The following is a 72089-nucleotide window of genomic DNA, read 5'->3' as shown; positions in this document are numbered from 1 at the left end:
TTTTGTTAGACTTTGGGGGCCACCTGGTATAATCAAGTCTAATTTCCCAGATGAGGAAAATAAGTTGTAGAGAGGATAAGTGAGTTAATGCAGACCACATGTACAAGAAGTGGACATTGAACCTTTACTAGAAAACTTTTATCCAGGAGGAATCCAGATCCTTCCAAGTCATACCAATCTGCTTTTTGATACAGGACTTTGGGAAGGGTTATTTGTGTAGAAGACAGTCCACCACTGGTACTGGTATGCTAACAACGTGCATTCCATGCTACAGAAAGTCTATCCTTTATTCCTGAAGGATATGATAAGGAAGGCTGACTCTGAAAGAGAGAGAGATATTATTGCAAAAGAGACATGTCAGTAACATGGCTAGAAGTACCTTGGATAGTAACTAGTGTAGATGTCCCACATATAGTGAGAGGACACATTATATGATTCCACTCTCATTCCTCCTTTCTTCTTACCATTGGGCTAGTTTCCAGACTCCTAGCAATATATAAATGATGACAAGATATCGTCTGAGAGGAACATCCCAAGGACATCATACCCTAGTAGTTCAAAAAGGACTAGGATACAAAATAATAGTCTTTATCCTAACAGAAGTACTCTTTATAATTGGCTTCTTCTGAGCATTCCAAGCTGCAATGCATAGAATGTAATAATTGTGGGAAGTGTGTGTTCCTTCTGCAGTGCGAGTACCTCTCTTAGAAAAGATTCATTGCAATTCTGATTGGCATACTGAAGAAGGATAAATTGGAGGTGGAGTCAAGGTGGCAGAGTAGTGGCAGAATCTTGGAGATGCTACCTTCCAACCAATCATTACAAAGCATCTCAAAAGGACAGAAATCAAAATTGGACAAGTAAAGGGGCTCTCCCACTGGACACAGTATGAAAGATAGGCAGTGAGGGGAGATTCCCACTCTATAAAGGAGAGCAACTACAGGAGTCAAGTGCAAGCTGACCACCCCTACCCCCAACCACTTACCACACCAGAGTTAGAGCCAGAGGCAGGGAAATCTCCAAATTCTTATGGGCCGGCTGAAAGCACCATAGACTTACACCTGAGGTCTGTACCAGTCCTTGGGAGTGAGACTTGAGGCTAAATAACATGAAGCTTTGTCCTTCCAGTGGGGACAGCAATGCCCCAGTCACAGTAGAGGCAGCAGGGTTGGAGAAGATAGCCTCAGGGAAAAACACTTTGAAGCTTGTTACACACACACACACACACACACACACACACACACACACACACACACACACACACATACACACATCACAGATCTACCTGCCCTCATTCAGGCCTCTGACAGAGAAGGCAAGGTAGCACCAAGGCAAGGCCCTGTAAGACAGAACCTAAGAAAGCAATAACCACCAACATGCAGGAATCCTAATTCTCTGGTGGCAAAACAATAAAAATAAAAGCTCTTGACTCTGGAAAATTTCTATGGAGAAAAAGAGCAAAATAAAAAAGCAACAGGAAAGAATGGAAAACAAGCAAATACATACAAACTTTCCCCCCAAAACAGAAATTGGTCACAAGCTCTGGAGGAATTAAAAAAGGAGTTCTAGAACCAACTAAGAAAGATAGAGGAAAATGGGAAGAAAGGTGGGGAAAAGAAATGAAAGTAATACAAATAGCAAATGAGTGTTTAAAAAATAAAATTGCCCAAATGGAAAAAGAGGCACAGGATTGGAATCTTACATATAGGTATAAGAGTTATTTCACTTTCCTCCTTTCTATTTCCTATCAGAACTTTCCTCAAAATAAACTAAGTATTTTGTGTTTTACCAAACTTCTCTCCTGACTTTTGTTCAAACTCCTCCCCCAAAATTTAATCCTTCCCAAAGGTAAACAGGAAAGAGAGAAAAAAAAATTTAAGGGCTTCTATAAGATCAAATTGATTATATTCCTATATGGAAAAAAATTATATCTGTAACACTTAAAAATTGTTTTCATTATCATAGTAGATAGAAGAAATATTCATAGGCAGGTGTGCTTTTAAGCTGTTTAAGATGATATTTTAAAATTTTGGGGTGGGGACCAAAAAAGAGAATAGTACTAAGAGAAACTTGAAGGAAGAGGCAAAGTAGCATAAATTATACAACATCAAGAGATGCATGGAGGGAGGGAAGAATACTATTATAATACTATTATAAAAAGGGGAGGAAGAGATTTTATAGGTAATACTTAAACCTTATTCTCTGTGGAATCAGTTCTGATAGGGAAGAACAGTAAGATTTATTGGGGTATAGAATTCTATCTTACCCTATAGAGAAGTATAAGGGAAATAAAGAAGGGGATTGTTGGGAGAGAAATAATAAAAGGGAGGGTTATTTTGGGGGGTGATTAAAAATCCTTAAAGAGAAGGAGGATGGGAATAAGAAGGGAAGTGTTGGGAAGATTAATATAAGGAAAGAGGAAATAGGAACTGGTTAAAAGTAAAAGACTGGTGTGGAGGGAAAGAAGGAAAAGAGAAAGGGCAGAATTAAAAGAGGAAATTAAAATGATGGGGAATACACAGATGGTAACCATAACTGTGAATGTGAATGGGATGAGAGAGAGAAATAGTGAAGGAAACACTTTTGCAAGTAGGAAACAGCAAAACAAAGGATTTTGGAGGGTCTGGTCACATGCACAGAACTGAAAGAGCAGTTCCAGAATCTGGGGAAGGGATTAAACAGAGAAATTGAAGGAGTTGGATATCCATTGTTTCTGTGTACATCAAGGAGAGCAGAGAGGTTACTTCCTGTTGGCCATTTTGTCTATGCCTGAAGGAGGTAACTTACCTTTCCCTAATGAAACCTGGAGTTCTCTGTGTTTCATGCCATCAAGAGATTCCTGCGATCATTTACATCCCTGTCTCCAGTTGCCATCTCCCATGATCCTTTGAGTATTTCTGAGAGATCCTGACTGTGTGTGTGTATGAAAGCTGCCAACACTCCATAAACCGGCCAGTGATGACAGCCCAGCCATCTTGGCCTTTGGTCTCTGGCTTACAAGGGTGAACTCATCACCATTCTAGCTATCTCAATCTGATAAACTGTTTACTAGTCTATCAACAATTTGTGGACCAGTAGATGAGAGTAGTGTAATGAAGGGATTGGAGAAGAGAAGATAATGGGAAGAAGGAGGGAATAGGGGTGAGGGAGAGTGAAAGGATTATTATATTTCTTCTTCTCCTCCCTTACTCCTGGGGGAAGATAATCCAGGTCCTGTCCCCTTGCAAAGGGAGTGTGTCTCCACAGAGATGTTTCTGGGAGATGGAGGACAGGAGACTAGAGTGGGAATACCTCAGTGAGATAGCAAGATGCCTCCCTCAGAGGAGCCCAGGACTCCTGAAGTCAAATCTATCCTTGAGAAGCAAGATGATTTCTTATGCCTCTGCTTCCTCCAGGGATATTAACTGTCATCCCCCTTCAGGGTTTTAGGACTACTCAACTGCCAAGGAAAGATGTCAGTTCCTTTAGTCAAGCAATCTTGAATCACGGGTCTGGAAGTTAACCATCTCTTGGAGAGAGTTGTAAACCTCCCAAATCTTCAGTCACCTTAACTGTGTTGTTTAGAGACAGGCCCAAATCCAAATGCTAAATGTCCAATAATTTATTGGGGTTCAAACAGGAAGGGAATGGCAAAGATGTCAGGCAGGAAAGTGGGTAAACAGGGAAGCCCTACAGTTTTTCCCCTCTTGCTGGTTGGCCCCCTCGGAGTCTGGAGGTCACAGGATTCTCAGCCCTGATCTCTCCCTTTTGCCAACTGTTTTTCTTGCCCCTAGTCTCAACTAGCTAGACCTTAAAAGTATGGGTCCAGGTAAATGTAAGGGAGAGAGAGAGAAAGAGAGAGAAATCCTAGGAAAAGGGTCTGTGGTGTGAATCTTAAAAATTCTCAGACCCTACTTCATAAGATTTGGTTAAGACGATTCCCCACTTTAAACAATGAAGGAACTTAGATCTGGAATGCGAGACCTCTACTCCACCCCTACTTAAGCATGCTTTAGGGAAAGAAACTCCTTGCTGAACAATGAAAAATACTTAAACCCATACTTATAGTAAGGCAAAAGTTCTTAAGCTGTGCCTATTTTTAGATCTAATACAAAAGGGTGCTAAGTACCTATAAAGGTCAGGCAACTTGTGAATTTACAAGGAACAAAGAGGTGAGAACTTACTCAGAGGTTTTTTTCAGGTGTGAACTTAATCAAAAGTTTAAGTCTACTCAGGTGTGAATTAAGAATGGTCTGTCCTTTGGAAAACATCTACTGTGATTGGTAGATGTGAGAACTTAGGGGAGGTGACATAAGAGAAAATTCCTTTTAAAAGGAGATGAAAAGCTGAGAGAAGGGACTGTCTCAGAACTCTCTCTGGATATGGAGCTGGCCAAAGCTGAACTGGTGTCTCTCTCTGAACACTAGAATCTTGCTTGAACAAATCTTGTGGTGAGTGGATAAAAGACTGACTGATCTCTCTCTTAGGGCTTTCAGCCTAGGCTGGCTCATGCTGGCCTCGCTGGTCTAGCCCCTTTTCTCATTATTTCCTTTCTCTCTCTCTCTCTCTCTCTCTCTCTCTCTCTCTCTCTCTCTCTCTCTCTCTCTCTCTCATTAATTCCTCATTTACATTAATTGAAATCTCTATAAAACCCAGCTGACTTGGGTATATTTAATATTTGGGAATTTTTCCCTGGCAACCACCTTATATTTGATTTAAAACAAGACACTGTCTTGAAACCATATTTTCTGTGGTCACAATTTAAGCCAACCACTCTTTTATCTGTAACAGTTTATGACTCCCACTATTTTAATCATCACAGTGGATGGCTCCCTTCAAAAGTCCCAATCTACAATACCACTCGAGGACTTTAGACTGCTATCACTGAGAGTCTTAGTGGAGGTATTCAGGGGTTAGAAAGGATAGTAGATATCCAAAGGAATAGGGCTCTTCTCTGCTTCAGGGAATCCACCTCTCTACTCTACTTCCCCAAGCCAGAAGTGAGTTGACAGTTGGATCTTCAAGCTTCTGATTCTCCCTTAGAATTCTCAGTTTTTTGTTCCTGCCTCTCCCCCACTCTCTCTTCAGCTAGTCTCTTCCAGAGACTGTTCTCTCCTCAATGTAGAATGTATCTTCTCTTATTATACAGTAGTTAGTTAGTTAATTTGGTTGAATGAGGCAGTGTAGGAATAATGTAAACTATAGATCTATGAAGATGATCTGTGAAGACCTGTGGAGGGTTTGGGGTAGAGAAACAAGATTATTAATCTTAGGGACTCCTTTTCCCTGGTCCTCATCATTTCTATTTACTTTAATATAAATAAACTTAAGTTACTGTTTTACAATAAAATTCAGATAGTGTTTAACCTTGTAAACTGCTTCTCAGGCCTACATAGGCCCGACACCTAGTTGTTGGGTAATATAGTAAACTGTGAAACTATCAAGACAATAAACTCATCTATCCATCCTACTCACACATTTCAGCCATAAAATGGAAGCAGATATCAGAGTGGATTAAAAACCAAAGTCCAACCATATGTTGTTTACAAGAAACACACATGCGATAGGTAGACATACACAGGGTAAAGGTAAAAGGCTGGAACAAAATCTATTGGGCATCAACTGAGAAAAAGAAGGCTGATGTCACAATCATATCTGACAAAGCCAAAGTAAAATTAGATCTGACTAAAGGAAATAAGGAAAGTAATGACATCCTGATAAAAGGCAGTATAGAAAATGGAACCAAATGGTATAGCATCCAGATATTTAAAGGAGAAATTATTGAAGTTTAAGGAGGAAACAGATAGTAAAACTAAACTAGTGGGAAATCTCAACCTTCTTCTAACAGATCTAGATAAATCAAACCAAAAAAAAATAAGAAAGTAAGAGATGTGAATGAAATCTTAGAATAATTAGATTATATGTATATATATATATATATATATATATATATATATATATATATATATATATATGGAGAAAAGTAAATAGGGATAAAAAGGAATATATCTTCTTTTTAGCAGCACATGGCACATTCACAAAGTTTGATCATGTATTTGGGCATAAAAGCATTGCAAACAAATGCAGAAAAGCAGGAAGAATGAATGCAAATTTTTCAGATAATGATGTGAAAAAAATATAATTAGTGTGAATCTTAAAATTTCTCAGACTTGTGAATCTTAAAAAATTCTCAGACTCTACCTTAGAACATTTGGTTAAGGCTATTCCCCATTTTAAACAATGGAGGTACTTAGGAATGTATGTGAGAACTTTATATTACTCCACCCATACTTAGGCATACTTTAGTTGAAGATAAAGTTGTAAACTCCTTACTGAACAATGAAAAGTACTTAACCCATACTTAAAGTAAAGCTAAAACCCTTAAGCTGGGTCTATTTTTAGATCTAATACAAAGAGGTGCTAAGTACCTATGAAGGTCAAATTAATCACTAAAAGTTCAAGCAAGCTTAGTAAGAGGTGTGAGGTTTTAGTCTACCCAGAGAAGGTGATAACAAGGTGTGAATTAAGAATGTTCAGTCCTGTGAAAACATCTACGGTAATTGGTAGATGTGAAAACTTAGGGGAGGTGACATAGGAGAAAATTCTCTTTAAAAGGAGGCCAGAAGGCCTCTGAATGGAAAATTCAGCCTTGGAAACTGAAGTGGAGCTCAGGAGCTGAACTGGAGGGTCTCTCTGAACACTAGAATCTTATGGTGAGTGGATTAAAGACTGACTAGTCTCTCTCTTAAGGCTCAGGCCTAGGCCCTTCATACTATATTTCTCTTATTCTCACTCCTTTTTCTTTAATTCCTTCATTTGTATTAATTAAAATCACCATAAAACCCAGCTGACTTGGGTATTTCATATTTGGGAATTTTTCCCATGGTGACCACTTAATTTTAATATAAAATCAAGACACAAAAAATTATCTTTACAGTTTTGGCTATTCAAAGTCTTGAAACACATGTTTTCACGGTCACAGTTTAAGACAACCACTCTTTTGTCTGTAATATTAGTAAGAGTACATGGAGAGGGAAATTAAAAATTAATTGGAAATTAAATAAGCTTATTCTACAAACCTGGTGGATTATTGAACAAATCTTTGAAACAATTACTGATTTCATTGAAGAGAATGACAATGAGGAAACCACATATAAACATTTTTCGGATACTGCAGAAGCAGTACTCGGGAAATTTTATAGTCCTGAGTGCCCATAATAACAAAAAAGAGAATGAGGAGATTAACACATTGGGCATACAACTAAAAAACTAGAAAAAGAACAAATTAAAAAGCCCTCAGATAAAGGGCAAACTGGAAATCCTAAAAATCAAATGAAAAATTGATAAAATTGAAACAAAAAAACTAGGAGCTTATATTTTGAAAATACAAATAACAATAGTATTTTAATCTAATTAATAAAAACAATGAAGAGAACCAAATTAACAGTATCATGATTATAATTCCTCTAATGAAGAGGAATTAAGGTAATTATTAAGAATTATTTTGTCCAATTATATAAGGCAATAAATATGGCAATCTAGGTCAAATGGATGAATATTTATAAAAATATAAATTTCCTAGATTAACAGAAGAGGAAATAGAATACTTAAATAATCCTATATCAGAAAAAGAATCCAAATAAGCTATTAAGTAACTTCCTAAGAAAAAATCACCAGGGCCAGACAGATTCACAAGTGATTTCTTTAAAACATTTAAAGATCAATTTTTTTTTCAATACTCTACATACTATTTGACAAAACAGGCAAAGAAGGAATTCTACCAAATTCCTTTTATGAGACAAATATGGCACTGATTCCCAAGCCAGGAAGACCAAAAATAGAAAAAGAAAACTATAGACCAATATCCTTAATGAATATAGATGCAAAAATCTTAAATAAAATACTAGCTAAAAGACTATAGCAATTTATCACAAAGATTATTTACTAATACCTGGTGGGATTTATACCAGGAATGCAAGCCTGGTTCAATATTAGGAAAGTCATCTGCATTATTGACCACATCAATAACCAAACTAATAGAAATCAGATGATTATCTCACTAGATGCAGAAAAAGCCTTTGACAAAATACACAAATTTGTTAAAATTTTTTTGTGGTTGGACTTGAATATATTTAATTTGTGGTTGCCAGGTATTTAATTTTTAAATCCCAAATGAATTACTAAAGTAAAATGTAAATTTATGGTAGTTTATTTACAATAGAGAGGAAAGATATTAAGGAAGTGAGAAAAGGGTAGAGAGGGTGAGAGAGAGCTCTGGCTTCCTCAGAGCCAAGTAGAGCCAGTCTTTGTTTCCTCTATTTAAAGACCTTTTTCTCTTGTGTCACCTCCCCTAAATTTCACATCTACCAATTACAGCAGATGCTCCTCTCCAGGACTGCCCACTCATTCACACATGGGTCATAGACCTCCCACTCAATGCATGAAATGGGTGTTCACACCTTTTTGTGGTTAGTTAACACTTTTTTGGTTAGTTCCCCTTCTGTAGTTAGTTAACACCTTTTTGAATTTAAAATAGGTAGAACTACTTCAAATACTGAGTTAACAACTTTTGGGGATTAAAATCTAAAAATAAATTGTGGATTACAATTCAATCTTCCCAATAAAGGATAAAGATAGCTAATAAAAGATAGCTAAACCAATTTTTACAAATTCCTATTGAAAACAGTAAAAAACACAGGAATAAAAGGGCCTTTCCTCAAAATAATAAGTAGTACTTATTTAAAACCAAAAGCAAGTATCATCTGCAATGGGGATAAATTAGAAGCATTCCTAATAACATCAGGAGTGAAGCAGGGTTACACTACTACTATTTAATATTCTACTATAAATACTAGCAGTAGCTATACAATATATATAACTATACAATAAAGCAGTAATCATCAAAACAATGTGGTACTGGCTAAGTGATAGAAGGGTGATAGACTGGTTAAATCACAGCAGCAAGACATTGTTCAATAAACCCAAAGAGTCCAGCTTTTGGGACAAGAACACACTATTTGACAAAACCTGCTGGGAGAATTAGAAAAGAGTATGGGAGAAATTAGGTTTATATCAACATCTCACACCCTATACCACAATAAATTCAAAATGGGTAAATGAGTTAAATATAAAGAGGGAAATTATAAACAAATTATGTGAACATAGAATGTTATAACTGTTAGATCTATGGGAAAGGAAGGAATTTAAGACCAAGCAAGAGATAGTGAACATTACAAAATTTAAAATGAATAATTTTGCTTATATTAAATTAAAAAGTTTCTGTATAAACAAAACCAATGCAACCAAAATTAGAAGAGAAGCAAAAAATTGGGGAAAATTTTGTAATAAAACTCTCTGACAAAGTTCTAATTTCTCAGACTTATAAGGATTAAATCAAATTTTCAAGATATCAAGCCATTCCACAATTGACAAATGATCAAGGGACATGAATAGGCAGTTTTCATAAAAAAGAAATCAAAACTATCAATAAGCACATAAAAAGTATTCTAAATCTCTCATAATTAGAGAAATGCAAATCAACACAATACTGAGGTACCACTCATACCTAGCTGATTGGCCGGTATGACAGTAAAGGAAAATAATAAATGTTGGAGGGGTTAGGGTAAAATTAGAACACTAATGCATTGCTGATGGGCTTGGGAATTAATCCAACAATTCTGGAAGGCAATTTGGAATTGTGCCCAAAGGGCGTTAAAAGAATGCCTGCCCTATAATCCAGAAATACCAGTACTTGGTATGTACCCCAAAGAGATAATAATGAAAAATATCTATACAAAAATAATCATAGCTGCACTCTTTGTGGTGGCAAAAATTTGGAAAATGAGGGCATATCCCTCAATTGGGGAATGGCTGAAAAAATTGTGGTATCTGATGGTGATGGAATATTACTGTGCTTTAAGGAGTGATGAACTGGAGGACTTCTATATGACCTGTAAATACCTCCAAGAATTGATGCAGAGTGAAATGAGCAGAATCAAGAGAACATTCTATACTGAAAGTGAAATATTGTGGAACTATCCAATGTATTGGACTTTACTACTAGTAACAATGCAACAATCCAGGACATTCCTGATGGATTTATGATTAAAAAAATGCTATCCACATTGAAAGAAAGAACTATGAGAATAGAAATACAAAAGAATAACATCACTTATCACTTGCTTATATGGGATTTGGAGTTTGGGCTTTAAAAGATTGCTCTATGGTAAAAATGAATAATGCAGAAATAATGTATCAAATAATAACATTTGTATGACCCAGTGGAATTGCTTGTCAGCTCTAGATGGGGAGGGGGAGAAAGGAAGGAAAGAAAATAAATCATGTAAACTTGGAAAAATATTTTTAAAAATAAAATTCAAAACCAAAACAAAACAAAACAAAGAGGGATTGATTGAAGGAACTGCCCAAGCCAAAGAAGGGTCAATTGAAGGAATTTGAGTAGAGCAGATTAAAGATTTGGGGTTAGGGATGATATTATTAGTCATCAAGTTCTTGAAGAATAATCATGGAAGATAGACTAGACTTGATCTGCTCAGTGCCAGGGGGCAAAATTACATGCAATTTAGAGGAAATTACAGAGAATAGAATTTAAAGATGCACCTCCTAATTGTCCTCTACAAAGATGATTTTTAAATTTATTTCTTTGCTGATCAAACATCACTAGCTTGCTTCTGAATATTTCAAATTTCCTGTCCCACTGACATCTTAATCTCAACATGAGTACTCAAGAGATCTAGCTCAGGCTAGTCTAGTGATCCAAACACAGAATTAGAATGCAATGAGACACTCAGGGACTATAAAATATAATTTTAAAAAACCTTCATTAATCACAAAGGATAAAAAAGGAAAAACTCCCTTTTTTTTAAGTTAGGAATTCTTTTTCCATAGAAGTCTAATCAAGGAGCAAAAGAGAGAAGTGGAGAAGCAGCACTTCCTGGCTTTTTGCCCATTCTCTTTTATGTAGTTCCTTATAATAAAGGTGTGGGGAGAGGAGAACGAGAGAGAATGGAGTCCTCTCTCTCTAAGGCAGGGACAAAGAAGGCAGAGTAGGTGTTGTGGTTAAGCCAAAAGGGAGAAGGAGGATGAGTTTGTCTTTTCCTCCCTACAGCCCTCTCTGACTAAGCCCCCTCACTATGGCTGCCTTATGCCTCAACTGCCAGACTCTCCTATGGTAACAAGCTTCTTTCTTCTGGGGAGAGAGAGGGCACTTCTCTCTCCTCTCAGCTTGGGTTGTCTTTCAGTGAAGCTTGAGTCAGTTCTGGGTCCTAACAACAGGTTTATTTCAGGAGAGACAAGGATAAGGGATAAGGCAGAATGAAGGGTAAATTGGGGTTCATGAGGAAAAGAGGGAGAAAGGGGTCCCTATCTATCCTTGTGGACAGGAACTCTAGGAAAAATAGTATCACTGCTCAAGACCCTCTCTTTGGGAAGTTGATCCTTCTTTTGGGACAGATAGAGGTTTCCCAGTTGTTTCTTTAAAAAGACTGAGTTCTGTAGATGAAACAGTCATTCTGCCCTAGACTTTCTCCTATCTTCTATAGGGAAGGGTCAGAGGTGACAGTGAAGGGTCACATCATTTTGCTGGGAGCAAGAGTTGGGACCACATCTAACAAATTTCCTTGTCTTTACCTTCCCTTATCTAGGGGATAAAGACATTTGCTGAATCACAGAATCAAGCCGTCACAAAAACTGAGAGTTGAAAGGGACTTCTGCAGTTGTTTGGTCCAACTCACATATGAAAATAATTCCATAGTCATCATGTATGACAAATGTTATCTAGTCTCTTCTTGAAGACCTCCAGTGAGAAGGAACCCACTACCTTGAGAACCTACCAGCATCTTGAGGGAGCCTATAGCACATTTAGTCAGCTCTAATTGCTAGGTAAAATTGTTTTTTCCAGACATTGAGTGAAAATTGACTTTCTGAAACTTCAACATGTTGCTCCTGGTTTTTTGTACTAAGGCCAAAGAAGAAGGGACGGAGAGTAGTTTGATTCAGCAAAGAAAGAAAAGAAATGAAAGAGAATAGTTTAAGATAAACCTGGAGGGGGCAGCTGGATGATTTATTGGATTGAGAGCCAGGCCTAAGATAGGAGGTCATAGGCTCAAATCTGGCCTCAGACACTTCCCAGAAAGTCATTTACCCCCCATTTCCTAGTCCGTACCACACTTCTGCCTTAGAACCAATACATAGTATTGATTCTAAGATGGTAGGTACAGGCTTAAAAAAATAAGAGTGGAAATGTGTACCCAATGGTGCAAAGTCAAATATTCAAATTTTAGAACCTGCAGTTTATTCTGTAGGCAATGGATAATCACTAAAGTGTGCCCAATATCCTATGATTATGCAAGGGCATGACATTTATCTTTCATCTATATACTCTCATGTAATGGATTATATAGCATTGTATAGAGTCTCACTTTACATAAGTACAATGATCTTCAGAATACAGACTTGTCTTTTGCTAGGACCATGATAAAAGCCTTTCCATTACAGAAGAATCTATCGGTGTTTATATTCTGTTGGCATAGCCTTTGAGTATCCATAGTATCCTCCATGTAGGAGTGTGCTGGATCAAGCTCATAGATCTATCCAATTTGGATTATTGAGTTTTCTGCATGAGTATTTACAACTCAGAAATCAGCAAATGCTACAAATTAGAGTTTGATTTATTTAGTCAATTGTCTGGATATAAGAGAGTAGTAGAGAGAAAGTTCAGAATAGAAATTAAACTTAAAAGTATTTCATATATGAATTATTTTTTCTTGGAGTGATGTTTATTAAACATTTAGTAGCATAGTTTTGAATATAAAGGAAACAGTGATACCATATTTTCAATTTTCAACAGAAGGATGTAATAATTAAAATAGTGGAAGACATAAATTGTAGCAGATAAAAGTGTGAATGAGTAAATTGACCGCAGAAAATATGGTTTCAAGACTGTCTTGTTTTAAATCAAATATAAGGTGGTCACCTGGGAAATATTCCCAATTATGAAATATACCCAAGTCAACTGGGTTTTATAGAGATTTTAATTCATACAATGAGGAATTAAAGAAAGAGAGAAAGAGAGAAAAGGAAATAATGAGAAAAGAATAGGCCAGCCCAGGGCAGCCCTGGCCAACCCAGGCCTAAGCCCTAAGAGAAAGATCAGTAAGTCCTTAATCACTCACAACAAGATCTGTCCAAGCAAGGATTCTAGTGACACCAGGCCAGCTTCATCTCAGCTGACTCCACCAGCTCAATCCTGAATCTCAATCTGAATGAGAATGTCCTTAGCTCCCTTTCTGAGTTCCTTTTAAAGGGAATTTTCTCCTATGTCACCTCCCCTAAATTCTTACATCTATCAATCACAGTAGACGTTTTCCAAAGGACAGACCATTCTTAATTCACACCTAAAAAGTCTAAACTTTTGAGTAATTCACACCTGAGTAAGTTCTCACCTCTTTGCCTTTTGCAAGTTCACAAGTTGCCTGACCTTTATAGGTACTTAGCACCCTTTTGTATTAGTTCTAAAAATAGGCACAGCTTAAGAACTTTTATCTTATTATAAGTATGGGTTTAAGTACTTTTCATTGTTCAGCAAAGAGTTTACAACTTTATCTTCCCCCAAAGTATGCTTAAGTAGGGGTGGAGTAGAGGTCTTCACATTCCTGATCTAAGTAGAAGTCTCACATTCCTGATCTAAGTTCCTTCATTGTTTAAAATGGGGAATGGTCTTAACCAAACCTTATGAAGTAGGGTCTGAGAATTTTTAAGGTTCACAATCCACCCTTATGAAGTAGGGTCTGAGAATTTTGAAGGTTCACAAGGAAAAGATCAGAGAGCAGCTGTGACAGATGTTACAGACAGAGAACAAGGCAGAGATCAGTAATCAGGAGTTTCTGACAGAATTCTTTCCAACACCTCCCTTAAATGAACATTTCCAACCTTTGGAAAAAGTATAACAATCAAATGGTAGCACAGAAAGGCAAGCAAGAAGAAGAAGCAAAGACAAATGATTTCTAAATTGATGTTATTTTGGGAAGGAGTTTTGGTCCTAGTGCACAAGATAGGTGTATAAATGACAACAGATAATTAATGTTTCTTAATAAACACAGTCCCAATTGGGTTCATCCAGGAGAGAAAATATTGAATATAGCTGTTCTTAGAAGTCAATGATTTCTCACATATACAGAACATGTGAGGAGACAAAATTACCCCTCAAGGAGAAATATAATATAACAAATGTGATCAAGAGAAATGGGCAAAGACAGAAGAAAATGAGATGCAAAAAAGATGAGCTCAGGAGGAATAGACCCAGTGGGAGAAGGGAGAGAATTCCATGGAAGGGTTCAAAAGCAGGCACAGTTAGCCTGAACTGTTGTTGTCTGGTCACTTATTCATTTGACTTGACTACTTCACTTCTCTTCTTTCTGGCCAACCACTCTGAAAGAGGAAGTCAGAAGAAGTGCTTGGTTTTTACCCTCCTCTACCTAGCTGAGCTGAAGAGGGAATCTTGCCCAGTGAAGATCGCCGCTGAACTACAGCTGTTTTTCCCTCAGAGGAAGTTAACCTTATTTCCTTTGAAGAGACTTTTGAATTGAAGCCTTCAACAAGAGATAGGAGTTAGAGCTAGTGAAAATCTTCTCTCCCTCTTTCCCCTCTCTCCTTATGTCCTTTCCACAAAACATAAATGAGATATTTAATTACATAAACTGTCCTCAGAACTTTGTAATAGGAGGGAGAAATTTCAAAGGACAAAGAAGAAGGTTTGGGAGGGGCTGACTCACCATCTGTTAGATCAGACTTCATTAGGTCTGTCCAACAGAGAGAAACAAGAAGGAATTTGTGACCTTGAATTCAGTCCCTTACATGAACTGTTTCCTGTGTCAGCATCTTTCTAATCCCCCCCCCCCCCAATATCCCTCATCACTACACAAACTATACTAAGGCAGATAATTTCATTACCTATTTTAAAAATTACTGTGCTTGGATAAGAAACACCTGTAGCTTTATCTACCATGTCAATTAGTTTTCTAGTAATAAAAGTATTATATTTTATGAGGTTTATTAAAGATGATTAGAAATCAAGGAATAAATAAATACAAAATAAGAAAACCATGTGCTTAGGGTTGATTAGCCCATTTAAAGCTTACTTACTACATCTTGCAATGGCCTAGTAAAGAGAGTGTGTGGGAGGCAGAGAGCCAGTTAAATACTCATTGTGATCTTGCCCAGGTGGAGACTCAGGTGAGATTATAGGCAATTCTGGGAAATACCAAGGACTTCTGGGGATTGAAGTCTAGGGTTCAAATTTCCATTTTACATTCACCCCCTGAGGCCCGAGGAAGATTAATCTCTCTGCTGGGTCTTGTTAACAAACCAACTTTGAAATTACAATAATTTGAGGATAAGAGGAAAAGAGAACAAAACCAATAATTGCTAGATGCATTGATAAAAAGCCAGTTAGGGGCAGTCCCCTTTGGCATGAAAGTATATATACAAATAAATGTTCAATCAACTACACACAAAGTTCATTCTTGAACTTCTCATGTAGCTTGTGGTCTGTGGAGGCAACTTCATGGTATCTTCTCCAAATAGTTCGGTTTCTGGATTTGGAGAAGTAGCATATTTCTTAACCTAAAATTACTCTCTCAAGGAATTTAAACTTTGCAATTTAAAATAATAATAATTTTTACATTCTCCCCCTGAATAGGGTTATTGAAAACACAGGGATCACTTAGGGATGCATGGCTGAGTTATGAGGTATATGAATCAATTTGCAAGAGAAAGAAAAAAGGTCAAAAAATCCAAATAAAAAAGGATAATTTTTGGATGAAATGTAGGCCATCAAGGTCTTATGTGTAAAAATTCTAAGTAAGGGAAAATAAATATATAACAGGTCTTTGAATCAGGTACCAATTAAAGTGATATAAGCAATTAAGCATTTACCCAGTCAGTAGCCAGGACTACAGAAAGTTGCCAAATTATGAAAAACAGAAAAGGGACTAGATTATAGGAGTCAGATAGGAGCCAAATTTGAGATACTTGTCCATAAGCATTTTCATGAAGAGTGTGGATACAAGGAAGACCTAACTCTTAACATATGTCAAGCGTCGCAAGCTCAAGTCTCACACTAGGTTCAAGTCCTTTGTATTTGCTTAGAATTTTCATCAACTCCATTGGGATTGGTTGGTCTCTGATCTTGTGCTTGATTGGCACTATGCAGTTTAGTTTTGTCCTTCTTTGGCAAACTGCAATGGCTCTTTTGTATTATCTTGTCCTGGAATCAGACAGAATCATTAATCAAAGTCCCATAATTTTTTTTAAACAATTAGTGGCATCATTTTTACAGTCTCAAGCTTTTTGGGTATGTATTGACATTATAGCAAATATTTTAAACTTGTACTGCTAAATCAAAAAAGTTAAAGAAAATCTTAATACTGGTGATGTGCTTCAAATATAAAAAGGAGAGAAAAATAAAAGACTGAAATAGTATATTGCACATGCAAGAAAAATATAATGATAAAAAAGTTTTTAAAAATAAAAAATATGGCTTATAATCATTTACACACTGTGTCAGCTAAGAAAATGTAGAATACAAGGTGTCTCACCAAAAATGAGATCCATTTCTTCTTCCTACCTGGCCATGATCCACTGTGAGTACAAGCAAATGATTTTTACAAAGTGTAGCATTTAAAAGAGTTGATGCCATAAACTGTAAGAGTTAAAATGTTTGAGGTTATAAACTGTAGTGAGTAAAATAGTGGGAGATATAAATTATGATAGATATAAGAGTGGGTGAGTAAATTTGTGACCACAGAAAATGTTTTCACTACAGTGTCTTGTTTTAAATCAAAATATAAGGTGGTCGCCAGGGAAGTATTCCCAATTATGAATATACCCAAGTCAACTGGGTTTTATAGAGATATTAATTAATAATACAATGAGGAATTAAAGAAAGAGAGAAAGAGAGAAAAAGGAAATAATGAGAAAAGGATAGACCGGCCCAGGGTAGCCCTGGACAACCCAGGCCTAAGTCCTAAAAGAAAAACCAGTCAGTCCTTAATCACTCACCATAAGATTTGTCCAAGCAAGAGATTCAGAGGGACAGAGTCTCCCCAGAGGGAATTCCAGCCAGAGTCAGCCTGCCTTGAGAGACCTCCTTAGAGATTGTCCTTCAAGAGATTCTTCTCAAGAGACCCTCCTTAGAGCCTGTCTCTCAAAAGCCTTTTCTTCTCAAGAGATCCCTTTTTCTTATATAGGGGTTTTTCTCCTATGTAACCTCCCCTAAGTTCTTCCATCTACCAATCACAGTAGACATTTTCCAAAGGACAGCCCATTCTGAATTCATAGCTGAGTCGACTAATCCCTTTAGTAAGTTTGAACCAGAAAAAACACAGCTGAGTCGACTAATCCTTTAAGTAAGTTTGAACCAGAAAAAACTTCTGAATAAGTTTTCACCTCTTTTCTCCTTGTAAATTCACAAGTTGCCTGACCTTTATAGGTACTTAGCACCCTATTGTATTAATTCTAAAAATAGGCATGGCTTAAGTATGGGTGTAAGCATTTCTCATTGTTCAGCAAGGAGTTTTCTCCCCTAAAGCAGTCCTAAGTAAGGTTGGAGTAGAGGTCCTCCCATTTCTGATCCAAGTAGAGTTCTCACATTTTAAATCTAAGTAGCTTCACTGTTTAAAATGGGGAATGGTCTTAACCAAATGTTTTAAGGTAGAGTCTGAGAATCTTTTAACATTCACAAGTCTGAGAAATTTCAAGATTCACAATCCCCCCTGATGATCATTGGGAGACTAGTCTCCCCATTGATCATTTAACATAATCATTTTGTAATCCTAAATGCACTTCTAACTATAGATATACACGATATTCAATTTTCTAAGAGGAATTAGAATACTGAGGGAGGAAATAGAAAAGAAAAGAAAGCAAAACCAATGTTTTGCTAGGCGCATTGATAGAAAGCCAAATTAGGGGCAGTCCCTTTTGGCATAAATGTGTACATTTACAATAAATGTTCAATCAAAGTTCAGTTCAATCAATCATATCCAAAGTTCATTCTTGATCTTCTTGATGAAGTGTACATTTTCTGGTATCTTTCTGCAACAATTCATTCTCTAGATTTAGGAGTTTCAAGCTTCTTTCTTGAAGATATTTTCTTGAACAAAATTAAAAGTCTTGGATTTTTATAAAAATACAATCTTAAACAAAAATTCTTAGATTTTAAATTAAAATACAATCCCCCCTGAAGTAGGTGTTAAAAACATCCAGTTCAACTCAGAATGCAATGTTGAGTTATGGGGGTGTATGAGTCAATTATCAAAAGAATAGAAAAATAATCAAAAACATAAGGAAAAAATTCAAAATGGGCCCTTGTATAGGTCTAATTTAAAGTAATTTCTATCCCACAAGTCTATAGGACAGAATGCAGTAATATTTCACTTTCCCATTTGCAGCCAAGACTACAGGAAGTTGCCATAATGTAAGAAGGAAAAATCTAGAATTCTATTTTGATAGGGAAGCGTTATTCCCTCATTTGACTTTTTTGTCATTCTCAGGGATATAGGGAGCCAGCATGATAGTCAAATTTTGTACGGGTATGAATACTTCACAAAGAGTGTAGATACAAGGAAGTCTTATGACTTAACGTATGTCAAGTGTCGCAACCTCGAGTTTCACATTAATATTTCATGTGTGCTCTTTTTGGCACTATTCAGGTTAAGCTGTGCTCCTTGTTTTTTATCCATTTTTCTGGAATCAGATACAAACATTAATCACAGTCCTATAATATTTTATCAATAAATGGCAGGTTCCCATAGTGTAAAGCTTTTGGTTATGCATTGACATTATAGCCAGAATATATATATATATATATATATATATATATATATATATATAAACTTGTATTACTGAAAGAAAAATATTATTTATGTGTACCTTTAGTACAAGAAATGAGAAAAAATCAAATATTCTAATCAAAATAAAGAAAAGCAATAATAAAAGTAAGAAAAAATCAGTAATTCAATATGTTCTCAAAAAACAGCATCCATTTGTCAATGGATTATTATCTACAATTCCTATGATAGGATACAGTCAATCAGTCTCAGCAGAAGATGCTTTCTTCACATGTGAGCAATGAATCCAAGAGTCCTTTTCTCCAATCTTTTTAGATGTTGGAGTAGTTAACAATATTTGGAATAGTCCTTCCCATGAAGGTTGAGTTGCTCCAGTTCACTTGAAATTCTTAATATAAACTTTATCTCCTGGGTTCAGGTCATGAAGAGAAAAATCTAGTGGTCCAGTTTGTACTGCAGCTCCGGATTCATGAAGTTCACATAGTTTGTACTGTAACTCCTGTATATAGGAAGCAATAGTAGTATCTCCCCCCTAATAGTGAGGTATATGCAGGGGGAAAAGGTTTAACCTGTATAGTTGGATGTCCAAAAAGCATCTCAAATGGTGAGATGTGTAGGTCTCCTCTAGGCCTGCTTCTAAGATAAAATAGGGCCAGAGGTAGGATTTCAGGCCATTTTAAATGTGTTTCAGTGCATAATTTTCCAATCATAGTTTTAAGTTCTTTGTTCATCCTCTCAACTTGTTCTGAGCTCTGGGGATGATACGGAACATGGAATTTGGGAGTTATTCCCAAGCAAGAATATATCTGATTTAGAACAGAATCAGTAAAATGACTTCCTCTATCTGAATCAATACGTGCTGTTAGTCCAAAGCGAGAAATAATTTCCTTTAAAAGTATCTTTGCAACAAAATCCACTGTGGCTCGGGTCGCAGGAAATGCTTCTGGCCATCTGGTTAGTTGATCTACAATGACTAAACAAAATTTATAAGGTTCAACCTTTGGCATCGTTATGAAATCTATCTGTAGATATTCAAAAGGTGTGTAAGCCAGAGGATGTCTACCAAAGGCTTTTCTATGAAATGCATGTTGGTTATATGCCTGGCAGGTAGAGCAGGCTGAACACACTTTAGAGGCTATAGTAGTTATACCAGGGGCTATCCATACTCTCTTAACAGATTCCATGCTGCCCTGAGTGCCAAAATGACCATTTTTATGAATAGAATGGCAAATTTGGTGATAGAAATGTCTAGGGAGCAGGAGTTTTCCTTCAGATGACACCCATACTCCATTAATCTGTTTTTCTTTAAATTTTTGTTTCCACTTTTCTACTTCCTTTTCATTATACAAAAGTGATAAATTTAAATCATTAGTGTTTGCTAATGTTAAAATTAATTCAGGTCCTTCTATGGCTGATAGCTTTGCAGAGGCATCTGCTCAATCATTTCCTCTAGAGACAGGGTCAGTGCCACCTGTATGGGCAGAGCAATGAATTATAGCTAGGGCTTCAGGAAGTTGTAGAGCAGAAAGAATTTCATTAATAATTTCTGCATTAGCTGTAGATTTTCCAGCTGAGGTTAAAAATCCTCTCTGGAGCCATAACATTCCGACTGAGTGACAAATGCCAAAAGCATATCTAGAATCCATATAAATTGTTGCCTTTTTATCCTTGGCAATTATACAAGTGTGCTTTAGAGCTATGAGTTCTGCTCCTTGAGCGCTAATGTTAGAAGGTAGTGAAGCTGACCATTCAGTGGCAAATTCTGAGACTACGGCAGCTCCAGTGTAGCGTATGCCATCCCTCATAAAAGAGGAACCACCGGTAAATAAAATCAGATCTGCATTGTCTAAGGGAGTGTCCAATAGATTATCTTGAGATTTTTCTGCCATGGACACTAATGTTTCACAATTGTGTAATGGTTCTCCTGAAGTTGGTAAATCTGGAAGTAAGGTGGCAGGGTTAAGAGTAGTACAATGTTTCAAAGTAATGTTTTCACTATTTAACAAGGTTATTTCATACCTTGTAATTCTCTGTTCTGAGAAAGCCTGTGTTCTATGTTTTTTCAATAATGCTTCTACCTCATGTGGGCACATAATTTTTAATGGACATCCCAATACTAAATCAACGGTTTTTGTCACTACTAAGGCTGTAGCAGCTACTCCTCTAAGACATGGTGGTGCTCCTGCTGCTACTGGGTCCAGTTGAGCAGAATAATAAGCAATTGGGTGCTGAGAAGGTCCCAAAGTCTGAGTTAACATGCCAGAAGCTACTCCTCTTCGCTCATGCACATACAAAGTAAATGGCTTGTTGTAATCTGGGATGCCTAGAGCAGGGACAGACATGATAGCCTTTTTTTGATCTGATAGAGCTGACAAGTGTTCAGGCTCTAATTTGAGGGTTTCAGGAACCGAATCCTTTGTTAACGCTATAAGGGGGTTAGTAATTTCCCCATAGCAAGGAATCCATTGTCTGCAAAACCCTGTTGCTCCTAAAATTGCTCGCAACTGTTTCTTAGTAGTAGGAGTGCTTAAATTTTGAATATTCTCAATTCGTTTTGGAGAAATATAATGAGCACCCTCAGTCAAGATGAATCCCAAATATTCTACTTTTGGGAGAAACCACTGAACTTTATCCTTTGAGATTTTATGTCCTCTTTTGTGCAATTCCAAAAGAAGGTGTTTGCTATCTTCTTGGCATGTTTCTTCGTCTGATGAAGCTAAGAGCAGATCATTTACATATTTGATTAATTTACTATTTTTAAATGTTATATTGTCTGTGTCTTGGCTCAAAATTTGCTCAAATAAACTCGGACTTTCCACATAACCCTGTGGCAGCCGACTCCATGTATATGTGGAGCCCTTCCAGGTAAAAGCAAAAATATGCCTGGAGTTCTCATGTATAGGTATGGAAAAGAAAGCTGAATACAAGTCTACTATTGTAAAGTATGTAGCTGTGCTAGGAATAGAGGAAATAATAGTATTTATGTTAGAAACTATGGAGTGTCTCTTTATAACATGATTATTCACTGCCCTCAGATCCTGTACAAATCTATAGAGGTCCTTGCCATCGGGCCCTCTTTTTGGTTTTTTAACTGGCAGGATGGGCGTGTTGTATTCAGATTTGCAAGGGATTATTATTCCCTGTTCTATTAATGGGTTAATAACTGGTGTAATACCCTCAATTGCCTCCTTTGAGAGGGGATACTGAGGAATGGGAGGAGGTGGGCTAGATTTAGTTTTTATCTGCACAGGAACAGCAGATTTAAGTAAGCCTACATCGGAAGAAGATGTGGCTCAAAGAGATTCCGGTATATCCTTAGGTATTTCAAGAGTGGGAGGCTCTTTTGCCTCCTGGTTTTCCAAGAGAAGTACAGGGAATAAATTTAAAGATTCCTCTGGTACTTCCAATGATAAAGACCCATCAGGTGAACAAGTTATTGTGGCTTTGAGTTTGCATAGAAGGTCTCTCCCCAGGAAATTTAAAGGGGAATCAGGCATTAAAAGAAAGGAATGTTGTACCTCTAGGGATCCTACAGACACCATTCTAGGGGCAAGTTTTTCAACTTTTTGGGGTATTCCTGATACTCCCACTACACTTTGTGAATCAATGGAATAACAATTTATGTTAAATGGTCAATGGGTAGACTAGTCTCCCAATGATCATCAGGGGGAATTGTGAATCTTGAAATTTCTCAGACTTGTGAATGTTAAAAGATTCTCAGACTCTACCTTAAAACATTTGGTTAAGACCATTCCCCATTTTAAACAGTGAAGCTACTTAGATTTAAAATGTGAGAACTCTACTTGGATCAGAAATGGGAGGACCTCTACTCCAACCTTACTTAGGACTGCTTTAGGGGAGAAAACTCCTTGCTGAACAATGAGAAATGCTTACACCCATACTTAAGTCATGCCTATTTTTAGAATTAATACAATAGGGTGCTAAAAACCTATAAAGGTCAGGCAACTTGTGAATTTACAAGGAGCAAGAGGTGAAAACTTATTCAGAAGTTTTTTTCTGGTTCAAACTTACTAAAAGGATTAGTTGACTCAGCTGTTTTTTTTCCTCTTTGCTATAGGTAGAGTCTGAGAATCTTTTAACATTCACAAGTCTGAGAAATTTCAAGATTCACAAAAGTAACAGTTTTTTTATAAAGAACAGTAGTTCAAAATCCCCAAAATTCTTAATAGCCCAATTACATTGGGCTACAATTAATTACAATAGCAAACAAACCCACTATCATATTTCACATAAGTTGCTGTATGGATTTTTATAAGCCTATGAAATAATGAATATTTGTCACAATTTTTACAGATGTAGCAAATCTTTCAACCTTGGCAAACATATTTTTAAACAAAGTCGAACTTATTTGGGTCTAGAACATCATCAAGAAATCCAGATATCATTACAAAAATGTGGCAGGGGAGTCTAGGAAAAGCCCAAACCCCTATACTGTTGATGTTGGGTAAAGTGAGCTGGAGAGTTATAAATGAGAGAGATACTCCTCTTTTGGGAGCCATCCAGGGGGTACCATGCCCTGGGATTAACTTTCCAGCTCCTTTGGTATGAGACTGTGATGTCCCATATGTTCACATTTTTACAAATGTGGTAGGTGGGGATTATAATTGTATTTCATTTCAGCTACTAAAATTATCCTTGTTGTTGGAAAAAATATAAAAATCATGTCTAAAAGATCCCTTAAAATCAATTTGAGATATTTAGCTCATTAAATTTTCCAAAGATTGTTATACAATTGTAACCAGTTTTTATGAAGTCTATTCATCCTTTAGGTGACAATTTACAAATTTAAAACAGAAAAAGGGCTGTTTTTACATAGGCTTATTCAGTATAGTCATAGGGGAAAAGCAACAGAATATAACAGTAGTTAAAATCCAGTATATTAAAATGATTCACTGTAACAGAATAGTATTGAATACATTAATATATGAACTTAAAACCAACAAAATTAAATCTTAAACAAAACAATCAGCAAAATACAATAAAATACAGAGATTTTTGTAAAACATTAGAGTCTGAAATGCCTTAAAAATATAACCTCCAGTCTCTTTAAAGTTCATTGATTTTTTTTTTCATCCATTGAGATGCCTATTGTCAGAATTAGGGAATTGTTTCCAAGGCAGAAGATTGGTAAGGGGAAGGCAATGGGGTTCAAGTGACTTGCCCAGGGTCACACAGCTAGGAAGTGTCTGAGGCCAGATTTTAACCCAGGACCTCCTGTGTCTAGGCCTGGCTCTCAATCCACTGAGTCATCCAGCTGCCCTCCCATAGTGAGTTTTTGGAATCTCAAAAAATGGCAAAGAGTTTCAGGGAGATGAATTTCTCTCCTGAATCTCAAGTGAGATAAATAAAAGGACCAGTGCACTCAAAAGATATTCTTTGAAATATGCCATGCTTGTAATCAACTTCCTGTTTGGAAAAATCTCTCTTTCTTCTCCTTGTCCCTCCCTCCCTCCCAGGTCCCCTGCCATGGGGAGGCTAATTGTAGCCTAAGGAAAAATCACCCCCATTTTTACCAGCTGGTTTTTTATTTTGAAGACACAAGGGAAGCTACCAGCATCCTGGGTCCTGGGGCTGGGCCTGGGGCAATGATCAATCTGACTCAGAGGTCAGAGTTGCTGCAACTGGAGCTGGGCCAGGTGAGTGAGATGGCAGGAGTAGGAGCCAGGTGGGCAGGGCTGAGACCAGGTGATCAGGCAGGGCCAAGCAGGTCTGGAGCAGATGACTGGAGGCAGGAACAGATAGCAGGCAGTGGGAGCAAGCAGCAGGAGCGAGCTGAACCAAGAAGCTTTGCTGAAAAGCCTTGGAGAATTGTGGCTTAAAAAATTATCTAGGCAGTTGTTCCCTCTACAGCTGATCAAATTAAGCTATTAAAAACTGAATTTATGGATAGTCACAGTAGAGAAAAGGTTTAGGAAAGTTAAGAAGATTGAAGGTATTTCGTCACAACCAACATGGTCAACCAAAACTGTATAAATTAAATTAGTTTTCTAGTAATAAAAGTATTATATTTCATGAGGTTTATTAAAGATAATTAGAAATCAAGGAATAAAGAAATACAAAATAAGAAAACCACATGCTTAGGGCTGATTAGCCTATTCAAAGCTTACTATATCTTGCAAAGGCTGAGTAGAGAGAGCTCGTGGGAGGCAGAGTGCCAGTTAAACACTCATTGTGATCTTGCCCAGGTGGAGACTCAGGTGAGATTATAGGGAATTCTGGGAAATACCAAGAACTTCTGGGGATTGAAGTCTAGGGTTCAAATTTCCATTTTACAGTATCCTTCATCACTACACAAACTATACTAAGTCAGATAGTTTTATTACCTATTTTTAAAATTACTGTACTTGGATAAGAAACACCTATAGCTTTATTTAACATGTCAACTCTGATATCTTAGATCAAATGGACTTCTACAACAATTCTAAAACTATTTGCTACCTCAACTTTTCAGTCATTGAAAAGGGAGGATTGTCTCATTCTGATAACAAATCCTGCAACTTTCAGGCCAAATATTTCCCCAGAATACTTTGTCCTTCTTCTAACTGTTAGGTTCTCCCTTCCTCTATTCTTCCCTCTTCAGGGAAATGTGTTACATATCTGTCCTCAACTGCCACAGATCACTGCTGATTGGGGAGATGCTGCATATCAGAGCGTAAATTCTATTTAAAGCAAGATTAATGCCTTATGGGAGTCACATTCTATCATGTTTCCTTCAACTAGCTTAGGATCGATGTTCAGTTTTTTTTTTTTCAGTGAGACTTTTAAATATTTGATCTTCAGTCTTGTGGATGTGTGAGATTATCTCAGGGTTTCTAAAAACTCTGTAGGAGAACTTCCTCAATACTACTAGCAGGAAAATTCTGGTTTTGCAGTAGAAGCTGCCTATTAGAAATTTTCTTAGCCAAAACATTCAATTTAATCCTATTTAATCTCCTAATCCATTTGTAGTCAGAAGGAAGGAAAGGAGTCCACATGACTTGGATTCATCATTGTTTAATTAACATGTGGGATTATTTAGAATTTCACTGTGGATTAAAATATTTGCATTTTAAATATCAATGTTCTTTTGGGCAATACCCTTGTCCTATAAATACAGGAGCTCTCTGCTTTCCTGGGAAACTTCCCTTACTCAACCTCATGTATTCAGGAGCTAAACTGAGTTGAGCCAAGGTAAACTAAGTCAGGGTTGGTCTGGTTTGGCCTACCTTGTCCTGAATACTCCAGGTCTCTACTGAAGTGGTCTCCTCTCATCTCTCTTATAATTTCCAGGTTCCAGTTTACTAGTCACAATGAAGATCTTCCAGTTGGTTTTTATGGTGTTTTTTGTGATCTTCTTTGCTGGCACAGGTAGGGTAAACATAGATTAAAGGAGCTGGGACTGTGGAAATGGAGCATGGGATCAATTGAAGAAATAACATGAGCTGAGTTCTGAAGGAAAATCATGTTTTTAAGAGGTCAAAGTGATAAAATAGAATGAAAGAGGAAAGAAATGGGAGATGGCCAGTGCAAAGAGTCAGAGATGATAGAGTCCTATTTTATGAAAAACAAAGAGAAAATTAGTTTGACTGGGATATAGAGGGAATAAAGGGATGGAGTATGTAATTAGACTAGACAGAAAACTTGGGACCAGGATATATGATTTAAATATAATCAGAAGAATCCAAATTTGATCCTGTAAGTAAAAAGAAAGCCACTGGAGTTTAAGAGATAAAGTAAGACCAATGCCATTCTAAGAGAAAACAGGTGCAATCCCGATCCCAATTTGATTTGTACAATTTTGTGAGGCAACCTTAGATAAGTGTGATTAGTCCCATTTTATAGATATTTTAAAATAGGCTCAAAGAGGTAAGATAACCCAGTTTTCCTATTTTCAAGTTCTGGGTTCTTTCCATTTCACCATATTAACTCAATTATGGAAAGATTAATTCTTTTGAGTTACTATTTATTTTAATTTTCAATATATAGCAATGGAATATATAACATGAGTAAAATCATATGACTTGTTATAAATATGTAATAAATTATGCTTATCCAAGAGGAAGAAATTCTTATCTTAGTTATGTCCAAAAATCTACATTTCATTATTTTTTACCATCCTTCCCACTTTTCCCCACTTCCCAAGAAGTCAGGTAACATAATATAGATTGAAGATATATTATCTCTCATATCATACATATTTTCCTAGTTCCTCATGTTATGAAACAAGGCACATATTGCTTATACTAGAGAAAAATTAGTTGAGGAAATAACATGAAGATCAGTATGTTTCAATCTGTATTTGGACTTTGTGCCTTCTATGGTGGTGGATTTCCTTTTTTAACATGAGTCTTTGTAATTGCCCTGGATTTTTGCCTTATTGATAATAGTTAAATCATTCATATTTGATAATCATACATTATTGTTGTTACTAGGAACAATGTTCTTCTCATTCTGCTCACTTTACTTTGTCACTTTGTATAAGTTTTCCAGGTCTTTTCTGATCAATTTATTTGCTATTTCTTATGGAACAACAGTATTCCATTACAATAATATATCATGACTTTGATGGATTCCCCAATCAACGGATATCTCTTGAGATTTTTAAAAATCACATTAATGAATATTATATTAAGGGCCAAATTCTTTGAACTCTGATTCAGAATACAAAATGATTTATATATGGCTGTAAACAAAGATTCTGAGACTTTCTTTTTCTTCTTTCCATAGGATATGGCTTGATGACTGATACATACAAATATTACGAGAGAGGTGGCATCTGTTCTTATGACATTTGTCTAAAAAAAAAATAAGTTTATAGGCCACTGCTATAATAAGAGAGCCATGTGTTGTAAATTAAAATCATAGACTAAAAATAGAAACATGAAAGCATAGTGTAGCCAGGATCTGGGGTATGGAAGGAGCAGTGTATACAGATGATGAGAGAAGTAGAAATGTATTGAATGTTTGTTACTTTTATACTAATAAAGAATACCCCGTTTGGAAAGTATGCATTTTAAGGCAGAAGTTATTCCTGGGTCTTTTTTTTTTACTTGAAGAAATGAAATATCTATACCAAAAACATAATCAAGAGTTTATATTCTCTTGTATGGAGGATAGATAGTGTTGTAAATGGATAGTTCACACTGAAGTTATGGAAGATCTGGGTTCAATTTCCACCTCTGACATATTTGCTTGGAACCCTGGATAAATCATAACCTTCTCAGCACTCTAGTCAATTTTATAATATTTGAAGTGACAATAATGTATAGATCTGCATTGGTAGAGGGAATTTCATTACCCAAAAGTTCCCTATACTTGTAAAATACCAGGTCTAGTACCTCTCCCTATTTTAGTCATCACTTCCTCCAGATGCAGAATTTCATTTTTTTGAGTGTTTCCTCTCCTGGAAATTCTAATCTTTCTACTCTTAGGTTTAGTTCTTTAAGAACTGCTCTGGCCAAAACAATTCAACTTATGTTAGCTAGTCCATTAGCCTCTAACCTAAATGAGGATGATTCATCAGGCTAGACACACAGTCCATTATTAGCCATGTATTCAAATCTTCTCTGTCTTAGTTGAATATTCTGGAATTTACTCAAAAACCCTTCAAATGAATATCACAATGTGGCATCAGAGCAGAAATGGAGAAGATGTATGTAAAAGCAGGTATGTAAAAGCAGAGAAGGAAACAATATAAACTAATTTCATTCATGAATAACAAGAAAAACATTTTCAATCAAAACTTGGAAAAGAGACTATTCAAATATATTTTAAAAATTATTTTCCACAACTAAGTTGGATTTAAATGAGGGAGACTAAAACAGTTAAACATTATGAAGGCAATGTATACAATTTAATACAATTTAAATATTTCAGAATCTGAGTCATCATACAATTAAAATCACTAAATTATATGAACAGATACAGCAAAGATCTTTGAGAAAATTTAGCACTAGGAATATTTAAAGGTCCATACAAAGAAAGACCTTTCTTTAAAATTAAAGTATTTGTCTACAAATGGAAGCTGATACCATCTGCATGAATAAAGTGACAGTATCCTCTCTCTTCTCTAGTAAGTGATATAACTCTAGGAAAGCTAGTTAGAATGGTAAGAGAAAGAAGATAATTAAGATGTATAAACAATGGAAGAAGATATACAATTATCCTTACATATAGATGACTGTATTTAATTTGGAAAACTTCAGATGATAGATCAAGGAACTAATTAGGTTAACAACAACAATAAAACATCAATAATATTTTTTGAATTTTTTACTTCTTTATTGAGAAACACTTTTCCAGGCTCTGTAAATTGGACATTTCAAATAAAAAAATTTCCTGATAAAATCAAAACAAAATATTGTCAGAAAAGGATTTTTAGAAGATAAAAATTTAATTAAATTAAATTGAATTAAATTAAAGGTTAACAGGGTCCAGGCTACACACAAGAAACCTGTGAAATCTGACCACTGAAAAACTTTTTAGGTTTTTGAAGAATTGACCTTTCAAATTGATTTTCCCCAAAGAAAAACATATAGAATGGCAGCAGCTTCTTCTGCCATCTATTGTTCAGTCTGTTCTACAGTGAAGAAGTCTCTACATGCTCAGTGAACATCTATGAAAGGCTGTGAAGCTTTAGACTATCCAGTTTTTCTGGTCTTAGAGATAGCAGCAACTTCTGAACAGCTTCCTTTTTGGTATGATGAGCTTGCAATACTACCAAGGCTTCCTCCACCTTTGAATGGAGGGATTCTGGAGACTCCAGCATGTGTAGCAGTTCTAAATTATCTATCTCTAGCAGCATTCCTGTGATCTTCCCCACTAAATTATTGTGCATGGTTTGAATAAAAATAAAAAAAAAATGCTATCCTAGCATCTTCTTCTGTTCCTGGGGAGAAGCAACAGCCAGTATGCAAGCTGTGTCTGTAAAGACTGGATGGCTCGATGGCGGCTTTGGATATTTGCAGCATATTTGTAAGGAGGGAAGGCTTGAGGTTTAGGGGTAGCTATAGGTGGCCTAGGAGAGAAATTCTGCACAGCAGTTGGCACCCCCACTCACTGAGGTGTAGTAGGGAGCCCTTGAGAAGCCTGGGTATTTTTGGCTGGAGTCAGGTGTGGAAGAACTGGTGTTTGGTACTCCTTGGAAGCCTTGAGGTCTTGCCTTGTTGCCATGGGGGATTGAGTCTCATCTGGGCTGATTGGGAGCATAATAAGGAGGTCTATTCTGAGACTGGGGCACTGCTATCAATAAAGAGCCCCCAGGAGTTGGCTGAAACTGATTGATGATAGTGTTGCCTGGGAAGGCTCTTATTCCTGCAATATGGGGCATATACTGATTGGTTAGGTGGGCTTTCTTCTCTTCTTTCCTCTGTTCAAGAGCAACATACAGGGGCTTTGAGCCCATGATGTGCTCATTCATTTCGATCACTGTTTTGGTCAGCTGATCAGGAGAAGAGAAGGAGACAAAGTCAAAGCCTTTACTTCTCCCTTCTTTGAGCAGCGCTGTGGCACTGGTAATTGATCCAAAAGGAGAAAATTGCTTCCTTAATTTTTCATCATCAATAATATCATCCAAGTTCTTAATATAGAGATTCACCCTCTGGTAGCAGCTGATTCTCTCCTGTTTTAGCTACCCAAATGTCTGTTTTAATTCAGCCTGGCATTCAACTTTTTTTCTGTTCCAGGCCTACAGATATCATTTTTCCATTGATATCTTTTCCATTCATTTCTTCAACTCCTTATTGGCATCTTCATGTTTCTCAAAACTCACAAAGCCAAAGCCTTTGTATTTTCCACTAGGATTAGTTAACACTTTGACACTCAGAGTTTTACTATATTTGCTGAAAAGCACCTTCAGTCTTCTATCATCCCTATCATCACCAAAATTTTTGATGTACACATTGGTGAATTCCTTAGCTTTGGCTCCCAGCTCTGCTTCTATTTCTTTCCTTGACTTGAATCTACCAACACTTTTCCGTCATTAAGAAGCATGACATTCATCTTCTTGATGGCCCTATCTGCAGCAACCCGGGTCTCAAAGTACACAAATGCATTGCTTCTAAAAACATTTTCATCACACACCACCTTGTAAGACAAGATGTTCGCAAATGCTGAAAAGGTGTCAAAAAGTGCCTTGTTGTGTATGGACTTATCCAGGTTTTAATGAAAACATTCCCTCAGTCCCTGATTTCCTCAATGAGGGATCCCATTGAGACCACATGATAAGGACTGGTTTGCCTTTAATTATATCAAAGTTCATGGTATCCAGGACATGTTCTGGTAATCATGTCCCTGCAGACCAGGAAGGGACAGTTACAGGTCCAGCAGGTCTGAATTTCTTATATAGCATGTGAGATCTGAGTGCGAGTCACTGATAAATAGGAAGGCCATGGCAGCAGTGTTCATCTCACCCACTCCACCAATACCCCGAGCTGGTCCAGGAGGAACTCTTTTTGGAACCAACGGGGCGGGGGGGGGGAAGGGGGGAAGATAAAACTTTTATAATTCTGGCTGCAGCCAAAATCTAACAACAAGCAAGGAAAGAGAAGCCCAAGCCAGCCAGGGAAGATTGCAGAGACTGGAGAAAACATGGAGAGGAAGTCCTGGGAATCACAGCCGTATGTTAGGGAAGACACAAATGACAGACAAGCATGACAAAATGGGGCCGAAACCCATGGTTCAGCCTTCCAAACCCTCCAGATAGGGGAGAGAGAGAGAGAGAATTCCCCTAGGGCCCACTATGTCCCAGGCATTGCGCCAACCTTAAATCTTGAGAACTGACTAGGTTTCAGCATAACACATCCTCAGTTAAGTGTCTGTAAGCAGCAGGTAGAGGTGGTTCAGACTCTAAGCAAGGAAATGCTGGGTTCAAATAATGCAATATGGTTTTCTCACAAATTTAAACAATTGATTAACTGAATAGAAAGAGAACTCCCCTAGCTCTAGAAATGCCACACATGGAGTCAGTGAGGTTCACAAAATTCCCACTACCACTAGCTTTCTTAATTCCTTCACTATAAAGTACACAAAATATCTGAATATAATGTATTAAAACACACTAAACTCAACCTTTACAAAATTTAATTCTGTAACAATTCTAGAGAGATTCCTCATTTATGATTGTTGTTGTACAGTACAGTCGAGGTTGTCTCAAAGTTAATAGAGTTTTCTTAGCAAAGCTACCTACAGATGAGGAACTAAGGCAAATCAAGGTTAAATGACTTACCTAGCAAGTTTCTGAAAGTCAGACATGGACTACACCTGACTTCAGGTGCTCTGTATCCCTTGGTATAGGTTCTTATTGCCTCACATCTTCATTATCCAAATAACGTAAAGATGTGTCTCCCAACTCCAGTGCATCCTTGACTAAACTGAAAAAGGTATTTTTCTAAAGCACAGGTCTGATCACATCACTCCTCTACTCAACAAGCTCCAATGCTTCCCAATTAACTCTAATTTAAAAATGCTCTATGTTTGACTTTTAAAAAAATCTTGATCTATTACTATCTTTACAGTTTTCTTATACTTTGCTACTCTTCACAGCCTCAGCTACCCATATTTAGGGCCACTCACTAGTCTTCTTGTTGCTCCCATCATTCCTCCTATCTCTGTGCCTTCTGCCTTGTCTCTTGTGACTGGAATACTCTCCATCATCACCTCTACTTTCTGACTTCTTTGATTCTTTCAGGATTCAGATCAAATCTTATAAAAGACTTTTTCCCAATCTCTTCTCTTTAACCCCTTACACCTCAATGCCCTCTTTGGGCCTCCCTTCCCAGATAATCTTTATATATAAACACAAACATATATACAGATGTGTGTATATGCATATGCCTATACATTCATATATGTAATTTCTTAAAAATAAAATCTCTGTCTGTGTATAAAAAGTTACTAACTGCATTAATATGAGATAGACAATGATCTGCATTAGTCTGTCACCTAATTCTCATCCATACCCTTTCCTAGACAGTAATGATAAAAGAGTTTTTCATACCATTTGGCCAATAAATACTACTTCTGTGGCAGGGACTGGGCTAAATTCTGGAGATAAGAACAATTTTTGACTATGTTTAAGGGGTTTTCATTCTATTTATTTGGACAAACAACATTTATACATGTAAATAAATATTAACTTCTTTTTATTCTAGGCCTATGAGAGATACAGTCTGGAGTCTCAGATAAGAATCCTCACTTGGATTCAGGAATACTTTATTCAAATCCCAATTATGGCATACTAAGAAATATAATAATCTCCTACTGCCCCAAGCCAATATTTTATACTATGAGCTTTGGAGTGGTTACTTGTTCAAAACAGCTGAGAGTGTTTCCTTGTCAGTTGTTTCTTAAGATCCTCAACCTTCACATACCTGATAGATTCTACAGTAATCACAAAATAGGTATTTCCATTTTCTGGGAGAAAAGCCCTAGATGTTCTCCTACCTTCCCTAGGGAAGGGGCAGAAATGGTAGTAAGAAGTTAATTTGTTGTGAGGAAAAGCTGAGACCAAACCTAACAAATTTCTTTGTCTTTGTCTTTCCTTTTCTAGGGAATAAAGATCAAAAGTTATGGAATCAGAGCACCAGAAGAATTGAGAGTTGGTGATGGTGATGGGGCAGCTGTTTGGCTCAGGGAATTGATAGCCTGGCCTAGAGATGGGAGGTCCTAGATTCAAATTATGCCTCAGACACTTCCTAGCTGTGTGACCCTAGCCAAGTTACTTAACCCCCATTGCCTAGCCCTTACCACTTTTCTATCTTGGAACCAATACACAGTATTGATTCTAAGATGGTTTTAAAAAAACAAAACAAAACTGAGAGTTGGAAGGAACCTCTGTAGCCTTTTGGTTCAATCTATATGTGAAAAGATCCCCATGAAGATAATACAGGACAAATAGCACCCAGCCTCTTTTTGAAGACCTTCTGAGAGGAGGAACCCACTTCCTCTTGAGGCAGTCTGTGCTGTATTTCAGTATACATTGCATCTAAGTGGGGAAGTAGATAGAGTCTTGGGTTTGGAGTCAGAAAGACTCATCTTCTTGGATTCAATTACTGCCTCAGACATTTAATAGCTGTGTGACCTTGGGCAAGTTACTCAATCCTTTTTGCCTCATTTTTCTCATATGTGAAATGAGGTGGAGAATGAAATGGCAAATAATTCCAGTATCTTTGCCTAGAAAATTCATGCTGGGTGTGGGGAAAATTGCACAGAAATGTTTTGGAATGTTGGAGAGAAGATTGGTTGATTGACAACGAAGGCCATTGGGAGGGGGAGGGGGAAGGCAATGACAGGTAGCAGAGGGTCTTGGGAGAGTGACAATTGCTCTCCTGAGGACTCCTTCCTGAAGCTCTCTCTGCCTCTCAGGATAGAAACTACCTCTATTTCTGGGATTTTCCCAACTTTTCTCTTCATGGATTCCTATGGATGGGGCCATCAAACAAAAGGATTTAAGGGAAGCTGCTTGAACTGTAACATCAGTCTTTAGGGGCATTAGCCCGAAGAGACAGGCTAAATGAACTCGGAAGGTCAAAATCACTTTTCTTCTTCCTGTCTACTGCTAAAATCTTTGAACTTAAGAAAGTTAGTGTAGTTATAACATGGAAGAAGAATAAAAGAAACCCTCCAAAAGCCTGAGGCCTGGACTTAGCTCAAGATCTGAGAAAGACTAGAAAACCAATCTGTGCTAAGGTAAAGGGCAATCCCTATTCCCTCTATCCTGATATCTTCCCTTTTAGATGTGTTATTAAATCATCTTTAGTTAAGTAAAAATAGTCAGATAATCTTTGTAAGGGTGAGGAGGGGGGCCTGAAGGGAGAAAAGGTTTCTTAAGGGAGAAGGTTCTATGTAACCCCAAGTTACGCTAAATTTTAAGATGACTTTCAGTAACTCTTCCCCTCCCCCTTCACCCTGATTTAATATCTGACAGTATAGTTTTTTTCTTACAGGGGTCAAAAGAGTCAGATTAAGCTGAATAATAATATTCCATATTTGGTCAATTCTAATTGTTAGGAATTTCTTTGTTTTCCTGATAAAAAAAATCTAAATTTCATGGTTTAGAAAGGCTACTTTTTGCTCCTGGTTCTGACCACTGTGGCCAAAGAGAAAATTTCTGATTTTTCTTCCACATGATAGCCTTTCCAATATGAAAGACAGGTAACAGCTTCTCTAAGAGTCATTTTAAACCAAAATATCCATTTACCTAATTCAGCTCTCTTCTGGAATATATTCAGTGCCCTACCTTTGGCCATGAAAGAGTTTGAATTTTGTCATGCCCAACCTCTTTATATGGAACAGGGAATGGCCAACCACTAGTAGGGTACAACTGAAATGTCTGAATAACACCTAAAACCTCTTTATTTACAAATACATAAAAGCAGGGACAAGTTTTTGATCTATGGACAGAGCTACTAAAAATGTGGGAGAAAAGTCAAAAAAATTATTAAATGAACAAATACTTGTTACCACTGTGAACTTTGTGCTCATCTTTTGAGATAATAAAGATTAAACAAGACCTTACTTTCAAGAAACTTAGTCTACAAAGAGGAAAGCCAAGGAAATATGATAGAAATAATTTGTCTCCTCTTTGCACTTATCTTGAGGTTCTGATAGAAGTGTAAAAAGGCTAATATCACCTATTCCTGGAGGTTGGGGTATGACTAGGAAAATAAATAAAGGCTTAATGGAAGAAGTGACTTATTTAAATTTGATGGAAGGGAGAGACTTCAGCATACTTATATAGATACATTATTTGTACAATTATATATACATATATGTAAATGTATTAAAATATTGGGGATTATTATTGATGTTGTTGAGGAGGATGCTGTGGTAAAATACTTTGATGATGTTCACAAAAGTATCTTTCAGCTCTTCTCTCAGAAGGAAAACAGGAGTAACTTCTCTTCACCAGGCCAGTATGTAACTTACTTGGAGATTATATATTTATAAAAAAAATCTATTTATTCATATTTAACAGGTTAAGTATAAAGATTAGTAAGAGGGAAGCCTTAATATTAAAAGGGAACTATCTCCACCCACTTTCTACATTTGCCTCATGGCAAACTCTTTGTCTTCAAGTTACTCCGAAATTGCCTAGCACTTAACCATAAAAACCCCCAAATGCTATCAGATGACAATTTAAATATAATCCTTATTAAAATTAATTTAACATTATTGAAGATGTCTCCAAGTAAACACAGTCAGCACATTTCATACAGTGAAACATGTATGTTGTCTCTTGGCCATGTTTGTATGTAGAAAAGAGCTAGAGGTAGTATGTCTCACCATTTAAAAAAAATTTTTTTTAGTTTTGGAAAATTTTATTTAATTAATTAATTTAGAATATTTCCCCCATGGTTACAAGATTCTTGTTCTTTCTCTCCCCTACCCCCATCTCCTTCCCATAGCTGACGCACAATTCCACTGGGTTTTACATGTATCTTTGATCAAGAACTATTTCCATATTATTGATATTTGCACTAGCATGGTCATTTAGAGTCTATATCTCTAATCTGTCTTGCCATTTTAGATGTGTCTCTATACACAGTTTTCCTACCATCATTTTGATTTCTCTGTTAAGATGACCACTTCCCTACTTTTGTCATGTTGATGAAATCAATTTGCAAGTGTTTGAATGGAGTATACACTAAAGGTCTCCCCTCAAAAGTTTTTTGTTTAAACACTCTGGTTGAGCATCTGACAGACTGAGCATACAGAGCACACATCCTGGTGACAGCTGAGCTTGTCCCTGGAGTGATCCACACTTTCTTAATGCTATCAATCATGGCTTGTGACCCAAAATGACCTTTGTTGTGAATTGCCCGACAGATGTGATTGTAAAATGTTTTTGGAAGTATTGACTTTCTTGGTACTCTTATCCAAGTCCTTTTTGGCTCCAAAATTTTGCTTCCTCTTCTGAATCTCTGTGTCAGCATATACTTTGTCTAAATCTGTTTTTTCTATTGCAGAGAGATTCATAATGCAAGCTGGTGCATTCCAGGACATATAGTGAGCTGCCTTATTGGGTCTATAATTACCACATGAAATGAGATCTTGTGCTAACATATGAGTTCAGCAGTGGATCACAGCCAGCTCTTTTGGCTTTTGGAGAACTGACAGCAATTTTTTGATTATTCCCTCATGAGCTATTTCCTTCTCACTAGAAGTTATAAACCCTCTTTGTTTCCATAGGGCACCTGTAACATAACAAATTCCAAATGCATATCTGGAGTCAGTGTAGACATTCACCTACTTATTTTTGGATAACTCACATGCATATTTTAAAGCAATTAATTCTGTTTCCTGAGCACTCAGGTTTTTGAAATAAACCATAGAGTTTCAAATTCACTTACTACCACAGTCCCTGTGAATCTCATACCATTGTGCATATATGATGAACCATCAGTGAACATAATCATATCGGGATTATCAAGGGTTTTGTCTGACAGATTTTGTATAGTTCTCTTTACTAATTGCACTACAGTTGCACAGTCATACAATGCTTCTCCCTGCATTGCCAGATCAGGTAAAAGTGTAGGTGGATTTAAAACATTGTATTTTTTGAGTGTTATGCTCTCATTTCCCCCAAAAGCACTATTTCATATTTCTATGTATGTTGGTCTGAGAATGCCTGCATTTTATATATAAGCAAAAGAGTTTCTATTTCAAGTAAACAGTAAAGAGTTAATGGTCAACCTAAAACCAAATTTGCAGCCAGAAATGCAGTTACTGATACCCCCCATAAGAATGGAACTATCCCTGCAGCAACTGGATCTAGTTGAGCACTATAATATGCTATAGGATGATAAAACCTATATAAATATCCACAAGTATCAATGAGCTCTCTATATTCTTACTCTCTCTGCATATTGTACTCTGAATAACTGACGTTCTTTATCCACTTCTTTATTTCCTGTGCCATTTCCCTGATATAGATTTGATTTCCTTAATTGTGGAATCTTAATTTTCTATTTGCATTTCTGATCATTTTCAGTGTTTTGTGCATCATAAGTGCTTAATATTTTTTTTTTACTGTTTCATTCATTTTTATGACTATTTTAGTTCAATATTTTGTTGTGACTCTGGATTTCACACAGGAGAATATGTAATTTCATGAAGCTTGAGACAATGAACACAAGCTCATGCACAAGTACAAGTTGCAAGAGGACTTTACCATATTTTATTTTAATCATAATAGGCTTTTTATTTTTTTAAAATATTTTTCCATGTTTACATAATTCATTTTTCTTTCCCTCCCTCTTCCCCCACCCCTCCTGGATGCATTAAGCACTTCCACTGGGATATACAAATGTTACCACTTATATCTATTTCCATTTTATTCATTTTTGCAGTAGAGCAATCTTTAAAAACCAAAATCCCCAATAGTATATCCATATAAGCAAATGATAAGTTATTTGTTTTTCTTCTGTGTTTCTACTCCCATAGTTCTTTCTCTTAATGTGAAAAGCTTTCTTTCTCCTAAATTCCTTTGGATTGTTTTGTAGTAGCAAAGGCCTTTACATTGTATTGTTCCATAATGTTTCACTTTCTGTGTATAATCTTCTCTTGGATCTGCTCATTTCACTCTGCATCAGTTTCTGGAGATTCTTCCAGTTCATATTGAAATCCTACAGTCTATCATTTCTTACACTACAGTAATATTCCATCACCACCATATATCACAATTTGTTCAGCCATTTTTCAATAGAGGTATACTCCCTCATTTTCCAATTTTTTGTCACCACAAAGAGCATGGCTATGTATATTTTTGTATAAACATTTTTCATTATTCTCTCTTTATGGTACAAAATTAGGAGTGGTATTGCTCTATCAAAGGGCATACATTCTTTTAAGGCCCTATGGGCATAATTCCAAATTGCCTTCCAGAACAGTTGGATCATTTCACAGATCCACCTGCAGTATATTATTGCCCAAATTTTGGCACATACACTCCAACATTTATTATTTTCCTTTACTGTCATTAGCCAATCCGCTAGGTGTGAGGTAGTACCACAGAGTTGTTTTTATTTGTATTTCTCTAATCAGAAGAGATTTAGAACCCTTTTTTCAGGTGATAATTGATAGTTTTGATTTCTTCATCTAAAAATTGCCTAGTCATGTCCCTTGACCATTTGCCAATTGGGGAATAACTTGATTTCTTATACATTTTACTTAATTCCTTACAAATTTGAGAAATTAGACCTTTGTCAGATGATGTAATAAATTCTTTCCCCTCAGTTTGTTGTTTCCCTTCTAATTTTGGTGCATTGTTTAGTTTGTACAAAATCTTTTTAATTTAATATAATCAAAATTATTCATTTTACCTTTTGTGATGTTTTCTAGCTCTTGCTTGTTCTCAAATTCCTTCTTTTTCTATAGATATGACAGGTATACTATTCTATGTTCACCTTATTTATTTATGATTTCCCTCTTTTTATTTAAGTCATTTACCCATTCTGAATTTATCTTTTTATAGGGTGTAAGATGATGATTTAAACCTAATTTCTCCTATACTGTTTTCTAATTTTCCAAGCAGTTTTTTTCAAATAGTAGTTTATTGTCCCAAAAGCTGGGATATTTGGTTTTATTGAACACTATCTTGCTGAGGTAATTTGCTGAATTCTGTTCCCATTAATACACCCTTTTATCTCTTAGCTAGTACCATATTGTTTTGATTATAACCATTTTGTAGAACAGTTTAGCATCTGGTACTACTAGGCCTCTGTCTGTCAAATTTATTTTTCATTAGTTCCCTTTATATTGTTAATCTTTTGTTTTTCCAAACAGACTTTGTTACAATTTTTTTTTCTGATTCTATAAAAAAAGGTTTTTGGTATTTTGATGAGTATGGCACTGAATAAGTAAATTAATTTAGGTAGGATTGACATTTTTATTATATAAGCTCACCCTATTCATGAATAATTAATGTTTTTTCCAATTGCTTAGATCAAGTTTTATTTGTGTGAAAAAAAAAAGTTGTGTTCATATAATTCTTAATCCCAATCCTAACTAAAATTTTCTAAAAAACCCTAAATCTATCGGCCTTTGGAGGCAGTGTCTTCTGCCAGAACCAGGCTCTGGCCTAAATTTTATATTCTGACTATCTAATAATTTACCCACTATCAATTTACCTATGTATCTAAGATAATGAATATTAAGTAAGGCTGTTAAAGCCTTAAATCCATTTCTCAGTTTCCAAATGTCAATTAGAAAACTCACAGTCCCAAAGAGAGTGAGCCACACACTCCTCTCCTCAGGAGACCTAGAGACAAAAAGTCCCTTTCCAATTGCTAGCTGAAACTGATTCTCAGCTACACCCTTCTAACTATCACCAACTATCAGTTTGCACAGCGGGGGGGGGGGGGACTTTTTCTCCCTTGCCTCTTAAGAAGAAAAAGGGAGAAATTAAGAAAATCTCTCTTAACCTTCTCCCCCCCCCAAGATATGTTAAGAGACAAGTCTCCCCAGTGAATCTTTCAATCAAACAACCCAAACTATCCTATACTCTTTATTAAAAATAGGGAGAAGTAAAGAGAGAAAAACAAGTTTCAGATTATATATAATTCCAAATATTTATAGTTACAGAATCATAAAACTCATACTATACTCTATATAAATAAGAACCTATTCTTATTATTCTACAGAAATAAGAATCTACAGATATTAATCCAAATAAACCTTATAGTTACCATACACAAAAAATTAAACAAGAAAAATAAATAAGAACCTTATATACACATTAATAAACCTCTAAAAATTAACAAGAACCTTATGTGCACATTAACAAACATCTAATATCACCTTTTTAAATACATTATATACATCTAATATTATCCTCCCTGAGGTGGATTTAATATTAATATCCCCCATGAAGTGGGTGTTGCTCAACACTTATAACACTTTACCATTTATGTATCAATTAGTTAATTTAACTTTTTCTACAAAATATTATATATATTATATATATAGTATAGCATATCTATAACTTTTTCTATAATCCTATAAAAGTATAAACATAATTATTACTTCTAAATAGAAATCCTAAATCCTATAATGTAATATATAATATATAACATAACATAATATCATAACATAAATTATATATTTACCTATTAAGTATTTCTCTTCTATTTTAAAATTAAACCTTTATTTATAAGAAAATCAAACATTTTATTGAAAAGCAAGTCTTTGAAATGTTTTTGAAAATAATTTCCAGCTTGTGGTTTTCTTAATGCAGGTGACAGGATACAGTCAATTAGTCTCAATGGCTAGTACTCTTTTTATGTGGAGCAATAGATCCACGATGGCTTCTCTCCTATCTTGACTGCTGTAGGAGTTGTTAACAGTACTTTGAAATGGACCTTCCCAGGCTGTTTGTTGAAAGTTCTTTATAAATACTGTATCCCAGGGAAGTAGATTATGTAATGAAAAGTCTATAGGTCTAGCTTGCACTATTGCTCCTAATTCATGTAGTTCCTTAATCTTTACTTATAAATCTCTTATGTATTCTGCAAATATTTTGTTTCCAGCTAAAACTGATATATAAACAGGGCTAAATGTCTTTGCTTGCATGGGTAGATGGCCAAATTCCCCTTGGTCTACTTTGCAAGTAGAGCAATGCTAATGGTAGAGCATCAGGCCATTTTAAATGAGTTTCAGTACATAATTTTCCTATTGTTGTCTTTAATTCCCTATTCATTCTCTCTACTTGTTCTGAACTTGGTGGGTGGTATGACACATGAAATTTTGGCATTATAGCTAGGCAAGAATAAATTTTAGATAAAATTAAATCTGTAAAATATTTTCCCTTGTCCAAATCTATTTTTGATGGTAAACCAAATCTAGATATAATTTATTTTAATAATATTTTGGCTACAAATGCTGCTGTTGCTCATGCTATTGGGAATGCCTACAGCCTTCTGGTTAGCTAGTCTACTATCACTAAACAAAATTTGTAATGTTCAGCTTTTGGCATTGCTATAAAGTCAATTTGTAGATGTTCAAATGACGTGTATACTAATGAATGTCCCCCAAATGCTTTTCCTCAAAAGCTATGTTGGTTAAAGGCTTGGCATATTGCACAAGCTGAAGGTAATTTGGAGGTTATGTTTGTTAAGCCAGGGGCTATCTATATTTTTTTCACTGAATCCACAATGCCTTGTGTTTCAAAATGACCATTTTTATGATTTGGTTGGTAGACTTGTTGATAAAATGTTCTCAGAAGTATTGGTTTACCTTTCAATGCCACCCATACAACAATAATTTGTTTAGCCTTAAAGATCTGCTTCCATTTTTTTAACCTCTTTCCTATACTCAAGGGACAAATCTGCTTCAGCTTTTAAAATTTAGTACAAGTACCGGGTCTATCTAAACATGCTCTCATTGCATTCAAAACTGCCTCCCTAGAATGACATAAAGAGAGATTATCATTCCAATGAGGGTCATTCTCAGGCCAGTGAGCTGCACTCCATTCCTCATTGGTAAGCTTGATAACTTGATACTTTCCCCTTTTAGCTAGTGATTCATCTAGAAAATATTCAAAATTAATTCAGGTTGGATTAACTTGCCTGCATATTAAATTTAGCTTTAAAAAAAAATCACAGTTATGGGCTCCTCCTCAAAAGAAGGAATGTTGTGCTTAAATTCCTCCATATCCTGAGGGGTAAATGGTTTATGGTGCCTAATATTTATGAACTTTTTCTTCTTTGGATTAAGAGTTGTTACTTCTCTTAAAGGGAATAGGCGAGGGTTTGTATCTTCTTTCATTTGGGTTTCATTTTTAGCAACCATGGTGGGAGAATTAGAAACAGTAGGAGAGTTAGTTTGAGTAATGTGAGAGTTTCATTTTGTTGCATTATAGTTTTTGCCATTTGAGAGATACTATCTTCAAGCTGAGCAATTTTAGAGATAGCTTCATTTTGTTGGCCAATAGTTTTAGTCAATTGCAAAATGCAATCCTCAAGATATGCAACTCTAGTCTCCATTAATCTCTCTTTCAGTTGTCTCCTTTTCTTAGTAAGAATTAAACTAAATACTTGATACAAATGATACCCTTGAAACAATGCAGACAGCACAAATACTCCCATAAGTGGTACGAACCAGAGACAATTCAAAACACTCAGATTTTATATCTCAGTGAAGGTCCCAGGTATTGAGAGGTTGGTTTTTTTTTTAGGTAAAGAGGCATCTCTTCTTTCACTAACTGTACCATGATATCAAGCACCATGGTTACACTCCTATCCCTTTCCTAATATTGGAAATAACAGAAGATCAATAAATTAATCCAACTCCTAGCTGGCTTGCCAGGCTCCACTCTTGGTGGTGCCCTATAGTCAATTGCTTTAAGTTTCAGCTTTGCAACCATACTCCCACCAGAACCTAAAGACTTTGGTTTCCAGGAAGCTGCTCAGTGGGTCATGGGAATAATGCTGCTGGATCACTAGTCAGCATCATTTATAGTCGGAACTATGATGGTATCTGATCATCTTCGAACCTCCGACTTTCGTTCTTGATTAATGAAAACATTCTTGGCAAATGCTTTCTCTCTGGTCCATCTTGATCCAGGCCAAGAATTTCACTTCTAGTGGCACAATATGAGTGCCCCTGGCCATCCCTCTTAATTCTGGCCCCAGTTCTAAAAACCAACAAAATAGAACTGGGGTTCAATCCCATTATTCCTAGCTGGGATATCCAGGTGACTCAGGCCTGCTTTGAACACTCTAATTTTTTTTAAAGTAAATGCTTCAGGCCTTGTGGGACACCTAGCTAAGAGCATCAAGGGGGTACCAAGAGGCAGGGGCTAGGACAGGCAGTGGCTCACCTTGTGGCAGACCACCAGCTTGATTCCAAGATATAGCTACAAGCTTTTTAACTGCAGCAACTTTAATATATGCTATTAGAGCTGGAATAACTGTGACTGCTGGCACAAGATTTGCCCTTCAATGGATCTTCATTAAATTATTTGAAGTGTACTCTTTCCAATTACAGGGCTTCAAAACAGTCCTATATTGTTATTTTTTGTCACTAACTCCATGGGTCAGGAGTGGATAATTTGCATGCTGACTGCCTTCCTTGGATGTGGAAGCAGTTTCTCAGGCTCTCTCTCTGGAATCAAACCCTGATTCCCCATCACCCATGGTCACCATGGTAGGTATGGCAACTACCATTTAAAGTTGATAGGGCAGATGTTCAAATGGGTCATCACCTCCATGGGTGGTGTGCAATTGGTCCAAGTTGTGGGGTTGAGGGGAAGCTGCTGGGTTGGTTTTGGTCTGATGAATGCATGCATGCATCCCTGGGGGCCCCCATCCATGGGGGAAGGGGACCCAGGTCAGCACTCATCGGCATGTATTAACTCTAAAATTACCACAGTTATCCAAGTAGGAGGGAGCAAGCAACCAAAGGAACCATAATGGATTTAATGAGCCATTCACACTTTCACTGTACTGGACATGTGTACTTAGACATGCATGGCTTAATCTTTGAGAAAAACATATGCTACTGTCAAGATCCCATATACACAGGAAACATGTTATATATCATATATAGATATTAATATACAAGATTCCTTAATCAACATAACCACTGAGATTACTGTTTAAAAATCTACTGGTTATCAATGCAAGCAAGGCACAATAACATAGAGAGACTTAAGCCTCAAACTCCTACCTGGCTCACCAGGCTGTGAAGGGTTCAAATTTGGGTGATAGGACTTTGAACGAAAGTTAGGAAAGTAGCTTCTTAAACACAAAACACTTAGTTTATTATTAGGAAAGTATAGATAGGAAATAGAAATGAGGATAGTGAGAATAATATTATAATAGCTTATTTATATACCTAAAATCCCAATCCTAACTAAAATGTTCTAAAAAACCCTAAATCTATCTGCCTTCAGGGGAAGTGTCTTCTGCCAGAGCCAGGCTTCAGCCTAACTTTTGTACACTGACTATCTAGTAATTTACCCACTATCTTTCTACATATATACCCAAGATAATAAATAATCAATAAGGCTATTAAAGCTTTAAATCTGATTCTCAGTCTCCAGTTAGAAAACTCAGGGTTCCAGAGAGAGCAAGCCACAAACTCCTCTCCCCAGGAGACCCAGAGACAAAAAGCCCCTTTCCAACTGCCAGCTGAAACCGACTAACTCAGCCACACTCTTCTATCACCAATTGACAGTTTGTACAGCAGGGGGGCTCTTACTCAGAAATTGTTTTGTTACCTTGCTGCTAAAGGAGAAAAAGGGAGAAATTAAGAAAAACTCTTAACATTATTGAAAAAAATTAGACATCATCTTTCAAGGAAATCTGTTCTGACATTCTAGAACTGGAGGACAAGGTAGAAATGGAAAGGTTACACTGATCAACCTCCCGAAAGAGATCCACAAAGTATAACTCCCAGTAATGTTATATCCAAATTCTCAGACACCTAGGTCAAGGAGAAAATATTGTCAGCAGCCAAAAAAAAAAAGAAATAACTGAAATATTATGGAGTCACAGTCACAATGATACAAGAATTAGCTGATTCTACATTAAAGGATTTGAGGGCCTGGAATATGTATTCCAGAAGGTAAACAAGCTAGGACTTAAAACAAAAATCACTTACCCAGTAAAACTGACCATAATCTTTCAGAAGAAAATGGATATTTAGTGAAATAGGGAACTTTCAATTATTCCTGATGAAAAGACCAGAGCTGAATGGAAATTTTGACTCTTAAGTACAAGGCTCAATAGAAGCATTAAAAGGTAAATAGAAAAGAAATCAAAAGACAAGTAATAAGGTTAAACTATTTACAGTCCTATGTGGGGAGATGATTGTTGTAACTACAAAGAATTTTATCATTATTAGGACTTTTAGGAGGAGTGCACATAGAGGACAAAGTGTGGAATCTGATGTGATATGTAAGGGTGTGGGGAAAGGGTTATTTATATAAAAAGGTTGGACTGGGTTATATTTAAAATAGGGTTTCCAGGAATTTATATTAATTCCAAATAGATTTATTTACAATTCATTTACAACATATAGTAAGAGTGAAGTAAGAAAATCAGAGAGAGGTTATGGTATGATATCTAGCTTAAGCACAAAGTTGTTCACTCCTGGCCCCTGGCTCAACATGGGCAGGGAGAGTTAGTCCTTAGGCCTTGGCAAAGCTGAGGACCTGGGGAAATCTCTCTCAAGAGGTAAGTTTCTCCTGAGGCTAGTTTTTCTCCCATAAAATCCAATATGAAAGGAGTCAGCCTTAAACTCACCATGTGTCAGTAGAAAGGAAAAGATTTTAGAACAGCCTCACCAGGAACAGGGTCTCATGTCCAGTCAGCAGATTCTCTTCAGCCTCTACTCCAAGTAGAACTCGCTCAGGAAGTTGTAACTTCCTTTTAAAGACACTTTCTTTTGTGTCACTTCCTGTGCCTTCCTCTAATTTTTCATCTACCAATCATAGTTGAAGCTATGTTCTTTAAGACTGCCAAGGAGCAGTTAGATTAATACTGATTCGTCACCCACTATCACACATGTGGGTCACAGACCTCCCACACTCATGTGTGAATGGGGTGTTTACACCTTTGGTGATTAAATCTAAAAATGGGCAGATCTCCTCACTACTGTAAGTAAGGTGTTTACACTTTTGGTGACTAAATATAAAAACAGGCAGGGGTTACAATTTAATCTTCATAATCAGGGGAGAGTTAAATTTAATCTTCACAGATTATATAAAAGATAAAATTAAATTAAGGCACCAGAAAGAGGAATGCCTTGGGAGGAGGGGGAAGGGAAAAATAGAATGGGGTAAATTATTGAACTAAAAGAGGCATTGAAGAACATTCAGATTAGAGGAGAAGATAGGGGAGGTGGGGTAAGAGAACAAATGAACCTTAATCTCATCAGAATTGGCTTAATACAGGAAAAATATACACTACCATTTCGGCATAGAAAGCTATTTTGCTTTATAGGAAAACAGGATAGGAAGGGGTTATGAGATAAAGCATGGGGCTAATATAAAAGGAGAAATTGAAGGAGGTAGAGATCATAAACTAAATAGGTTTAAATATAATGGAAAGTATTAGTAACAATAATGGTACCAATTTTTTTTTTTTACAAATTTCTCTAATAAAGGCCTCCTTTCTCAAATTCATAGAGAAATGAGTTGATACAAGTCATTCCCCAGTTGGTAAATAGTCAAAGGAACATGAAAAGGCAGTTCTCAAACAAGCTATTTAAATCTCTATACTGTCATGCAAAAATGCTCTAAATCACTATTATTTGGGGAAATGTAATTCCCTCCTTTTTTTTGCTTCCTGATTTCTTTTGGCTTCTTTCTTGGATCAACTCAAGAAGCCTTTCTTAGTCTCTTAATTCTTGTATCTTTCCTATATTTACTTCTTCCAATTTCTTCTTTAAGAGTCCATTGACTCAAGATAATTTGTTTTTTTCCTAATGTATCACTCAGTAAACTACTGTCTCCTGTATTCTTTCACATACAAACTGAATGTTTAAGTACTTCATATACTTTGCTGTCTATGCATGTCTGATCATTTTAATATCTGAAAATTAAATGTCTATAGAAATTTTTTTTATCCTTCAAGGCCTAAACTCAAAATGTCACCTTCTTCAAGAAGTCTTTCTTTCCTAATACTTCCTACCCACAAGACATTATCCCCTTACTCTAAAAGTCATTTTGAAGAAAAATAATTCTATTTGCTATTATCTCATTTCTCTACATATCTTATCATATTATATTGTCATTCTCCTCAAGGAATATTTCATTTTCAATCATGGTTTCTTAGTACTAAGCACAGTACCTTACACATCAATTAATCAGAAAGTATTAGTTAGGTGCTTCCTCAATGCTAGGGAGTAGGACTACAAATACAATTATTAAACAAACTCAGGAACCTGGATTGCATAAAATTATATATGAAATACAAATAAATCACTGGTAATAAGGTTAGTGTAAAAAAATAGACTCGAATACAGGACTACAATCCCCACGAGCCTTTGCTCCACTTCCCCAGAATGCCTTGTAATCTCACCTGGGCCTAGATCGAGAAGGTATTTAAGCTGATTCAAAGGCTTTTGAGGCTCTCTCTCTCTCTCTCTTGGCTCTTTTTGGACTTCTGTTTTGGAGCAGGTGGTCTCTTGCATGATGTGAGGTTATTTTGTCTAGGCCTCTGGCCTGGGCACATGTTTCTTACTTGTATATTCTTTAATCTTTAACCTTTAATAAACCTCTAAAAAATATAATACTCCTTGCAGAGAGAAACTAATTTCTACCTGCCTCAGTCTCCCCATCTCCCCTAAATTTTAATCTTTACAGTTTGGCGACCTAATGGGAAAAAAAAAACTCAATCTTCTGAATTCTTTTCTGATCTTTAGTTCAACTTTTAATAGCTAGTACCTAGAAAAAAAATTTTTTTTGAGCCATATCTCTCTGGCCAACGTTTTCTACCCTTGCAAAGCTGCTACAGGCTCCGGACCTGCTGCTCAGCCCAGCAGCTTCCTGCCTGCAGCCTGCAGCCCTGATCATCCTCACCTGGTACCTGGTCCCAGCCTTGCCCACCCCCACAGCCGCTCCTGCTCCTGGCCTCTCACCGGCCCGATGCCTGCCTATTTTTGCGCCCCAGACCCTCGAGCACAACCCCAGTTGGCTCATCACCCAGATCCTTGGAGCAGATTGCTGAGGACTCATTGCGACCAGCTGGTAACAGTATTGGCCACGTGGGCGGAGAGGAGAGAAGAGAGGGAAAGGAGACCGGGCAATTTTCCCTTAGGCTAAGCCTCCACGTGGCTGGGGGTATTGGCCACAGGGGTATCAGAGAGGGGAAAGAGAGAAAAGACTAGAGAGAAGAAACAGACTTTTCAAACAGAAACCTAAAAAGCAATGGGCTGTTTAAAAGGATTTTTGACTCTTCTGGCAATTTCTTTGATTTTACCTGCCTGTCAGGGAGCAGACTCAGCCCAAAGATTCAACTTTAACTTTGGGGAGGAAAATGGGTGGCCCAGCGAACTGGAAGCCAGGCCCAGAGACGGGAGGTCTCTAGCTAAAATCTGGCCTCCAATGCTTCCCAGCTATGGGGCCCTGGACGGATCCCTTGAACCCCATAGCCTAGCCTTTACTACTCTACCTTCGGACAATAGACATTTAAATGGATAATTAAAAACAAACAAACAAACAAAAAAAAACCCCAAGGAACTTTGATGAGACTAAAGGCTATATTCTAAGGCATTTCAGACTCCAATGGTTTAAAAAAAATCTCTGTATTCTATTGCATTGTTTTGTTTAAGATATAACTTTGTGATTTTAAGTTCATATATTACTGGATTGAATATTATTCTGTGAACTGAAGGTTGATTGAATTTATTTTGAATGTACTGAGTTTTAAAATTCTGTTGTTTTTCCCCTATAACTGTGTTGAACAAATATTATTGTGAATAAGCCCATATATGAAAAAACAGCCTTTTTCTATTTTGCTGAGGACAGATGGACTTCAGAACTGGTTATAATTGTATTAACAACCTTTGGAATTTTAATGTGCTGAATACCTCAAATGATTTGATTTTAAGGATTTTTTAAATATGATTTTTGGAATTTTTTTTAAACAATCTGGTTATTTTTGCCTGCCTCTACCACGAGGTAAGGCCCATTAGCTGACGTGTTACATTTTATAAACCCCAACCTTCCCACATGTGAATGGAAGTTGGGCAGTTAATCTCTAGGCATTTGTATCCCTATAAGCCTCCAATAAAAAGGAGCATCCCTTTATTTATGCTCTTCAGCTCACTATTTTACTTCTACCAGAATGATATATAGATTTCTTGATTATATTCTAAACCCAAGATGAGTTTTACTTTGTTTTAAAAAATATGTTCATTACAAAGGTTGAAAGATTGCTATGTTTGTAAAAATTGTGACAAATATCCATCAATTCATAGGGTTTAAAATTTTCATACAGCAACTTATGTGAAATATGATAGTGTGTTTGTTTGCTATTGTAATTAATTGGGATATTGAGATTTTGGGGGATTTTGATATCTACATATTTGTACTACTGTATTTTTAAAAATGAAAAATTGTTAACCTTGTTCAATTCATTTGCCTTCTACTCACAGTGATCATGCCAGATACAAAGAGGAAATGGATCTCATTTTTTGGTGAGAAAGCCTTGTATTTTATATTTTCTTAACTGACACAGAGTGTCAATGGTTATAAGCTATATTTGTGAATTTTTAAAAGCTCTTTTATTAATATATATTTCTTGCATGTGCAATATAGTTTTTCAGTTTTTTTATTATTTTTCTCTCCTTTTAAATTTGATGCACGTCACCAGTATTAAGATTTTCTTTAACCTTTTGATTTTTAAGTTTACAATACATTTGCTAATACATGCCCTAAAAGGCTTGTGACTATAAAAATGATGCCACTAATTATTTAAATAAATTATGGGACTTTGCTTAATGATTCTGTCTGATTCCAGGACAAGAGATACACACAAGAGCCATTTCATAGGGCCAAAGAAAGGCCAATCTAGGATGGATTGATGCACTTCTAGGCCAATACAAAGGTCTTGAACCTAGTGTGAAGACTCGAGGTTACTATGTTTAACATGTGTTAAGACATAGGCTTTCCTTGTATCCACACTCACCCTGAGGATACTCACAGACGAGTATCCCTGAAACCGTGGCTTCTATAATCTGGTCCCTTCCTTTTCTGCCTCTCATAGTGTGGTACCTTTCTGTAGTCCTGGCAATGACTGGGTAAATGCATCATTACTTAGATCATTTTGATTGGGCCCTGATTGAAGGACCTGTTATAGATTTATTTTTCTTCTACTTGGAATTTTTACACATAAGACTTTGATAGTCTATATTTTCATCCAGAAATTTTTTCTTTTTTTTGGATTTTCTGATGTCTTTTTAATATCTCTTGCCAATTGATTCATATACCTCATACCTCAGCCATGCATCCCTAACTGATTCTGAATCTTTCAATCACCCACAACATGGGGGAATGCAAAAAAATATAATTATTTAAATTGCAAAGTTTAAATTCCTTTTGAGAAGAATTTTAGGTAAAGAAGATGCTACCTCTCTGAATCCAGAACTGAACTGTTGGAGAAGCCACCATCAAGAAGCCTCCAGACCACAAGTTGCACAAAATTGAACTTTGGGTGTGGTTGATTGAACATTTATTTGTATGTATACTTTTATGCCAAATGGGACTGCCCCCTAACAGCTTTTTGTCAATGTGTTCAGCAATTATTGGTTTTATTCTTTTTTCTCTTTATTCTCTTTTCTCTTACACTATTGTAATCTTTTAAGTTTATTATGTTTTTATGATCCTTTTGGGGAAAAATTAAGTTTTTCAAAAGTGATCACACGAAGGAATGTAAAAAAATAGACTCGAATACAGGACTACAATCCCCATGAGCCTTTGCTCCACTTCCCCAGAATGCCTTGTAATCTCACCTGGGCCTAGATCGAGAAGGTATTTAAGCTGATTCAAAGGCTTTTGAGGCTCTCTCTCTCTCTCTCTCTTGGCTCTTTTTGGACTTCCGTTTTGGAGCAGGCGGTCTCTTGCGTGATGTGAGGTTATTTTGTCTAGGCCTCTGGCCTAGGCACATGTTTCTTACTTGTATATTCTTTAATCTTTAACCTTTAATAAACCTCTAAAAAATATAATACTCCTTGCAGAGAGAAACTAATTTCTACCTGCCTCAGTCTCCCCATCTCCCCTAAATTTTAATCTTTACATTAGAGAATAACATACTAAATTGAAGGATTAGGACTGGTTGCATATGTTAGTCCATGAGCTCAGTTTTGAAGGAAATTCATGCTACAAAGAGGTCAAAGTTATAAGAATGAGATTATAAAAAGTACAGTTGGTTAAGATGTTTTATAGGTTGAGAACTTGGAATGTTGTCTCCAGGAATGCAGAGAGGTACATGCAGGGAATCCTGTGCAAGGTTTGGAATGAAAAAGAGAAGGGAGAGGTGTGTGAGTGAGGTGTGCAATTAATCCCTTACTGTTGTGGGAGTTAGCCAACCTTTTCCCTCTCTCTGACCATAGTCTTGGTTTTTGAGGAGAAACGAAGAGAAAACTTGAACTATCTTGCTAGTTTTCCTTTTGTCCACTTTGGGAAACATGAGGAAGGAAACCAGTTTTTTATCTGCTGTTGTGAAAACATTTTGTTTTGAAGAAGAATCACAGAGGATCCTGCTTGCTTGGACTCAGTTAACTGAGCCTCTGCCATTTTTTGCTCACTATCTTTACTTACTTGAAGATGACTTTAATATAGAAATACTTAAGCATATATATATATAAAGATTTAGTCTGTTTATTTAGATAGTGTTAGGGGGGGTTAGTTTATAAGTTTATTAGTTAATGAGGAGATTTATAGAGTGGCTTGGGTGAATTCCAAAGACCAGATGAATTTCATATTGTGACAAAAGGGTAGTGGGTGGAGTATTCAATTCCCTTGGTATTAAGGTATCCTCAGTTTATAATCTTTATATTTAACTTTTATAATACATATATATATATATATATTCACATATATATGCCATTGGTCATTGCAAAGGACTAGAGATGAAAAATGGAATCTTATTTTATGAGAAACAAGTTTGCGTCAGCTACGGATGGAATGGTGTGATAAACTATGTAATTAGAATTGACAAATACAACCAGGTTGTTAGTTGATTTAAATATTAAGCAGAACAATGTGCATTTGATTCTAGAGGTAAAATTCAGTCATAGGAGTTTACTAATTAGGAAAGAAATTTAATAAGACTTAAGATATACCAGTGAAATAACTAGTCCAATCTCTATTCCAATTTGATTTTCCCTTGTCAATAAAAACCCAAGCGAAATAATAATATCTCAGGAAATACAAAGTCTTTGACAAAATACACCTATTCTTTATGAAAACATAGTAATAAATAGATGGTGAAGCAAGTATGCACATTATCACCATTACTATTGAATGTTGTATTTGAAATACAGCTATACCAATAAGAGCAGAGAATGAAATAGAAGTAATTAGAATAAGCAATGAGGATACAAAGTTAGCACTCTTTCTCAATGATATGATGGTGCTCATATAGAAAAGCAGAAAAGTAACCAAAAAAGTCACAGGAATAACAACACTAGCAATGTTGTAGGATATAAAATAAAAGACACAGAAATCATCAGCATTGCTCTATACCTCCAACAAAGTCCAAGAGCTAGAGAAACAAAAGGAAATTCTACAGACAATAAAAAATACCTTAGAATATATTTACTAAAATATTCCCTGCAACTATGTGAATGTAATTGTAAAACACTCTTCACACAAATATAGTCAGACCTAAACAATTTTAAAAACATTAATTTCTAGTGGTTAGGCTAAACCAATACAATAAAAATGACAATCCTGCCCAAATTAATTTATTATTCATTGCAATACCAATCAATCTACCCCAAAATTATTTAATAGAGCTAGAAAAATAACAACAAAATTCATCTGGAAGAGCAAAATGTCAAGAATGTGAGGTAAATTAATGAAAAAAATTGAAGGAAGGAGGCCCATCCATAACAGATTTCAAACTATACTATGAAGTGGTAATTATTACAATAATGTTGTATTGTCTACAGAAGAGAGTACATTATGTATTTAACCCACAATAGTTAAAGAGAATAATAATCCAGTATTTGATAAACCCAAAGATCCAAACTTTTTGGAGAAGAAATCACTATTTTACATAAACTGCTGCAAAAACTAGAAAACAACATGACAGAAGTTAGGCATCAACAAACATCTCAGACAATATAATAAGATAAAATCAAAACTGGTATTTAATCTAGAAATAAAGAAGGCATCATAAATAAATTAGATAAACACAGAAAATTTTACTGATTAGATTTTGGATAAGGGAAGGATTTATGAACAAAATGAAATGGAAAACATTACAAAAAATGAAATAATTAATTTTGATTACATTAAATTTTTAAAAAGCATAGAAAAAATAATGCAACCAAGATTAGAAAGGAAATAAATTAGATGTGGGGAAATTATAACAAATGTCTCTGACAAAGATCTCATTTCTCAAGCATATAGAAAAAATAACTGAAATGTATAAGGATGCAATGTATTTTCCAGTTGACATATAGTTAAGGGTTACTAATAGGCATTTCTTAGATGAAGAAATTAAAGCTATATATAGTCATAAGAGAAAGTGCTCCAAATCAGTGTTGATTAAAAAATACAAATTAAAACAACTGTAAGATATCACATCTCACCTCTCACACTGGTTAACATGATAAAAAAGGAAACTAATAAATGTTGGTGGAGTTGTAGAAAAACTGGATTACTGATACATTATTGGTGGAACTGTGAACTGATACAACCATTCTATAAAGCAATATGGAACCTGGCTCAAAGGACCATAAAACTATGTGCACTGTGGCTCTATATCCCAAAGAGATCAGAGATCTAATTTTGTTTACAGATGGTTCTTTCTTTATGAGAGATGGTATACATGATACTAGAGAAGCTGTGGTCACAGAATTTGCAACTCTGTGGTCAGCTTCACTTCCATCTAATATAAGTACATAATTTACATAATTAATAGTGGTGAAATTAACCTTTGTAATAGCAAGAGATAATAAAGCAACAATCTATACAGATTCAAAATATGCCTTTGGAATATGTCATGCTGTGGGTAGTCATTGACTTTGTTAAATTTTTTATGTTTGGATTGAATATTAAAATTAGTGGTTTCCAGGGATTTAATTTCTAAATCCCAAAATTAATAACTAAAGTAAAATGTAATTTATGGTAGTTTATTTTTACAATAGAGGGAAGATATTAAGGGATGAGAGAGAAAACTCTGGCTTCCTCTGAGCCAGGTAGGAATTCTAAGGCCCTAATCAGGGAAAAGGAGTCTTAAGATGATGGGCCTTTCTTGGAGGTTCACCACTCCAGAAAGGACAAGGAACTAAGTCAGCCTTTACACTCAGCAGGGTGACTGTCTAAAAGGAAAGCATTCTTATGTATCCTTCATGAGCTCCTCCTGCAGTCCAGTTCCACAGCCAAGGGTCTTAACTCCAAGTCTGAGTGTCTGTCTTCCAGTCCAACTTGGAGTGACTGAATGATCTATTGATTGATCCTTGTGTGTCTCTGTTTCCTCTATTTAAATACCCCTTTCTCTTGTGTCACCTCCCCTAAATTTTTACATCTAGCAATCACAGCAGATGCTCCTCTCCAGGACTGCCCACTCAATGTATGAAATGGGTGTTCATACCTTTTTTAGTTAGTTATACCTTTTGTGGTTAGTTAATATCCTTTTTTGGTTAGTTCACCTTTTGTAGTTAAAATGGGTAGATCTACTTTAAATACTCACTTAACACTGGGGATTAAAATCTAAAAATAGGGGATTACAATTTAATCTTCACAACAAAGGAACAGCTAAATACCTTCATTGTTACAATCAGGAGACAGCCAAACCCAATCTTCACAACTTCAAAGAGGATTCTTAACATCAGCTGGCTAAACAATCCTGATTACAAAAATTATAAATGAAGTTCTTGTAGCTCTACAACTACCTGAAACTTTGGCTGTTGTTCATTCCTCTGCTCACACAGGTGGAACTGATTTTGTTCTGAAAGGAAACTACCTAGCAGATGTTGCTGCAAAACTCACTGCTATCGGAAACAGCTGGGTAGGTCAGTGGATTGAGAGCCAGGCCTAGAGATGGGAGGTCCTAGGTTCAAATCTGGCCTCGGACACTTCCCAGCTGTGTGACCCTGGGCAAGTCACTTGACCCCCATTGCCTAGCCCTTACCACTCTTCTGCCTTGGAGCCAATACACAGTATTGACTCCAAGATGGAAGGTAAGGGTTTAAAAAAAAAAACAACTCACTGCTATCAAAGGCCCTGAATTGACTTTAAATTTAATAATTATTAATGAATCAGAATTATCTCTAGCATATAATGAAATAGAGGTTAAGAAATGGAAACTGAATTTATAAGTTAATGGTGCATGGGTGATATCAGAAGATAGACTAATACTTTCTAGAACTTTTTATCAACAAATTTGCCAATCAATCCATAAAAATTGTCATTTTGGAACACAAGGTATTATAGATTCAGTGAAGAAAGTATGAAGGGCCCCTGGTATAACCAACATCTCCTCTAATGTATGTGCATCTTATGCAACTTGCCATGCTTAAAACTAACATAGCTTTTGAGGAAAAGCATTTGGGGTGTGTCTGTTAGCTTACACCCCATTTGAACATCTCCAAATTGACTTTATAACAATGCCAAAAACTGGACATTACAAATTTTGTCTAGTTATAGTAGACCAGCTAAAAAGATGGCTTGAGGCATTTCCAACTGCAAGAGTCGCATCAGCATTTGTAGCCAAAATATTATTAAAAGAAATAATACCTAGATCTGGTTTACCATCAAGAATAGATTCAGACAAGGGAACACATTTTACAGATTTGGTTTTAGACAAATATATTCATGTCTAGGTATAACACCAAAATTTCATGTGCCATACTACCCACTGAGATCAGGACAAGTAGGGAGAATAAACTGGGAATTAAAGACAATGATAGGCAAATGATGTACTGAGAATCATTTGAAATGACTGTAAACCTCAAAAATTTCTCAGACTTATGAATGTTAGGGGTTTCCGCCATTGGGGAATCTTCTACTTAAAAAAATTTCCCTAGCAGATGGTGAGAACTCTACTTGAGTGTGGGGGCTCCTAGCTATGGGAGTGTCCCTGCTCCACCCTACTTAAGACTGCTTTAGGACAGAAAACGGCTTGCTAAACAATGAAAGTACTTTGATCCATGCTTATGGAAGGGACAGGAAGTTCTTTGAGTCATGACTGTTTTAGAATTGATACAATGGGATACTAAGTACCTATAAAGGTGGGGCAACTTATAGACTACTTAAACCTAAAAGGGTGATAACTTATTCAGAGGTTTTTTCTTAATAAAATTTGTCTACACAGCAGCATTTTTCCCCCTGACCTACTAAAGAGATTAAAACTACTCAGCTGTGAATTCAAAATGGGCGGTCCTTTAGAAACATCTACAGTGATAGATAGATGTAAGGACTTAGGGGAAGTGACAGAGGAGATTTTGCCCTTAAAAATAAGAGCTTGGATTCTCATTCTGGAGGAGCTCAATTTCTGACTCTCATTCTGAAGGAGAGTTCCTTGAGGAGCTCCTCTGAGGGGCTCTGTCCCTCTGGGGTAGGAGCTCTGGAGGCTCTTGAGAGAAGCCCTTTGAAACAATCTCTGGCTAGAAGACTCTTTGAGGAAGGAAGCTGGCCTGGTGTTACTAGAATCCTTGTTTAGTCAGACCTTGTGGTGAGTGTTAAAAAACTGACTGATTTCTCTTTTAAGACTCAGGTCTAGGCCATATTGGCTTGTGGCCCTTCATACTTATTCCTTTATTACTCTCTCTCTCTTTCTTTGATTACTCATTGTATTGTTAATTAAAATCTCTATAAAACCCAATTGACTTGGGTATTTGAATAATTGGGAATATTTTCCCTGGCGACCACCTTATATTTGATTTTAAAACCCAAGACACTGTAGTGAAACATATTTCTGCGGTAAAATTTACTCACCCTCTTTTATATCTATCACAATTTATATCTTCCACTATTTTAATCACTACAGTTTAAGACCTCAACCATTTTAAATCTCACATGGCCTGACACTCTACCTTTAGCATTGTTCTACCTGTGAAGTAAACCAAGGGGGGAGATCTACACATCTCACCATTTGAGATGCTATTTGGTCATTCATGTGAAACTGTTTAACCCTGTATACACACCATTATTAGGAAGAGATACAACTATTGCTACATATATATGATATCTAAAAACTAAAATAAAAGAACCTAATGAATCAGGAACTGTATTGCAAGCTTGACCTATAGACTTTTCTCTGCATGATTCTCTGCATGACTGGGGATACAGTTTATGTAAAGAACTTTCAGTGAACAGCAGCAATGCAGCTGACCTGGGAAGATCCATTCCAAGTACATTTTTACGACCTCTACTGCAATCAAGATAAGAGGGAAGGCATCATCGATTCATTGTTTTCATGTGAAAAGAGTACCTGCTGTCAAAGAGGATTAACTTCGTACACCAAGAAGAAGACTACAAAGACAACTGGGCATTATTTTCAAAGACTTGAGAAAGATTAACTGAACTTATCAAGAAGAAGACATTGAACTCCTGAACTTATATTTTGCTGTTCAATAAAAAGGATTGATTTTCTTTTACATAAAGTTTTAATTTTAAAATAAAAGAGTAATACTTAATAGTTAAGTGTATAATTTATGTTATGATATTTTATTATGCTATATTTTATTATTTATAATATATATTATGTTATAGAATTTGGGATTTCTGTGTAGAAATAATAATTATTAACATACTTTTATAGGGTTATAGAAAACTTTATAGATATACTATTATATAGAAAAAGTTAAATTAACTAAATCATATGTAAATGGTAAAGTGTTATAAAATGTAATATGTTTTGATCAATACCCACCTCAGGAGGGATATTAGATGTATATAATGTGTATATAAGATTCTTGTTTAATTTTTTTGTGCACAGTAACTATATGGTTTATTTGGATTAATTTCTTTAGGTTCTTATTTCTGTAGAGTACATGTATAGTATAAATTTTGTGATCCCATAACTATAAATATTTGGAATTGTACATTATTTGAGACTTGCATGTTGTAAGATTTGTTTTGCATTCTTTCTTTCTCTCTTTACTTCTCCCTGTTTATTTTTTTAAACCCTTACCTTATGTCTTGGAATCAATACTGTGTATTGGCTCCAAGGCAGAAGAGTGGTAAGGGCCAGGCAATGGGGGTTAAGTGACTTGCCCAGGGTCACACAGCTGGGAAGTGTCTGAGGCCAAATTTGAAGCTAGGATCTCCCATCTCTAGACCTGGCTCTCAATTCACTGAGCTACCCAGCTGCCCCCCACTTCTCCTTGTTTCTAATAGAGAATATTGGATAGTTTTGTGTGAAAGATTGATTGGGGAGACTAATCTCCCCAATGGATCTCAGGGGGTAATGTTAAGAGTTTTTCTAATCTCTCCCTTTTTTCTATTTAAGAGGCAAGGGAGAAAAAAAGATTTCTGAGTAAGAGCCCCATGCTAAGCAGAGTTGGTTAGTGATTTGCAGGCATTTGAAAGGGGCTTTTTGTCTCTGGGTTCTCTGGAGAGCAGAGGTGTTGGTCTGTGTCTCTGAGACAAATTGGTAGTTGGAAACTTAACTGACAGTGAGTCTTTTCTTCATGAATGCTTGGAAATCTATTTTATTATATGCCAATACTTAACCCTGGAAGTATATAGTCAATTTTGATAAGTAGGTGATTTGTGGTTGTAGACCCAGTTCTTTTGCCTTCTGGAATATCATATGCTAAGCTTTGAAGTCCTTCAGTGTGGAGGTTGTCAGATCCTGTGTAATTCTGACTGGGGCTCTGTAGTATCTTAATTGTTTCCTTTGGGCCATTTGCAGTATTTTCTCCTTGATTTGGAAGCTCTTGAACTTGGATAGAACATTCCTGGAAGTTGTCATTTTGGAATTTAATGATCTGTGGATTCTTTCACATCTATTTTACCCTCTTGTTCAAGAATATTAGGTAAGTTTTCTTAGATAATTTTTTTGTAATATTATGTATCAGTATTTTTTTCTTGTCATTGCTTTCAGGTAGTCCAATAATTCTCAAATAGTCTCTTTTCCATCTATTTCCCTAGTCAGATGTATTTTAAATGAGAAATTTCATGTTTTTGTCTTTTTTTATTCTTTAGAATTTGTTTTATCATTTCCAGATATCTCATTAAATCATTAGCTTCCACTTTCCCAATTCTAGTCTTGAAATACCGATTTTCATGCATGATTTTTTTTAAATTCTCCTTTTCATTTTGGTCAATTTTGCTTTTCATGGCACTATTTTCATCACAAGACTTCTCTGCCTGTTTATCCTGTAGGTCAATTCTGGTTTTTAATAGACCTATTACATTATTTGATTTCTTTATCTCTCTTTCCATTTGGTCAATTTTACATTTTAAGCTATTATTTTCTTGTTGCATTACTTTCATTTCTTTCCCCCCACTTTTCTTCCTATTTTTCTTTTATCTGTCTTACTTCTTTCTTGATTGCTATTGATCTGTTTTGCTTTGAATTTTTGTTTCCATTTTCCACAACCTATTTATTATAAGAAAGGAATAAATTGGATTCATTACTGACTGCCAAAGTTAAAATTAATTCAGGCTCTTCGAAGGCAGTGAGTTTTTAGGCAGTATCTTCTTGTGGCTCCCTCTAGAGACAGAGTCAGTTCCACATGTATGGACCGAGCAATGAACTATGGCTAGGGCTTCAGGTAGCTGGAAAGCAAAAAGAAGTTCATTAATTATTTCTGCATTTACTATAAAATTTCCAGCTGTTGTTAAAAATCCCCTTTGGAGCCATAACATACCCACAGCATGACAAATTCCTAATGTGTACCTGGAACTATATAAATTGTTACCTTTTTGTCTTTGGCAATTATACTGGCATGTTTTAGGGCTATAAGTTCTGCAACTTAAGCACTTATTTTTGAGGGCAATGAAGCTGACCACAGAGTGACAAATTCTGTGACTACAGCACCTCTAGTGTAACATATGCCATCCCTTATGAAAGAAGAACCATCCGTGAATAAAATCTGGGTTGTCTAAAGGAGTGTCCAGGAGATTATCTCAAGGTTTTTCAGCCATGAACAATACATATTCACAACTGTATAATGGTTCTTCTGAGATTGGTAAATCTAGAAGCAAGGTGGCAGGGTTAAGAATTGTGCAGTATTTTAAGGTAATATTTTCATTGTCTAACCAGGATACCTTGTATCTTGCAAGTCTTTGATCAGAAAATGCCTGGGTTCTATGCCTAAACAACAATGCTTAGACTTCATGTGGGCACATTATTGTTAATGGGCCTTCCAAAACTAAATGAGCTGATTTAGTTAGCAATAAAGCTATGGCAGCTATGCCTCTAAGACATGGTGATGTTCCTAAAGCTACTGAGTCCAGCTGGGTGGAATAATAAGCAACTGGATGCTGAACTGGTTCCAAAGTTTGTATTAAAACACCTGAAGCCACCCCTCTCTGTTCATGTACATGCAAAGAAAATGTATTTTTTTGTAATCTGGAATGCCTAGAGAAGGGCAGAGAGGATAGCCTATTTTAATTTTGAAAGAGGTCACAAGTGTTCCACCTCTAATCTAAGTGGTTCAGAGACTGAATTTTTTTTTGTTAGTGCTATAAGGGGTTTAGTGATTTCCTCATAGCAAGGAATCCATTGTGTACAAAATCCTGTTGCTCCTAAAATTGCTCTCAACTCTTTCTTAGTGGAGGGAGCACTCAATTTTTGAATATTCTCAATTCGTTTTGGAGAAATATAATGGACAGCAGCAATTAAAATGAACCCTAAATATTCCACTTTGGGGAGACACTACCTTTGCCTTTGAGATATTATGGACTCTTTTATGTAGTTCTAAAAGGAGATGTTTATTATCTTCTTGACATATTATGGCTTTTGGTGAGGCCAAGAGAAAATCATCCACTTATTGAATTAAATAGCTATTCTTCAATTTAATATTATCTAAATCTTGACTCAATGTGAGAACAATGTAGAACTGTCCACAAACCCTTGTGGCAATGGACACCAGGGATCTTTCCAGGTGAAGGCAAATATATTCCTGGAATTTTCATGAATAAGGTTTGAGAGAAATGCTGAATACAAATCTTCCACAGTAAAATATATCACTGTGACTGGAATAGAGCAGATAATTGTGACTGGGGTGGGAACCACAGGGTGTCTTTTTATGACATGATTATTCATAGCTCTTAAATCTTGCACAAATTGACATATAGGTTTTCTATCTGCACCTAATTTTGGCTTTTAAGAGGTAGAATAGGTGTATTATATTTAGATTTGTATGGAATTATTATTTCTTGCTCAAATAATGAATTTATTACTGGAGTAATTCCTTCAATTGTCTCTTTTGATATGGGATATCCAGGAACAGAAGGAGGTGGGCCACTTTTTGTTTTAATTTGTATAGGAACAGCTGATTTAAGTAGGCCTACATTGGAAGAAGATGTAACCCAAAGAGATTAAAATATATCAGCTGGTATTTCAAAGGTGGGAGACTCCTTTACCTCCTGACTCTCTGAGAGAATTACAGGGAGCAAATTTTAAGATTACTCTGGCAATTCTAGTATCATAGTGTCATCATGAGCACATGTTATTGTGGCTCTAAGTTTACATAATAGATCTCTCCCTAGCAATTTTATCTCTCCCTAATCAATTTATAGAGGAACCAGGCATTAAAAGAAAAGTATGTTCTACTGATAGGGGTCCCACAGATACCATTGGAGGGGAAAACTTTGGGACTTTTTGAGGTGTTCCTGATATACCTACAACATTTAGAGATCCATCAGAATTGCAATCAGCATCTGGTTCACTCACCAAAACTGATCTGGAAGCTCCAGTATCTAGGAGGCAATAAACAAACAACAATATGTGTTCCCAACTTTTAGGAGTTTCATTACTATGTGGCAGAGAATTGACTGGGATAACTGGTATTAAGATATCAGGACCTGGGAAATCTAAGGTTTCACTCTCTGATTACAGAGTCTTTTCTCCCTTCTCAGACTTTCATAAAGGTCCTTGGCCATTTCTCTGGGTTCCACTCTCTGAGGGGGATTTTTACTCTGAGTATAGTTTGAATGAACCTCTTTTTAGATATACTGTTGTGAGTCTTAATTTGACTCACTTGAATTATTATCTCTACTTGAATTGTTATCTTTGTAGTTAATTTTACTATGATTATGATTATTGTTATATCTATAATTACTATTATTTCTGAAATTATCATTATTTCTAGAATTCATGTTATTGAATATCTGATTCACCTTTCTGCAATTTAATAGTAAGTGGCATTTTCCAACATAAATTACACTTTGGTGGTTTATTTGTGGATTCTTGCAAAGGGGCTATGGCTATTGCTTGATTTGCTCTTTCTTTTTCAAGTTTTTCTTTTAAAATTTTATTTTCTTTCTTTAATTCCTCCACTGATTCACTGCCATCTTTGTCTTTCCTCTGCTCTGGTGACCATTAAATAGGTATATGACTACTCTCCTCAATTCTTCAAGGTCCATACTAGAGATGTTCAGGCAACTGGTTTTAAAATAATTTTTTACCACGTCACAGTAGTTTTACTAACTTCCTTCTAATCTGTCTGACATCCCTTTCTCTTGAAAGGTCCAGGTCTATATATCTACCTCCCAGCTCAGTAATTCTATCTATAAATTGGGAGGGATTTTCATCATTTTTTTATTAAGTCTTTGAAACTTCATCTATGTGCCTGGTCTGTCAGAACAAGCGCTCATTGCTATTAATAATGCCTCTCTAACCTGGCATAGTTTTGTGTAAGGTTCTTCATTGTTGGGGTTCATTTTGGGTCCTCATGTGACCAATGAATTGCTCTCCTTCCTTGGGCCTGATTAACAAGAGAGATGATTTTATTTTTCTTTCTTTTTGTCAAAAAGGTTTGTAACGGATTTTCAATATCAGCCCATTCAGGATCATATGTCCAAAAAATGCTCTCCAGTTATTTAATAATCATATTTGGATCATCTTCAAAGGAAGGGATGTTTTATTTGAATCTCTCAATATCCTGGGGGGTGAGTGGTATATAGTGCCTAAGGGAAACTACATCTCCACTCTTATTAAAAGTGGATATTAACTTCAGGGAGAAGAGGGTTTGAGGTGAATTATTTTTGGTTTCTGCCTCTAGGATTGATGTTTGGTTCTCAGTGGAGTAGGTAAGGGGAGGTGGAGGAGTAGGTAAGCTGAGAGTGTAAGGATTAAAAATTAAAGATTGGACCACATTTGTGAGAAATGTGCTCACTGAAATTAATTACTCAAGTCACAATGACTTTTTATGGTAGTTTATTTACAAAAGGAGAGAGAAAGTGAAGGAAATGTCAAAGAGTATAGAGTCAGGTATCTAACTTAACACACTAAGTATTTTGCTTCTGTCCCTGGCTCAACCCTGGTAGGGCTAATTGGTCCTCAGCCTTCAGCTGAGGGCACAGTGATGAATAAAGCAAGGTCTCCAGTCATAAAACCTCTTCCAAGATGGGGACCTCTCTAGAGTCATCCACATGGTAGTCCTAAAGGAAGGTCCAAGAGCTATCTCACCAATGTCAGGGTCTCAGGTTCATGAAGCAAATCCTTCACCTGCCTCCAACTCAAACTTCAACTGGAACTCAAACTTCACACTCCAATGAACTCCCCTTCACAGGAATTTACAACTGCTTTTAAAGACACTTCCTTGCATAACTTCCTGTGCCTTCCTCCATTTTACTTGGATCAATCACAGTCTTAGAATAACTTCCTGTGCCTTCCTCCATTTTACTTGGATCAATCACAGTCTTAGAATTTTCTTAGGACTGCCCAGGGACAGTCAGTAGTTTCTCATTTGTTGCCCACTTTTAGCACATATGGGTTATAGACCTCCCCCTACTCAATTGTAAAGTTGGATGTATATGCTTCTGGTGATTAAATCTAAAAATGGGCAGGGAAGATTTTATCCCATCTTCACAAGAGGGAGGAGTTGTGGGCAGGGAAGGGCAGAGGGATGAGATATGGGGCAGAGGGGGAATGAGTAGGGCAAAGGGGGAGGTGTTTGGCAGAGGAGGAAGGATGTGAGGTAAGGGAAGGGGGAAGGATGGGTTGGGAAAGCTGGAAGGGGCTTGGATAGAGGAAGAAGGATATGAGGTAGGGGTAGGGAGAATGGTTATGGCAAGAGCAAGGAGACTGGGTATGATTAGATGGTGAGGAAGTATGGAGAGATGGATCAGGGATAGTGGTGGGAGGGATGGGTTGAGTAGGGGGAGGAGAATTATAAAGGGCAGTATGAGACAGAGATTGAATCTGATCTGATAGTGAGGGAGTGTGGAGAGATAAATCTCTTTTCTTACTCTAGGGTTTTTTAAAAGTTTTTCTCAATGTTTTTATATAAGTCTTCAGCTCCCCCATACTCTCCTCCACATTTTTCAGTTGTCTTTCAAGTTAAGCTTTTAGTTCAGTGATTGGTTGAGTGTCAGGAGACATGGGTTGGATTGGACAGGAAATCCGTTGGACAGGAGAGGAAATACATCATATAAGGCCAGACTGAGATGAATCTCTCATGTGAATCTCTAGGTTATTTAGGTTATTTGTCAGTATTTTCTTAAAGGATAGATAAACTGCAATATATCCTCTTTCTATAAGTATACCCAGGAACGGTGCTAAATAAAGCCATTGTGAAATGGTCTTTGGGATCATGAGTCATTTTAGATAAACAAGAACACATTTTCCCAAATTTTAGCTATGCTGTTAAAAATCATAATTATTAGTCTACTTTGTATTTTCTCAATTTTATTATCAAATTGTTTGTAATTCTATTTTTTATCAGTAGATGGCACTATCCTATTATGTAATGGCTAGGGAGTTAGTCAGGGTGTGGTCTTTTAAAGGACTTCAGATAAAAAAAAAATGTTGTATGGAGGGCATATGAGCCTTAGTCTGAGGCTAAATTTAGAAGGGAAAACAGGAGAAAGTCTATTTTAGGCAAAATAAAACACTTTCTTGTAGGTAAAGCTCTCAGAGTAAAGCCTGAATTTAAGAGGTTTGGGAGAGATTTCTACTCTCTATTGCCCCTTAGGGGAAAATGCCAGCACCACATTGTTCTACAATGTCCTCCTCACAGGCCAAGTGGGCAGGAATTCTATTCTCTGAGTTGGCCTAGGGCAAAAAGACTCTAAGTGTTTTTGAAAGAGGGTGTCCCTAGTAGAGACAGGTAAGGTTTTGAAAGGCCCTAATAAAAAGAAATTCTGGGCTGTGAGATGGAATCTTGTGTGGGCAGGGTTGCGCCCGACCTGAGGCAAGGAACAGGAAACATCTCCCCAGGTAGAGCCCTGTGGGCTGGCTAATTGTTGCATAAGGGAAAAAAAAAACAACAGGTAGCTTACTTGGCAGCCACCAGTAAGGTAATTTCAGCTGTTTTTCATTTAAGGAGGAAAGAAAGAAAGAAATTTAGGACTTATCCTTCTTTGCAGCAAACAGGTCAACAGTTATAGATTGTAACTCCTGAATTAGCAACTAAATGCTGACTGAGGCATAGTTTTATTGAAATGGAATAGGAAATATATTGATTAAGTACTGATAAGATAAGAACTTTAGCAAAAGGGTCTCTGAGGCTGCAGGCAAAACAGTGTCCTGTGCATGAGATTAGAATTTGGAAGGTGGGAAACAGGAAAGTTCTGACAGTTGGGGACTGGCTATTGACTCTCTCTCCAGCTTCAGGTGAAGTCAGAAAACTTGGACCTTGCTCTTTGCTGGATATAGGGGAGAGAGAACTCTAACCCATCTGAAGAGGTTTTCCTACCTTCCTTACAGTGGGAAATCATCATGGAAAAGAATCTGTCATATCTGCTTTGTTGGATTTGAGAAAAGAAAAATCAAAAGCCCGTTTGCCTGGACTCTGGACCATCTCAGAGTTACCCTCTGGTTAGCTAGCCTCTGCCATATTGGGCTGACTAACTCTGTGTTTACTTGGAAACATCATTAACAATGTTAAGTTAGTTTCAATGAGGATTATAGTTAGGTTTTAGTTAGATATCATTTTGGGTTTTTTTTTTTTTAGTAAGTGCTAAGTAGTTCAGAGTAGTTTGAAGACAATGTAGAAAGTAAGTGTAGATATTTCCTTTTAAGTGTTAAGGCTTTCCTTGTTACTAATCCTTAACCTCATATCTGTTAAATATAAAAAATAGATTTTTAAATAAATATATAGTGTCCAAGTAAGTTACATACTGGCCAAGACACTTCTAGCTTTCCTTCAGAAGAGGAGAGCTGAAAGATACTTTTGCGAATATCAATAAAGTATTTTACCACAGCATCCTCCTCAACAGCATCAATAATGATCTCCATATTTCAATATAGAGCTAGCAGAAGGTGAAGGAAATTATCAGAAGATTGAGGGTTCTTGTCAAAACTTTGTGGTTTGCCAAAAAAAAGTAAGATTATAAAATTCATGTTTTATACTAAATATGATAATTCTTATGATAATATTGTGATCACCTATTTAAAGATATTATAACTTAAGTCAAAATGAATTTTAGTAGCTTTATTTACAATGAGACAGAAAGAGTGAAAATGGAATAAGGTAACTAAAGATACAGTTTTTAACAAGCTTACTAGCCCTTCTCCAGTGAAGTGAGGCTTAGCCCTGTAGGGGCCTCCCCACTTCTGGTGGTGTCTTTAACTAGAGTTCCACAAACACAGACTCCTCTAAAGCCAAAGCAAGAATCTCTGGAAACCAATCTCTCTAGAAGTCAGGAAATAAGGCCAGCTACTCACCTACCCAAGACAAACTCCAAAGGAAAAGAAGTAAAATACAGATGAGGAGAAGGGGCACTGATTAAAAGCAAAAAAAAAATATGTAGAAAAAATAGGGAAAGAATAAAAGGCAGGACTAAAAGAGGAAATCAAAATGATGGAGAATACACAGGAGGCAATCATATCTCTGAATGTGAATGGGATGAACTCACTCACTCACAAAATGAAGCAGATAGTAGAGTGGATTAAAAATCAAAATTCTATCATATGTTGTCCATAAAAAAACACACATGAGTCATGTAGACACACACAGAGTAAAGGTAGGAGGTTTGAGCAGAATTTATTTGGCATGAACTGAGAAAAAGAATTCAGGAGTTGCAATCATAATATCTGATAAAGCCAAAGTAAAAATTGATATGATTAAAAGAGATAAGTAAGGTAATTACATCCTGATAAAAGGCAGTATAGATAATGAAGAAATATCATTACTCAATATGTATGTACCAAATGGTATAGCATCCAGATTTTTAAAGAAGAAAGTATTGGGGTTTAAGGAGGAAATAGATAGTAAAACTATATTAGAGGGAGACCTCAACCTTCCTCTAAGAGATCTAGATAAATCAAACCAAAAAATAAATAAGAAAGAAGTAACAAATGTGAATTAAATCTTCGAATGATTTGAGTTGATAGATATCTGGAGAAAAGTAAATAGGGATTAAAAGAAATATACCTTCTTTTTATAAGGAATTTAATTTATGGTTGAACTAAATATGAGAATGTGCTCACCAATTAAAAAAAATTAATACAGTTCAATTCAAAATGACTTTTTAGCAGCTTTACAAAGAGGTGGAGAGGGTGAAAGTGGAGAAATGAAAGAGAGAGTAGAGTAAGAAGACTAGCTTATCACCCTAAATGTTGCTCCGGTCCCAGGCTCAACTCATGCAGGGCTTAAATATATATATATATATATATATATATATATAATATATATAATATATATTTATGTAAATATATTTTATATATAATAAATAAATATATATATATTATTCATTGATCACTACTTGAATCAATATATCCTAACCATGTTTATATGTATATGTTTATATTGTATTGTGTTTTGTTTCTGTTGTATGCACTATACTTACCACAACTTCAGATCCTCCATCTTCTCATCTTGTCTGATGAAATCTCTTCTTCTCCAAAGTCCATGGTGTAAAGGATAATTTTAGGGTTGTGACTTAAAATCTAAATTAATTGGTTGCCAGGGAAAATCCCAAACAAAATACCCAAATCAGCTGGAAATTTATGGTGATTGTAATTAATATAGAGGAAAGAAATTAAGGAAAGGGAGAGGGAAAAGCTATAGTATTTCTCCCACCTGGCCTGTGCCAGGGGGTGGGTTCGAGATCTCTGTCACTAGGTCTCTGAAGAAGATTAGAGACTTCTAAGAGGATAAAGTTTGGAAAGTAAAGAAGAAAGGAATCAGCCTAAACTCCAAGAGAGCTCAGCTAAGATGCCTCACTGGAACTAGCTACTCAGCTTCTCCTATCAAAGGAATCTCACTGCCAAATCGGGCAATAGCTTCCACTATGCCACAATGTCGGGAATGCTTAGCACACTGCCATCCAGAGCCACCTCTCCAGGGAAAGAGTCTGGAGAAAGGAAGTGATGCCAAATATATAGTCAGTTTTACATCACTTTCCTATGTCTCATCTGTACCAATGGTACCTTAAACTTACATAGGATAGCCTAAGGGTCTTTCAGCTGTTTCTGATTTGTCAATTTCTAGCACATGTCTATCAAAGGCCATCCTCCTAAATACTTAATCCTTAAGTATGGGTATAGACATTCCTGATTTTGTTAGACTAAGTATCTTCATTGTTATAATAAAGAGATAGCTAAGTCCAATCTTCACAATGGTAGTAATATGTAATGTTGAATGCATTGTAATATGAACATTTAATATTAAATAACACAAAATCTTACAACCAATTGTCCATCAATCACTCTTCATTGAAAAATCTTCTTTAAAAGTCTCTATGTTGTAAAATTGAGATTTGAACTCTGGACTTCAATCCCCACAAGCCCTTGCTCCACTTCCCCAAAATGCTTTGTAATCTCATGGAATTCTGAGTTGGGCAAGATCGAGAAGGTATTTAAGCTGATTACATAGGCTTTTGAGCTCTCTCCTTTTGGACTTCCGTTTGGAGCAGACGTGGCTCTTTCCATAATGTAGGTGAGGTCTTGTCTAGGCCTCTGGCCTAGGCACATTTTCCTTATACTGTATTTTCTTTAATCCTTAATCTTTAATAAACCTCAAAAAATATAATACTCCTTGCAGAGAGAAAATAATTTCTACCTGCCTCAGTCTCCCCATATCCCTAAATTTTAATCTTTACAATGTCCTTATCCTTTGTGAATCATCCACTTTCTGCATGATGTCCTCTGTCATCTCTGGATTCTCCTCTTTTACAGGAATCTCCTCTTCCACAGGAATCATCCACTCCTTACTGATATTTCTGCCTACAGATTCAATTTGACTGATGGAACTCTCAGCTTTCCTCTTCACTGCTATTCACCAACTCCTCTCCTTCTTCATAGCCTTCTTCTACCTCCACTATTTCCACACTTTCATCATCAATGTTGTAAGCTAATTTTATATTAGAACAATGGAACCAAGAATCTCTTCCTAATACTTTCACTAATGAAGGTGAAATTAATACAATACTATAAGGACCAACCCAACTTTCTTTTGTAGCCGATGTTTTGGCAAAATTTTTCACATATACTAGTTCACTTGGTTGAAAATTATGGAGAGAATAATCCATTGGATAAGATTGGATCAAAATACCCATATCATGGAATTCTCTAAGTCTTTGTTGTAAAGAAACAATTTGATAATTTCCCCCCAAGAGGGAAGTATAGATAGCCTTACAAGTTTTTGCTTTCAAAGGAGCATGACCAAATAGCATTTCATAGGATGATACATGCAAATCTGCTCTAGGTCTTATACACATGAAAAACAAAACTATGGGAAGAATATCTGTCCATTGTAGATGAGTTTCAGCACAAATCTTCCCCACCATAGTCTTGAGTTACATATTCAAATGCTCCACTTGACCTGAACTTTGTGTATGGTAAAGAACATGAAACTTATGTGTTATTCCTAGATTCTCATAAACTCTTTTCAGAATATCTTGAGTAAAATGAGATCCTTTGTTCGAATCTATGGTAATTGGAACACCAAATATAGGAACAATTTCCCTAAGTAACACTTTCACCACAAAGTTAGCTGTATTTGTAGTAGATGGAAATGTTTCAGGCCACTTTGTTAACCAATCAATAATTACAAGGCAAAACTTGTATCGTCCAGCTTTTGGCATGTTTATGTAATGTATTTGCAAACTCTTTAATGGGCAGTATGCTATAGGTCTATCACTGTAATAGATAATATTGGAAGGGGTATATTTGATGGGTAAGTGATAACTAATGGATCAGGTAGTTATCTTCCTTTGCCTACCCTCCTCCCTGTATATCTCCCTTCCTCCTTCTTCCAGTCTCTTGTTCAGACTCTCTCTTCTCCCCTCCCACCCTTCTTCTTCAGCCTCCTTCTAAGTCACTCAGGGTGAGCTATGATGTTTCAGAGGAAATACTCTTTTCTCTTCTTTATCTCAAGTAAGGGTTTATTGGAGAAATCAGGAAAGGGTAGATAATGGAGGTAAGAGGGTTGGAGATTTCCCTATTATCTACAGTGAGTCTTAGGTTGGAGGATACTGAGAGAAATGGCAATTCAGTCACTACCATGAAAGAGAGCAAGTCAGAGAGATATATGGACTATTGTCCTTCTTCTTCTGTCTTTAAATCAGCCAGGCCACCTCCAACTTGATTATCCCAAGTCCCAGAGATAAACCCAGCTTCTTCCTTCAAAGTTACCACCATCAGCCAAGAAGCCCAGAAATCAGTCAGCAGTAGGATCTTGCCTTCAACTGTTTCCCGGTAACATTCCAAATGGAATTTTCCTTTGATTGACAGCTGATCAACCTCCAGCCATTGCTTCTTGCATGCCTTATAATTTCTCTCTTTTTCACACCACCTACACCTTTCTTTCTGAATGCACTTTGAAATTTTGGCAAACAGAACAGCTACTACAGATCCTATTTGCAACAGTACTAATTCCTGGTGCTTCCCATTGCCTCTTTACAGAATTCACATCAACGTGTTCCAAAATGACCTTTTTTTTATGAATGGCTTGACACAATTAGGTATTAAAATCTTTTGGTAAGAATACTTTCCCAGTGTCTGCAATTCATATATCATATTCTTTCCTAGCTCCAAATTTCTCCTTCCATGTTTGAATTTCTGAGTCTACATAAGCTTGTTGTAAATCAGCAAACTCAATAGTAGAAAGATTCATTACACAAACTGGAGCATTTGGGGCTTTATACTTTGCAGTTCCATCAGCTCTATGATTTCCTTTAAACACTGAGTCTCTACCTAAAGTATGGTTTTTGCAATGAATTAAAGCCTGTTATTTTGGCTTTTGGATGGTATCCAGTAACTCAGTTATTATTTCTGCATGTGCTATTGGTTTTCCTGATGCAGTAATAAAACTATGCTATTTTAAGATTTTCCCTGTTGCATGTTACACTGAAAAAGCATACTGAGTCTATATAGTTATTTGCAAATTTACCATAAGCTAGAAGACAGGTTTGCTTCAATGTCCCTAGCTCTGCTCCCTGAGTACTAATATTTCTAGGTAATGAGCCAAACCACAGGGTCTCAAATTTTGTGGCCAATG

At 36.3% G+C, this 72089-nt stretch overlaps 1 pseudogene; it reads right to left on the bottom strand.

Moving 5' to 3' along the window:
* Positions 1-29463: 29463 nt before the first annotated feature.
* On the bottom strand, positions 29464-31253 carry LOC100032653 (polyadenylate-binding protein 4-like; annotated as a pseudogene).
* Between the last annotated feature and the right edge of the window lie 40836 nt (positions 31254-72089).

Source organism: Monodelphis domestica, chromosome 1, assembly GCF_027887165.1.
Source record: "Monodelphis domestica isolate mMonDom1 chromosome 1, mMonDom1.pri, whole genome shotgun sequence".
NCBI classification, from domain to species: domain Eukaryota; kingdom Metazoa; phylum Chordata; class Mammalia; order Didelphimorphia; family Didelphidae; genus Monodelphis; species Monodelphis domestica.
The sequence above is the reverse complement of the archived record's forward strand: the minus strand, read 5'-3'. Positions and strand labels throughout refer to the sequence as shown.